Here is a 72,089-nt window from a genome sequence, read left to right on the forward strand (position 1 = left end):
CTTTTATCTTAAAAAAAAAAAAACAATGGGGGGGGGCATAGGCAACCCTGACTCCCCCCCGCCCTGATGTGCCACCCCTGTGCTCTGACGTCATGTACGAATTGTAAACCCTGATATGTTCTTACCCGTTAGTCCAGGTATTAAGATAACTATAGGCTCAGTAGCATCATCTGCTAATTGTTTCTCCAACCAATGTAACACAATTTCACCTCCGTCGGGGGTACTCAGTTTCTCGCTGGGATGACCATGAAACAAAACAAGCATGAATAAAACAAGACTTAACAAAAAACAAGATGAACGATGAAAATGTACTTTTTGGTGAATTGCTGCCAACAAGTTTTCAAGTTTCACTCAAGATAGTGAAAATCACCGCCAGGGTGCACATAAAAGTTTTGAAAGTGGGGAGGAGGGGGGGGGGGGCTGACCATGCAAAAAAGACAAAATCAGATGGTAATTTTTAAATTTTTGTACACATATGGAAAAATATATGAGTGTGTGTGTGTGCGCACCCCCTGTTCCGCAGCCCCTGACTAACATGACACCATCAGTGCATAGAGCTCCCTACCAAAATGAAATTAAACAAAATGGTTGCGGTGGGGGCAATAGGCAAAAAACAAAAAACACCCAAAGTGAATGGAAATTTGAAGACTTGAAAAGTGGACAAGAAATGATGGAGCAAGATGAAGTTTGGAGACAAGAATTAATCAGCTAACCTCCAAGACCAGGAATGATAATACCAATGGGTGTGGCAGTACCTCCACTGGTCTGACCGTCATCCCAGTGCAAGATGATCTCACCACCGTCGATTGTACTCAGTTTCTCACTGTTAAGGAACCATCGGATAATTGCAATTCTGGTGGGTGTTTCATTAAGCTGTTCATAAGTTGCGACTTACGAGTGAATTTACAAAGGACTGGAGACCCTATCTTGTGGTATATGGTACACCAGGGCCCAGGAACACCAAGGTTAGCGATTAATCGTTAAATGAAATGGCCTATCAAGATCATCGTTGCATGCGTATTTGCTCTGTAGACTGACTCAGAACCAATCAGAACTGTCCTTTCAAATAAGCGATTAATCGCTAACCTTTGTGTTACGGGGCCCAGTTGTTTTATACATGTAGGTGTTGATTTAGTTCCTAAAGTAGTAAAGAGACACCAGCTTTTCACAATGTTGCTCGTAACTTACAAACAGTTCCTTTCTTACTACCTATGATATGATGACATTGATATAACAGAAAACTTGACTCTGATTGTCTGTTGAGCCCCAATTCCATGGCAGATGCTCACAGTGGGCCTATTGGGCAGCCTACAATTACCTATCGCTATACCATTACCAGTACAATTAATGAATATTCAACATACAAAATGTTCTTTAAAGCCTGTATCAAGATTCTTGATAACAAGAAATCAGAGCTGCCAACTTGAACAAGAACATTTCTGTATTTTGAAAGCTGAAACAGAATTTTGATGAGGAAATCAGTATTGTCAAAGAAATATCATACAAACATCATATAAATCTGAAACTTTAGAAATCAGTATTTTGCCCGAAACCATCAGTATTCTTCTCATTTTCAGTACTAGTTGGCAGCTCTGTTGAATGAAAAAGCAGCTTGCCATACATGCGTCAGCAAACGTTGGCTAAATCTTCCAAGGTTAACAGATCTTTTACAAGTACTTCATACCTCCTGTAATTGTGTTTCCCGACAAAAGGCTGGAACGCCACATGACCCACGGTCTGTAAGTGGGTCCCAAAGCCTAGAAATGTTGGCCAGTATGGCTTGGTTAGGGATGGGACACACCTCTGAAGAAGACGCTGGAACTTCGGGTTTCCACAGGCTAGTACAGGATTCTGCAAGAAATTCAAAGCAAAACTTTCTTAAAAAAAAAAAACAAAGAGAACTCCGCAACCATCCATTCAATTCATTCTTTCTGTCATACATATAAAACGTATAGAAAATACAGTACAAGTATACTGCCGTACTTTGGCAAAAGGAAGCAAGTTACAAAAGTATCATTTGTTGTAAATGAGCAATGTGTGTTCGTCCTTTACATATAGGCGTCAATGCAATTTAACAGCAGATTTTGTTAATATTAGAACGATTATTTCTTCCCCAAATTTTGCCAGAACGTGCAACATACAAAGTGTGTTTCAGAAACAACAATAACTCAAATTTGACTGATATGTCACTTGCTTCCTCTTGCCAATTGGGCAGTATACAGCAATCACATTAATCTACTTCACAAAATCTACATTTCTTGATCGAAAATGGTCTCTTTAATTGGTAACTTATGTAAATCTGAGCAAGTTTTGGAGCAAAAGAAACACCCTAAAACCATTCAATTCAATTCATAACCATTCATTATTGTCATCAGGTCTCCCACCCCATCAAAAAATGAAAGTTTTTTTTTTAAATCAATAGCAATTACATTGAAACCCATTTCACAAAATTCATATATTTTTCTTAATCAAAACTAAAAATATAGGCCTAATCAATGGTAACCTTTATAAATGTGAACAAGGATTGCAAAAGTCAAACTCCCTACCTTGACAACATATCTGAGATAGTACACCGTATATAGAGCTCCAATTCCTAGGTACAGCGCAGCAGTCCGCCAATGTTGATAGGCTAAGATCATGATCAGGTCAAAAGTATACATCTCAAATTGATGGACATCTAAATTTGAAAAAACAACAATGAAATATCTGAATGGTAGTACATTCGTATAGGGATTAGATCTACTGTTTTGAAAAGTCTAAAAAAACTCAGACCAAAGGCATATATCAGAATACATATACTAGGGTCTATGCACTATTCATTCTTTTGGGAAATACATTGTGACCTACTGATTCTTAAAGGGGAAGTTCACCCTGACAAAAAGTTAATAGTAAAAATAGCAGAAAAAATCATGAAAAAACATCCCTCAACATTAAAAAAAATTATTAGAATTCTAAGTTTTTGATTTGTGACGTCATATGCGAGCAGCTTCCCATGCATCGTGAATTTAAAACTAGCACATCAATGATGTGGAGCTCATCCAGCATCTCGCAAACAATTTTTAATTTCAGCCCATGTAGTGAATTATATTGGTGACATAAATTGAGGAAACAGCTTTAAAATCGATGTCAGAGAAAAAGCTTTTTTTTGTGATCTATGAAAATTTTTTGTATAAATAAGCATGAATTTCTAATCTAACAATAGTTAGTTTTCTAGTCAAAATGTCTAAATTCAGTGAGGAACCTTGATTGGTGCAACTCATGGAGCTCTCAGATGGAACAAAAAAATAAGAAGCAATATATGCATGATTTAAAATTAGATCTAGTAATTTTAGACCCCTGACTGTGGCCTGACATAGTCATAGGTAACAGTCCCAGGGGGGCGGGGGGTACTCGACCAAAAAAGTGGTAGGTATGTGCCGCGGGCGAGACAAAAACCGGGAGGCCTTGGAGCGGAATTATTGTGAAAAGGAGGGTCCTCGGAACGGGCTTCGGAACTACAAATGTTTGTGAAAACAGGGGTCCTTGGAACGGGTCGCCTGCGTGTGCATCCCTATGGCTATGGAACGGGCATACGTGTATGCAGCTAGCCCAGCGGCGCTCGCGCAGAGGCGATGGTCGGACAGCGCTCTGCAGCCGCTTTTCACCAAAATTGCAGCTCATTGTGGCGGATCAATGCGACCGGAACGGCGTAACGACAAATATGCGAAGCTTTGGAGCGGATTTCTTTCTTCCTTTCTCCCGATAAGAAAATGCTGCTTCGCCTTCGGAACGGCTTTCTTAGTTCTTTTTCTCAATAAGATGAAAATGCTATGCCCTGGAACAGAAATTTGAGTGTAAAAATGGGGGTCCCCTCCGCGGCACATATCCACTATGCATTATACTGAGTGCCCCCCCCCCCCCGGGTAACAGCACTCACACGTACTGCGAGGTTAGTATTAGTATACTAACCTCACACCACGAACCGCGTTTGGTAGTGGATTTCTAACTAGTTGGTCGCGCGTGCTGGGATCTCACTTCTTGGGTCCACAACACACGACTTCTATGGCTTGATTTTTCTGTGCGCAGCGGCATGTAATGAACCCTTGGGTGGGGTAACAGTGCAGTTAGAAATGGTTAACTAAGTTAAAGTTTGATGAATATTAGGAAAATTATCATCATGTTTGATATCTGGATATGATTGAATTCTTGAAAAGTGTTCGGTAATAGTTACGATCCACTCTCCCTGGACTAGAGACTCTAGTCTAGATTCATTTCTATGTAACGTTATTAGAGTTTAGATCTAAACGAGATCTCTCTCTCTTAGTCTTACCATACAACACAATTTACAATATGTGGGGCCGCGCCGAAGAAGAGTCAAGACTCAAGTTAAACTTAAAATTAATAGAATTTAGAAATGCGTCAAATGTGTTTCTCGACAGATCTTCTTCTTCTTCTTCAAGCTACACTGCCTCCTTCAATCTTGAAGATTCTTGCAGTATTGTAACCCAGAGAGCTCCCGCCCGCTGCGCGGGCGGGAGCCCAGAAGCTTACCGTGTATTTTACCATTGTCACCGGACTAGGGTGATTTATGGTCTAAATATTTCTCCAAATGAATTGTGAAAACGGAAAGTATACAATTACCACGATTATATGGATGAAGGTCTAACGAAACGAGTGGCAGATTCCTGACATCTGGGCACAGTCTGGAACCTCAAAAAAACGAAAAGTTCTCTCCTTCTACCCAGTCTCGATCGGCCATTTTGTTACGATTTTTAACAAAAATGGCCGATCGAGACGGGGTAGAAGGAGAGAACTTTTCGTTTTTTTGAGGTTCCAGACTGTGCCCAGATGTCAGGAATCTGCCACTCGTTAGACCTTCATCCATATAATCGTGGTAATTGTATACTTTACGTTTTCACAATTCATTTGGAGAAATATTTAGACCATAAATCACCCTAGTCCGGTGACAATGGTAAAATACACGGTAAGCTTCTGGGCTCCCGCCCGCGCAGCGGGTTATACCCAGTTGTTGTGTGTCCGGACAGGTTGTGTGTCCGGACGATCAATTTTAGAAAGTCATTTGGAAAAAATTACAAGCGAAGTGTCATCAATTTTTAGTACAAAATGTAAGGAAATATTATAGAGAACAAAATATAAGATGATTACAACTATTGAATTCATATTTTTAGTGTAATCTTAAGACAAAAAAGAAGGCTTCAAAAATATAAAGTGTCCGGACACCCGATCCCCCATCCTAGAACTTGAAGGAGAGAACTTTTCGTTTTTTTGAGGTTCCAGACGTCAGACTGTGCCCAGATGTCAGGAATCTGCCACTCGTTACTCGTTAGACCTTCATCCATATAATCGTGGTAATTGTATACTTTCCGTTTTCACAATTCATTTGGAGAAATATTTAGACCATAAATCACCCTAGTCCGGTGACAATGGTAAAATACACGGTAAGCTTCTGGGCTCCCGCCCGCTGCGCGGGCGGGAGCTCTCTGGGTTAGCAGTATTGTAGTACCGGGGACCGGCAGGTGCAATACACCGGGTGAACCCCCTACTCTTTGACGAATAGATCATCTACGTTAGTCATAATACTAATAGTCTTACTATTTCAACAATAAAACTAGGGTATTTTACTGCTATACTAATCTATTTTCCCAAAATTCTCAGAGGAATAAAACTCTTTTGCATTCTTCTTACCCAACTTCTGCACGCACGAACATGAAACTGCAGAATCTTACTACAGCAGCCACTAATATGCAGCGTGTGTAATATATATATATACACCAATTTCTACAGGGACATCACGATTCTGTGATATTCTAATTTAGATTGTACAGGAGCCAAATTACACATTTGTTGTGGGAGGTCTGGTGTGCGCGCTTAGATCCATAAATAAGTATGGAGCGCTGATCGAATGAGTGAAAATTGCTCACTTTTCATTATCTAAAAATTATGAATATTCTTGGAATTTTCCACATAAATATCCTAAAAGTATAAAAATAGGCCAATATTGATTGCTCTTTACGGTTAATAAATTCTTTTTCATTTATTTATTTTTGTATTATTTATATCTATTTTATTTTTCGTTTTTATATATCATTTATTTTTCTTTTTATTATATTTCAGTTATTTACTGCATTTATTTATACTTACTTACTTATGGATACTTATGGATGCTTCTGAACGCAGTCTAAGACTCTATATTCAGTTCCAAATTCTGTCTCCTCTTTAGGTTGGCCGGATCATGTCCTGGTGGGTCAGCGTCAAACTTGTACTTCACAGGTTCACGTTTCCAATACTTATCCAGTCCATTCTCGAAGCTGTGGACACTGGGTGCATTTACTAATTCATTACTTAGGCTATTCCAAGGTTTCCTCATTCTTATGTAAAAAGAATTCTTACGTTTCTCAGTTACTGACCTCGGAATGTACAATTTCTTATCATGACCTCTGGTAGGCCCATGCACCTGGCCCAAATCTGGCACTACCTCTTGGTCATACCTGTGAAATAACCGTATGTTTCGATCATATCTCCTCGCGCACGGCGATATGCTAATGTAGGAAGTTTTAGTTGAATCAATCTTTGTTCATATGGAAGGTTCTTTACTTCAGGTACCAACTTAGTGGCCCTTCTTTGTACATTTTCTATTGCTTGAATATGTTTCTTTAAGTATGGACTCCATACTGCATGAGCATACTCCAAGTGAGGTCTAATCAATGCTTTGTATAGGAGTAGGAAGTTCTCCTTGTGAAGATAAACAAATGTTCTCCTAATTAGATTCATTAGCCTATATTGGCTTTATTTATCTTTGACTGAAAGTGCTGGTCAAAACTAAGCTTTGTGTCGACAATCATTCCTAAATCTTTACTAGTTTCAACTTGTGATAGATTATGTGAAGCATTATCATGTGTCATAGTATATTCATTGAATTCATCATTCTTTGTACCAATAGTAAGTACACAACATTTATCCGGGTGGAACTTTAATAGCCACTTGTCTGACCATGACACAAGACGATCTAAGTCCGCTTGTAATAACTCAGCATCTCTGTCATTATTAACATGCTTGTATAACTTGGTGTCATCTGCAAATAAATGAACAGTACTTGACGAAATCTGATCCGGTAAATCATTAATGTACATTACAAAAAGCAGGGGTCCGAGGACACTCCCTTGCGGTATTCCGCTGGTTACATCAGCCCAGTCAGAGAACACACCATTCACACAAACTCGGTGCTGTCGACCAACAAGAAAAGACCTGACCCACTTACATATGAGCTTAGATATGCCAAATCCCTCAATTTTGGCTAAAAGTCTCTGGTGTGGGACCTTATCAAAGGCTTTCATGAAATCTAGGTAGATGACATCAACTGCACCACCAACCTCCAACATATTCGTCCAATCATCTAACACATTGAGTAATTGTAACATTGTTGATCGTCCTGATACAAATCCAAATTGTTTTGAACTGAGAAGGTTGGTGCTCCTCACATGCTCATATATTTCATCCCTCAGGATAGACTCCATGATTTTACATACAATACATGTAAGACTTATTGGTCTGTAGTTTGAAGGGAGTTTACGATCACCTTTTTTGAATTATGATTTATTTCTTTTATCATTTATCATTCATTATCATTCGTTATCGTCATCATCATCATCATCATCATTGTTGTTGTTGTTGTTGTTGATGATGATGTTCTTGTTGTAGGCGCGCGGATCCAGGGGAGGGGGGGGGGCATGTGCCCCCCCCCCCCCTTTGAGAAGCAAAATTAAAATTTGTAATGTAAAAATGCCATTAAAACAGAGGTGTCCCTCTGTTTAAATTGAAGAATTTTTTTTATTTTTTTATATATATCCTTAATCTGTGGTTGAAAACCTTTTTTGGGGGGCTTGTCATAATTTTCCTCCGAAAAATTTGCCCCCCCCCCCCACTTTTGGAAAATCCTGAATCCGCCCCTGTTGTTGGTATAGTATTATGATCAAGTTCTTTAAATTTTCTTTCTTACTACAGAAGGGAGCCGGACTGAGCTAGTGAAATAAAATACAGTAGGTCTACTGTTTGTTGATGTGTGGGTCATTTAATTACGGACTATTCATAGAAAATCCTTGAAATATCATTAAAAATTGTAAATTCCTATAATTAGGCCTATATACTTTCAAGTTAAAAACAAAACAGTGCTCACAAACCCTCCCATTGAGTCACACTGGCGTAAATCCGTGTTGATGGGTGGGGGGGATGACTGAAATATTTTGGCTTTTTTTTTGCAATCATGTTTTTAGATATGCAAGGAATTGTCATTGATATGTCCACAGTGGCGTACCGTGGGTCACGGCATTGGGGAGGGGGGCACCAGCAAAATGTTTGAATCACTGAGTGAGCGCGCTCAGTTGCCAGTTATACTGACCTAATAGAGACATTTTCTGGACAATGTCATTAAACGGATATGCATCTCACTGATCAAATAATGCGAGCGCGAAGCGCGAGCTGAATTTTTTTTATATTCACACCTAAAAAGAGACATTATAATCAAGTTTGTGTAATCATGATAGGTACCTGTCTCGCTAAACAATACGAGCGCGAAGCGCGAGCTGAAGTTTTCGTATATTTTGACCCCAAAAAGCGAGATTTTGAGGAATATATTTTAGGAATCCATTAAAGGACAAGTCCACCCCAACAAAAAGTTGATTTGAAAAAAAGGAGAAAAATCCAACAAGCAAAACACTGAAAATTTCATCAAAATCGGATGCAAAATAAGAAAGTTATGACATTTTAAAGTTTCGCTTAATTTCACAAAACAGTTATATGTACATCCTGGTCGGTATGCAAATTGGCAGACTGATGACGTCACCCACTCACTATTTCTTTTGTATTTTATTATATGAAATATGACATATTCTAATTTTCTCCTCCTTGTCAAGTGAAAAACGTTTTATTTCTCCTTGAACATGTGGAATTGTCATTATTTTAACAGTTTATGGTTAAGTTAAGTTGGTCCTTTTTGTCAAATTTGAAAAAAATTAAATATTGTATTATTCAAACAATAAAAAACAAAAGAAATAGTGAGTGATGGACATCATCGACTCTCTCATTTGCATATCGCTGAGTTGTGCATTTAACTGTTTTGTGAAAAATAAGCGAAACTTAAAAATGTCATAACTTTCTTATTTTACATCCGATTTCGATGAAATTTGCAGCGTTATGTTTGTTTGATTTTTCTCTATCGATTCAAATCAACAATTTTCTGGGGTGGACCTGACCTTTAAGAGTATGCATATCTCACCATAGTCATCTAATGCGAGTGCCAAGCGCTTGCTGGTTTATAAGAATTACATCTGAACACATGAAACACTTTTTGTAGTCATTGCAATCATGATTATCATACGCATCTCACTAATCAAATAATGCGAGCGCAAAGCGCGAGCTGAAAATTTAGATAATTTAGACCTGAAGTGGGGCATTCTAAGGTTTCTTTGTAGGAATTAACTAGGACCATACGTATTTCAATATCCAAATGATGCGAGCGCGAAGCGCGAGCTGAAAATTTTTGATATTCAGATCAGAAGGGACATTTTAAGGACTGATTTTAGGAATTCATGAAGAGCAGACATATCTCACCAATCCACTAATGCGAACGTAATCACGGACAAGAAATGTTTCATATATACGAAGACCTTAACATGGGGCAATCACTTTTTGAGTCATGAAAAAGAAGCATATGTCACTACATAAAAAAATGATAACTCAAGTGCTAGGAAATATATTTGGTTTATATTGACTTGAAAACGGGATGTTTCAGTACAACAGGATTATATATCTCATTAACAGACAATGCAAGCACCAGGAACAATGAAGACGTAGGCCCTGGGCAAATTATGTTTCATGAAGTTATGATAAAAATGTTTCTTATGTAAAGTAACATAACATAATTATAATATAACATTATAATGAATAATATTTTCTTCTTTCCCACTATACGCTTCTCTTCCTTTCTCCCTCTTTTCTCCTTTTCCCCTTTTCCCCGTTTTTTTTTTTTTTTGGTCAGCCGATGCCCCCCCCCCCGTAGTTACGCCACTGTATGTCCATATGGCAAATACCCCTCCAATATTATTATCTTTTTTACCCCATGATGGTTTAATCATAGAGCTATTACCATGGTTTAATGATTTTATTAGAGATTACATTAAAAAAGAATTGACATTCCATCTTAATCCCTTCCCAAAGACCCCAACATTGATGAATTGGAAGAAACGGGAGTTTCTCTTCAATGTTATAATAAGGACATAAGTATTTCGTTTGGAAATGGTGAACTGGCTCTTTATTTGCATTTTATTATTCAATAATATTGTTTTATTTGTTAAGCGGTATTTCAGGAAGAATTTTCACCAATAAAACAATTATCTCTTGTGATTTTTTTTTCATTTTTTTCGTAAAAAGTGGGGGGGATGTTTGTACAGGCCATCCCCCCCTCCTCGAAAAGTGAAGGGGATATATCCCCCCATCCCCCCCGGGATTTACGCCAGTGCATTGAGATCTCCGCAAATGTAGCCTCACAAAATAGGCGTCCACATGGGCGATTCCATCACGGTAAGTCGCATTAAACTTTTAGGTGTCTTTTTTTTATTCCGTTGGTGCTGTCAGTTTTACAGGGGTCAGTCTTTCTGTCAAGTGTCAATGACATCTGAGCCTTTAGAACAATATACATGCAGAATGGTTGTAGGATTTATATCGTAGACACTGTGACGTCCCAAAAATAGGTCAGTCGCATTACACAAAAAGGTGACTGATTACTTTTTAATAGTTCTTTTAAATCAAAACACTTTTTGCAAATTTCGATATACCTGCAAACATTACTTAATATTAAGTGTCAAATAAGACATTTGAATTTGGAAATCAACTTCGAGTTCAAGTTCTCTTGTAGATAGAAAAACTGCGGTCAGTCGCATTACGGTCAGTCACATTAAACATATTTGACATTTTTTAAACCTTTCATTCCCGCAACTTATTTTGATTTTTTTTTGTATGATGATGACCTTCGACAGGGGCGGCGCTAGGCCTTTTCCAGTAGGGGGGGGGGGGGGGGGTGTGGAGGCCCTGATTACCGACAAATATCAGTACCGATTACCGACGTCCCGCGACCATGAATCTTTTTCTTGTTCTCTTTATATAGTCACATTTTCTTCCGTCACGCATGACAGTTCCAGCTGCCTTCAGATTATCAAACTGAAAATTTTGAAAAACAAACGATAGTTTTCTGTTAAATTGAAATTAATCAAAAAAATATACATGTAGTCCAGTGTAAATAATTTTTATGTATGGTTCGGATTCTCCTATAAGGAGATGCATAAGAAAAAAATAATTGAGGCTAATTATGACCCCCCCTCCCTTTTGCATTAATGAGCTTACATATGAGTTTTAATAGAAAATATATGGTCCAGATTTGACATAGAGCCAATATTAATTTTTGGAAAATGTCGGCTTTTACTTGAAATCGCCCATATACAGAATTAAACAAAATGAATGATTCTAATGTACAGTCAGAGTCCCGTTGCGAAAAGTTACTATGGTAACTTCGCCATAAAGAAGTAACTCGGTAACGCTGATCAACAACCAATCAAAATCAACGATTCCGTGCAAGTTAACATTGGATGCCAAAGTCTAGGGTCGCAGAACGGTTTTGAAAGTATGGGGGGGGGGGTGGGCGGGGGATGACCATGCAAAAAATCACAATCATGTGGTCATTTTTACGTTTTTGATACAACGTATAGGTCAGGGGCGTCGATCCATTTTTCAGATTGGGGGGGCAAAATCATTAATCAACGTTCCAAAGGCGCTCGATCGTACAAAACACCTCCCACAAACACATAGGCATGTTATATATATATATATATATATATATATATATATGACTCATGAGATACAGACATAGACATGTATCTCACCAAAAAATTAATGCGAGCGCGAAGCGCGAGCTGAAATTTTTTAGTATACTGACCATAAAACAGGAAAAGGGTACCTGTTTAGGCCTGTTTGTATAGTAACTCATGAGGAGGATACATATCTCATTACACATATAATGCGAGTGCCGAGAGCGAGCTGAAATTTCTTTATATTCTGACCTGAAAGCTTGATATTCTAAGCATTTTTGGTACCAAAAGAACAAATCTCTCTCTAAAAGAGATGCGAGCGCGAAGCGCGAGCTGAAAATTTTGATATTTCTATCTGAAAAAAATGACAGTTTAATGGACGTTTTTTTTTTTAAAGAATAAGATATATATCCAACAAAAGATTATTGCAAATCGAAGCGGGAGTTATTTTGAGGGTTAGAACTGAAAACGGGACATTCTATTCACCTATTTAATCATGAAAAGTATGGGTTTTTGCTACAGAAATGATGCGAGCGCGAAGCGCGAGCTGAAAATTTTTGTATTCCAATCTGAAAAGCGGACATTTGGAGCACGATTTGAAATAGAGAACGAGTTGTGTATCTCAATCTCGCTTGCTGAACATTACAATCTTATTTTATTTTTGCACATCCGGAATTATTGGGGGGGGGGGGGGGTAAAACGATATGTTTGCCCCCCCCCCAATATTTTCATTGGTGGGGCGATCGCCCACCCTGCCCCCCATGATCGACGCCTCTGGTATAGGTAGACCTACTCAGTAATGATACGGATTCATTTTCTTTTAGGGGCGCCTTACAAAACTCAAACGGGCGAGTTGGAGATGGGATTGGGGGTTTCCTCCCTTTTAAATTCCAGTAACTTATCAGGGCGCCGTTTTAAAAAGAGTCATGGCTTACAATTATTGTAACTTTGCCGCGGCCATTCAGTATGGCAACCGACTATACCATGGTAACATACAGGCCTTAGCAGCCAACCACAGTGAAAGTTTCCATGGTAGTTCCAATATATGGCAATTTAACCATAGGTGTATCTTTATTTAAACAGGCCTCTACATGTCCCTCTTGGCCTGGGAAGAGGCGATGCTGGTGGTGCAGAAGCACCCCCCCAATATTTTTCTAAGGGTACTGCGTATGTTTTACATTGTAAGCAGCACCCCTAGAAATCAGGTTATTCTTAAAAGTAGAAATTCAACCAAAATGACCTTCATAACATTGGAGCGAAAACCCCCCCCCCCCCTTTTTTTTGGGGGGGGGCGGGCTCGTCAATTTTTTCTGACCAATATGACCTTCATTTGGAAGCGAAAACCTTATTTTGGGGGCTTGTCATTATTTCTCTCCAAACCAGCAATATTCATTACATCATCTTAAAAATCGTTCACAGGGCCCAGTGCAGGAGGCCCTACTGAACTATTGAAAAAAAAAGTTTTTATTATTGTTTTTCTATCAATTCAAATTCATACATACAGTTTATAAGGTAATAATAAATTGTAAAATATAATTCGGACCAATTACTTGAACTCATTTATAACTATGGTGGTGCAACAAAATATGACCACCTAAGAATCTGGTTTGTCTAAAGCCTGAGATAGAGGCAACCCCAAATATCTGTTACTGGAAGACAAATTGGCAGCCTCCATGTAAAAAGTTAAATGAACGAATTTGGTCAAAAATGTAGGTGGTTTTTGTGATTTGGGGGGATTTTGGTGTACAGGAGTACTTCCTGCATGGCATTTAAATTGAAGTTCCTGGAGTGGGCACTTTTTTGGACACTCGGAACTTCTGGTCAGGAAATAGTCCTAATTAAATCCAATTGAAAATCTGTGGACAATCATGGACTCAAAGGTCTATTGCCAATCTTTGGCAACAAATAGGAAAATGTTTGTAAAAAAAAGAAAGATTCCAGGGATTGTGTTAAAGCCCGGTGAAATTAAAATCTTCCTAATCTTCTGGAAAGATAGAGGGTTCGTAGTTTGAAGATCATTGAAAAATGTGGTAGTAACAGTTTAAAGTAGATCTAGGTAAGTTCATTGTAATATATAAGTGTTTGTTATTTTTAAACCAAAATGTAAGTTTTTTGTAGTTTTTATTGATATTTTGCTCTTAAAATGTAAAATATACATCCACCTGGTCATCTTTCGTTGCACCACCCTATACATAATAATGTAATATTATTTAAAGAAACCGTATCGTAAAGAATTATCACAATTAATGAATCACAAATATCAGAGAAAAAAAAACCCTTAGATGGAGGATAATGTGGAGGCAATGGACCACTGGCGGATTCAGGGGGGGGGGCACAGCCGACCCGTGCCCCCTTTTGAGAAGCAAAATTAAATTTGTAATTTAAAATACCGTTAAAACAGAAATGTGCCCCCCCCCCCTTTGAAAGTGAAGACATTTGTTTTTGCTTGTTAATTTTTTTCGGGGACGCAATATCCTTACATTTTGGTTAAAACCCTTTATCTTTTTTTTTACTTGTCAAATTTTCCTTGGAAGAAATGTGCCCCCTCTTTGGAAAATCATGGATCCTCTGCTGCGATGGGCCCCCATATTTTCATGACCGAGAAAAAAACAAATCAATTAAAACATTCGATCTTAATTTTTAAGAAGGTTGACATTTTTGCTCATTTGTTTTGTGCTAACTCAATTTTTATTGCTCATTAGGCCTATTCAAATTATCTCCAACAAAAATAACAAATTTAGAGGGACGTCGGTCTTGTCATCAACTCACTGTATTTCGATTGATTTCAAGAAATACAATCAATTTTCACTTATGAGCAAGCGGAAAGAGACTCTTAAAAAATGTTGGATAAAAGAGGAAACGAAAGCGAAACTATATTATTTGGTCCATAAGCCATTAGGGAGACAATTTCCATAGGAACTCGATGAGTTCGCATGGCCAGCAAGGTTCTTATAGCCGGGCTTATAGCTAGAGTTAATTGGGAATAAGTCTGATGTAGGAACTGTATACTTGGATATCCCATAAGTGACTTGCCTCTAATAAGATTCATACTAATTATGGTTCTCTTTGAAAGAATTTCCTTCCTCTTTCAATTTCGTACATTTTACTGTCGAATTTAAGGTGAGTCTTATTTCGAATTCGTATATAATATAGGTTATAACATGCACGCCTTATCTTTTCTAAGTCTGTTTGTCGTACACTTTTTGTATAGGTTTCTTTCTGCAAAGACTTGCAGTTACAGGCATAGGCACCACATTTTTTCCTTTGTTTTTTCATTGTTTGTACATAATAATAGAGCTAATGATAATCATAATAATATGATCATAATGATAATGATGATGATGATTATTATTATTATTTATTTGACCAAAAAAAGAGCAAATACAATACATCAGAAAACAATTACAATTTTACAAACATGCAAAGAAATGTTGGACCGGCAAGTGGGTCAGGGGGTGCAAAAGTGAAATTCAGCACTGTTGCCCGGAGGCATGTGCCCCCACACATGCCCCTCCCATGACATAAATCAAGTATTATAAGCTCTTGCAAAAATATTGCACATTAAAAAAGTGATGATGATAATGATAATGATGATAATAATAATGATAATAATAGTAATATTAATAATGATAATAATAATAATAATAATAATAATAATTTTGATAAAAAACCAACAATTGTAAATTTCTACCTACATTGGGGCTGAACAGAGTAAGGTCCTTCTCGGAGAGTGAAAATCTAAAAGAGCAATTTCGTCCTTGATTAAAGAACAATGCAATGCGCTTTGGATCTTGAATGAAATAGAATATGATATACAGCATTATGATGCTGATATTCTGGTTCTTCGATTTTCGACAAAGGGGATAATGCTGGCATGCATTGTTCCCTTATTGCTGACCGATAATAACCCCGCATGTCAAAAGACTCCAGTGAAGCTAATAACATACATGATTTCAGTCATTCTATTCAGATTGATCAGCCGTTTGTTATTCATCTGTTGTGTGGTGTACTGCATACTGCATAAGAGAATGCGTAAAGGGTACCGAAGGTAAAAGTCGGCGCCATCTTGATCAGAGTTGATAATCACACGATTATAGAGGAGGACATTAATTATTTCTCTTAGGAACAAACGACATTTTTTTTCTTCTGTTGAGCAGAGTTCCCGAGACTTGCAGATTCCAGCATAACCCGGGTGAGCAATATATTGTGATTAAAAGAAAATATACTAGAAAAGAATGTATAGCCTATATGGTTATGCGGACACTATAACAGTATATTTACAGGTCGTACAGTTGATAAGTAGGCCTATAGATAAACGAATTAAATCAATTTTAATATTATCTCTCTCTCTCCCTCTTTCTAGACACATAACTCGTATAGGTTTTGTCACACTAACACAATCACACACACCCCGCCCACCCTCTTACAATATATATATATATTATATATGTATATATATAAATAAATGAATTAATAAATATATATATTATATATATATATATATATATATAATATATATATTTATTTATTCATTTATTTATTTTTATCCTGCTCATCACCCTGGAAGAGACCCTTCCAAGAGCTTCATTTTTTTATTTGCTGAGATGAATATGTATTATTTCTAAGCTGAACCTATTAATCTTGGCCAAGGCCAGAAAGCTTCGAGAAACTGTCTGTGCATGGGCAACGAGGTCGGTCCAATTTCCAATTCACCTAATTTAGTCGTCTCATTTTACTGTTGACATCATCCATGCAGTTCACCCAACATAGGTGACCAAACATGGCTGAGGATCCGGCCAGGACGCCTGTAGATCAGACAAAGGTATATGATAAATGAATTACAAAGAGGATCTCACTAATGATTTTTTTAAAGTAAAAAAAAAGGAAGGAAGGAAGACGAAAGAAGATTTTCACAAAGAGAGGTCAGGGACTGTGTAACTCCATATTTCACACAAAACTGTTCTAGGAATGTACCCATGAACTAGCCCCCAAATGACCCACAAAATTGAACAGCCATTATGTGACCTATGTGCATCACAAATTATTTGTATCATGTCATTTAAGAATGTGTCATGAGACAATAAAGACAAATTAAATATGCAGTTTGACTCACCTTTTTTTTTGTATCATAAGGGGCCGGGGGGGGGGGGGTAACCTGGGGGAAAATGATAACTCACGTGTCACTTAACCTTAAAAAGTTTTCTGTGTACCTCTGTATTACGATTGAGAAAAGAAAAGTCACATATCGTCGCTGTCCTTAGAACTACAAGGGAGTTCATGCAGAATCGAGGACTTAATTTTCATTAAAAAAAAATAGATTTAAGCAATGCATTTATCCACTAATGACGTCGAACATGATTTATGTTTAAACACGACTCAAAATATAATTACAAGTGAAACTTGAATTTAAAGTAAGGTTTTGACGTAATGTCGTAAACAAAAAATTAACGTAATGATTTTTGTGTGTGTGTGAGTGTGCTATTCTACCAATCCTTGATGTAATATATTGTAGATTATTTTTGAGTAGTAATCAATCTGTAATGCTTCCTATTTCACTCCTTCCAGAATTTAGAGGAGACTTTACTTCGCACAAAAAGACTGCTCGTTTACAATCACCGCTTTTATCAGAGATACGACTGGCATGGACAAGGGGGTATGTAACAATAATTGGTTATTGCTTACATTATATTTACTTCAGACAAATATTCCAAGATAAAATAATACGACTCATACAATGTGTTGAAACATTTTTGAAAGGCGTTCTAAGATCGAATGAAATAATTTTAAATATGGATAAAGATGCATGAAAGTCCATGTATATATTTTCTTTCAGTCTGACAAGGCGACTAGCTGAAATGACTCTATATTTTCAGCTCGAGTAACTATATACTCATTACTCCTGAAAGAATGCTTCTTCTATATCAAAGTTGAAAAAACGCGATGTGTATTATATCTTATTTGTGTTTAAAAGTAAATTTACTGTTGGTAATTCACGTTCCAAAAATATTTAAATGAATTTAATTGCAACAGTATATCAATTAGTGATCTATGACTTAATGGTTGCTTTGGAATTTTCATGCAACCCGGCCAGCAAAATGTACTTAATGGCTTTTTTGCCCCAAATATCATTCCCTCAATGTAGTTTTCTCTTAGCCATACACGAGCTCAGTAGGAAGGACTGCGTGTTGGTATATAGCCTGGCTATGGATGGTCATATGTTGTTATAGATGATTTAAAGCTAGGAAAAGAATATGATGGGCAGACTTCGTTTAAAAGCCCTACACTTCCATTGTCGGCATGTGATATATAGGCAGACGACGAGTTTAAACATTATTGTCCAATGTAGCTTTCTAGGGTATATAGATAATCGACGATTTACAGATTACGGCATTTAAATGGGAACTCGGTTCAAAGATCCGAGAAGATTTGCACAAAATAGTCCAATAAAAAATAACATAGCATATTGAAGTTTGCAGCTAAAACAAACCAAGCAAACGAGACCCTGTTCAAAGAGTTGGTAATGATATCGCAAGCCCATTTTTTGGATTATTTCCTCTTTTTACATGATAATTTGTACAAAGATTCATACAGCTCTAACACACATCACACACACACTGACACGCGCCTATCACAACAAACCATCCGTCTTATACGCACACATTTTATTTCTCTCTCTCACCCACACACCCTTCCTCCGACATCCTCCAATATTTTACACACCCTCACTCACACACGTACAACATAACTCACTTAAAGGTCAAGTCCACCACGGAAAATGTTGATTTGAATAAATAGACAAACATCAAACTAGCATAACGCTGAAAATTTCATCAAAATCGGATGTAAAATAAGAAAGTTATGACATTTTAAAGTTTCGCTTATTTTTCACAAAACAGTGATATGAACAACTCAAATGAGACAGTCGATGATGTCCCTCACTCATTATTTCTTTTGTTTTGTATTGTCCGAATTACACAATATTTCATTTTTTAAATTAATTTGACAATAAGGACCAACTTGTCTGAACCATAGAGTATTAAACAATGCTAATTCCACATGTTCATGGAGGAATTAAACGTTGTTTCACTTGATAATGAGGAGAAAATTAGAATATTTCATATTTCATAATAATAGAATACAAAAGAAATAGTGAGTGGATGACGTCATCAGTCTCCTCATTTGCATACCGACCAGGATGTGCATAAAACTGTGAAATTAAGCGAAACTTCAAAATGTCATAACTTTCTTATTTTACATCCGATTTTGATGAGATTTTCAGTGTAATGCTTGTTGGATTTTTCTCTTTTTATTTGAATAAATTTTTGGTTGGGATGGACTTGTCCTTTAACAACAGAAACAGGCATGCCATACACCCTTAAAAATACGCAATCACACATCACAGCTAGTATCTTCCTAATGTATTTTACATACAAACAACCTCACACACATCCACACCCGCACACAAATGCACATCAACTTTATAAGTAAGAACAACATACCTTACAACTGACATGTTTCTCGAGGGCTAGACTTAATGTTCAACCTCTTTCATGTGTTTTTTCAAGTCATGAAATCTGGACAGAAAACCCGTTTGAGGGGTGATGCTGGACTAGAGGTTCAAGTACAGGAGTGGATGAGCGTCGATGAGGAGACTCGTATTGCATTAATGGATGATCTGGAGATGCCCTTCGAGAACATCATTACCATTCTGGCTCAACTGTGCCCAGAAGTGAAGCATATCAGCATTGACAGCGACGACTTAATCGTACATCAAGATAGATCCAATGTCAAACCGATGAAGTCGGCTCTCACCATTTGCTTGGAGTACCATGATGGTGATTCGCTTGAAGATGCACTGTTGGCTATTGGTGATTGTTTCCCAAATGCAGAGAGGCTAGATCTGCGATGTGAAGATGTAGATTTCCCGCCCACCGATGAGCAAGACAATGACATCACTCCGTTGTCTTCTTTGAGAGAGTGTAGAATAAGAGTCTGGAAGACATATCATCTCGACAGGTTCCTCTTTTTCCTTAGTTCTTTCTGTCCGGATATTGTATCACTCGTTTTATCTACGCCTAGACGTTTGATATCTCGAAAGTCAACTAAAGACATTTCATCGTGCAAATTTCCTCATCTGACCAACATTCGCCTTGAACCCTTTGCAGATTATGATTTCTACATACTTGAATCATTAACGAATGTACTGCACGTGGGTGATGTAATGAGTCCACTCTTTAACTCTGTTGAAGCCAAAAAGGTGCAGCTTGGAGGTGTAGAACTGACCGCCGTTAGATGGTACCGTACATCTTCATCTTGTGAGCTGCAACTTGAAGGGGCAAGTGGAGTCGTACCTATGGCCGACATGATGCATCTATTGTTCAACGAATTCAAAGGAATTACCGTCCTGACATTTGACAGATGTGATCTTGACTTGTCTTCATCTGAAGCACGTCCGCTTCGCGCTGGAGGCACGTCTCTTCGGGAAATCAAGTTTGTACATATGGAACACTGGCTGTCGCAATCGGACACAGACACGCTTTCGGAGACGTTTCCCAATGTCAAGATCACAACAAAGCATGCAAGTCAGGATTTGTTAGCAGGATCTAAGCAGGGTACAAGGGTGTCTTCCGAGTTGAGGGAAAGGACCTTTGCTCCATCAACATCAGCGCAGGCTTGTTCTGAAGGTGAGTTAGTTATATACGTAATTTATATTTACATTATATTAATCATTCACAATGTATTTCTGAAACTGTTTGAATTGAGGTTTATTGATAATAAGCTCTATATTCGCATTTTGTTAGTTTCCATGTTATATGTGGTTCGGTGGTATTGGGCTTAACCCCTCTCAAGTATATGAATTCACATTGTGATAGTATCAAGTAATATTCCGTTTCTCATACACTACTTAACACACCATACATTACTTTGAAAATCACTTGTGATTTAGTATGTTGGCTTTGATGAGGCTCATTTGAATAAATGACATTATTACCATCTTTATCATTCATATAATTTTATATGATTTTGATAATCATCATTATCTTCATTATTTTATCTCTTCATACCATTTTCATCATTATCATTACGATTATCAATGATGGCACCACCACCACCATCATCTTCATCATCATCATCTTCTTCTTCATCATCATCATCATCATCATCATCATCATCATCATCATCATCATCATCACCATCATCACCATCATTTAACCAATGTCATTTCCATCATCATCATCATCATCACCATCATCATCGTAATCATGTTTGTATCATACATAGTTTTGTTTTTTAATAAAACAATTATATCAAATTTTAACAAGATATTATTTGTTCTTTATAATAATCATAGAAGACCTTGTAGGTGCAGCTGCAGTGGTCAAAGTTCATGAACAGACCGACGTCCAGATCCCTGAAGTGGGAAAAAAAAGGGTTGTGGAAGGAGAGGAATGTGACATGCCACAGGAAAGCCTGTCCCATGCAACAGGTTAATGTCCCTTTCGGTCATATAATTATAGGACAAGTCCACTCTAACAAAAAGCTGATTTGAATAGAAAGAGAAAAATCAAACAAGCATAACACTGAAAATTTCATAAAAATCGGATGTAAAATAAGAAAGTTATAACATTTTAAAGTTTCGCTTAATTTCTCAAAACAGTTATATGCACATCCTGTTCAGTATGCAAATGAGGGGACCGATGACATCACCCACTCACTATTTATTTTGTATTTTATTATATGAAATGTGAAATATTTCGATTTTCCGTCATTGTCATATGAAACAGAGTTTCATTCCTCCCTGAACACGTAGAATTCCATTACTTCAACATTTTGTGGTTCAAGCAAGGGGGTCCTAATTTTCGAATTCGTAAAAATTGAAATATTTGAAAATTCAAACAATAAAAAACAAGAGAAAAAGTGAGTGAGTGACATCATCAACTCTCTCATTTACATATCACTGAAGTGAGCATAGAACTGTTTTGTGAAAAATAAGCGAAACTTTATAATGTCATAACATTCTTATTTTACATCCGATTTTGATGAAGTTTTCAGCGTTATTCATGTTTGATTTTTCGCTATTTATTTAAATCAATTTTTTTCTGGGGTGAACTTGACCTTTAAATTTAATTTGAGCGAATATACACAAACCTGTAGCCGATCGAACCTCCTAAATTTCCCAAATCAATTTTTTCTTGGACGAAATACCTAACAATTTTTTTACTTATGACCAAATTTTTTTCTAGTAAAGGATGAGTAGGAATCGAACCCCTACAAGAAAGCCCTGCATAGCTACGGGGCTGATAAGTTATGAGAAAGGAATATCTCGATCTGGTGTTAGTTTTCAAAAAAATGATTATTATTTCTCCGACGTGTGGAAACAGCTTTCATGGGGTTGTTTTCATCATCAATCTCAAAGAAGTTGTTTAGGTCAATTTGATCAAGTCCTTTTTAAATTTTGTATATTTGGATCAGTTCAGCTCTTTGTCTTCTATTATGATAGAGTAGGTAGTTTTAAAGCCTTCAGCCTTTCATGATAGTCTATATGACGTCGGTCCCATGTTTCTGTTAGCAGAATGTGGTAATGTACGTAACCCAAATTCAGGGAATGTTTTCACAATATTGGAAGTACCTCTTTTGGATGTAGATGGAATTCACATCCATTGATAAGAACGTGTAAATCCTGGGGCCCGTAACACGGAACTTAGCAATAATCGTAGAACGTTTTTCTACAATTGATTCCATTCGGGCATTGACTACAATGTACAAGCAATTGTGAAAATCAAGCGTACGATCAATCGCTAACCTTTGTGTTACGGGAACCTGTAAAAACATGGAAACTTAAAAAAAAATAGTTGGACAAACTCATATCATCATTTTTTTTATAGGAAAAGATGATTTACCGCGAGGTAGTACCAAAGCAATCAAACTGGAATGTATCAAGAGAGTTGGAAGTGAAGGTGGCAAACTTCAGCTAGAGTCATTTGGAATTGAGCTTGAGATACCTCCTGGTGCAATCGACAGCAAAGAGACAAGGGAACTTCTTCTTCGTGTGCTGCCAGACACTCCTAATCTTGGTGACAGCGAAGAGGAGGTGTCAGTCTGCTTTGGTGTACAGTGTTTAGCACCTGGCGACCTAGTCCTGAGGTTACCCGTGACTTACACCATACCTCACTGTGCGATGGCTGCACAAACCTCGAGTCTTGAGGCAGTATTGTACACAGGAGAGGGAGAATACACATTCAGTAAGAACTTGTAGTCCTTTATTTCAGGTTATTATTACTGTTGTCATTATCATCATTGATAATAATTATAATGATTATTAATACTTATTATGAACTATATTATGATGATTATCATTATTATTATTATTATTATTCATTATTATCATCAATATTTATTATTTCTATCATTATCATTATTATTATTGTTATCAGTAGTAGTATTAGTAGTAGCAGCATATAGAGGTAATGTGTAAGACTTGCGTACAGATCCACATACAATTAATTATATAAGTCTATGATAAGACGTCGGTGTTTTTATTTTATTTATTTATTTATTTATTCTTTTTTTTTTTTGGGGGGGGATCCCACAAGCTTTCAATCGCTCATCCCTACCTCCTATCAAAAGAAAGACATTCATGACTTCGATCATCCAGACGCCTTTGCCGTTTCCTGTCACAGAATTACTTCAACAAGTATCAGAATGTCTTTATTCTGACGTTGTTTTTTCATCAATGCAGATGCAGTTATTAAGGAGCGAATTATGTTGCCGAGGTCTGGAGTACCAAGCTGTAACATCATTAAGGATGTACTCACACTCAAGATGGACCACTTTTCTTGGGCAAAGATTATGATCAAGATGAATAATTTATCCTTCCGCGGAAAGCAGATGCGCTGTCGGCCATTTAGAGAGAAAAAACTCACTTGGAAGGTCATCTTACACACCCACCTTTATAGAAAGGTGAAAGGGAACAAGGAGGTAAGCGACAGTGATGTATAGTCGAGGCCGACTTGAGGCCGCATTTTGCCGGCCTTGGTCTTGGACCGAATAACAAAGTATATGCTGGAGTCTCGACTACATCCCTGCTTGTCTAAATATAACTGTTCTTTAAAACAAAACAAATTGACAAAAAAAAAACGTAGACCGATTAAAATTCTTTTAAGCAATTTACTTATGGTAGCATAGCATACATACACACACACACACACACACACCCACACACACACACACATATATATATATATATATATATATATGTATGTATATATATATATACATATATATATATGAGAAATTACAACAGCTTTGGCAATACATTTTATTTAAATATATTGTGAAAGAAATGAATGAAGTGAACAATGGTAGGCGTAGCTTAAACAATTCAATTCAAATTCAATTCAAATTTATTTATTTCACTTCCATCAATTGTACAATTGTTACAAACCGAAGTTCCCCAGAGCTATCTCACTATATATATATATTATTATTATTATTATTAATATTTTTATGGTATCCCTGACGAAGACGTGAGGTTTACGTCGAAAATTTGGACTTGGAAATTTGTAAACTTTGTTGGAACTACAATGCATTACCTCTTTGTATATATATATGTACTTCAGATACCTGAAGAAGGCCCAATTATGGCCGAAAGCTTGTGATTAAACTTGATGAACTGAACCCCGACTACATCTTATTGCTCATTCTCGCTGTATTTATAGCATCCTCTCAAATATATACTGTAGAAAGCACCCTCGCAATGTATAGGTCCCTGCTTCTCACAATATATTTCTTACCTGTGTATTTTGCTTGTGTACTTACATTATATTCGCAATGTATCTTTTTATTTGTAAAAGTTGTTAGAAATGGAAGAAGAGAAACAAGGATTCGTACCTGCTCATGTGGAACAACCGGTCTATATAATGGTCGCAGGGGTTGGTCTCAAAATGCAATGCAATGCCGAATGCAAGAAAATGGCAGAATGTGTACGTCTTTGGTGATTACTTTCTTTTAAATTCTTTACTTTATAATTTTGGTAAAATTTGATCTTTGTATGACAACTAAATGTCACAATTTCAATCTCATCACACGGATTCTGTCAACCCAAATGCAAATAAGAAAGTATTGGATATTGGATTATGTGCGATTTGGCTTTTTGTTTCGAATTTATCGAATTTATTCATGAATATTCATGTTCCATTCAGACAATGTAAGCTTTAATTCTGAAGATTATATGACACGATATAAATAACTTTATGAACAAATGAATGTATAGATATAAGAAAATAAAACACCATGAAATTCAAAATGAGAAAAAAACAATCAAAATGCAGAGTGAATAATAATGTGTGAAAGAAGTGTTTCTTTTTTTCTTCATTCATCTTTAATGCAATGAATCTCAAAGAAAATAAACTGATGATTAAAATGAATGAGATATTGTCACATTACCAGCAAATCAAAAGGCTGCAGAAGAAAAATTAATGTATTGTACGAAACTGTATTATTATTATTAATATTATTATTGTTACTATCACCAATGTCATTATTATTACTATTATGATTAACTTTATCATTAGTCTTTGTCGACTTCATTTGCATCTATATTTTATAGTTGTTTATATTATGTATAAAATGTATAAAAAATATTTATCTCCAAAGGAACTGTTGCTGCGCTAGCGCCATGAGCGTCTCTTGGCGGTGTGTGCGCTCAAGACATCACTATTATTATTATTATTATTGTCATGATTATTACTATTACAATTATCAACATTATTATCGTTATTATCATTATTGTTATATATTATTGATAACACAATAAGTATTCACTTACTGTATTGAGAGTGATCAATCATGATATCATAAATTGCATTTCTCTATATCAGGTTGTATCTTACAAAAGACTAAGATGCGGAGGTAGAATCTGTGTGCCGTTTGAATTATATTTCCCCAGTCATCCAGACAGTGTTGCATTGTCACTTAAAGTAGGGCAGAGTGAAGAACTAGAGGAAACTTTCATCTTCCCCTTGGATTTCACGGCTCCACAAGATAAAGGTATGATTTTAATACTAGAAATCATCGGCGGATCCAAGGAGGGGGGGGGGCGAATCCGGTCCATGCCCCCCTTGAGAGGCACAATTGCAATTTGTAGTGTACTAATAGTACCGTTATTATAGAAGTGTGCCCCCCCCCTTTCGAAAGTGAAGACCTTTTTTTTGCTTGTCAAATTTTTCATCGGGAAAATGTGCCCCCCCCCCCTTTCGGAAAATCTTGAATCCGCCCCTGTTGGAAATATAGCGTTTACTTATTAATTTTGTTTATTTTTGCATTTATTTATTTATTTGTTTATTCATTTATTTATTATTTTTTATTTATACAGCTATTGAATAATAACTCTATCTGTCCATCAATTAATATTTCATTAAATGTTCCATATACCGAGAGTTAATTGTTTCTTCAATACATAAAATAAATGCATCACATGAGAGCCCTGCACAATTATCAAACTACTATCAAAATAAACTCCAGAACTGATAAAACATTACAATAAATAATGACACAAATACGTATAAAAAGCGATTACAAAAAATATCACAATTTTATTAAACATCAAAATAAATGGTTCATCAAGAAAAGTAGTACAACATAGTAAAAATAGAAAATGCTGATAAAACGAGTTCAAAGATATTAAAAGAGAAGCGTGATCACGTAAAAGAAATTTATTATTCTTACTTTATGTTTATTAGAAAGTCAAAAAGGGGCCTAAGCTTTCGATCCTAGCAGAATCTTCGTCGGAGGCAAAATGACAAACAACCATAATATAGACCACAAACAAGCTACAGCAACACTAGAAACAAGGAGACAAAAGGGGCATTAGTGAGTAGAGAAGACCAATCAGGTTAGTGAAGGGGATGAAAGAAAAGGAGTAGGCAGACACAAAGGGAAGTTAGTGTAAGTAAGGCCAAGAGGGATTAAGATAATGAGGCAGGCAACATCAAACAGGATCTGGAACAAACAGTGATAGAGGGATGAATAACTAGAGAATTAGTGAGAGGTGGGTCAAACAGGTTACAAAGAAAGGCATAATAAACTGGTGCATAAGAGTGGGGGAAAAAAGGAAAAGAATGGGGAACAACTGATAATGTGCAAAAGACATATAAGTATATATGATAAAGCATTAAACAAACTAAGAGAAGGTAAGTGTAAATATGTATCTATAAGTGATATGTATGTAAATATATCCAAAAAAGAAATGTATATGAAAAAATATAAATACACATATGGTGTAACTGATATTGTAATCCGCTAGGTGTGACGGGAAAAAAACATAGGACTATACAGTAGGAAAAAAAAAAAAAAAAACTGTATATGTGAAAAAGAGGAAGCAAATTGCCTAAAAAGGTAAAAGCAAATATAGAAGAGAGGGGGTGTATTATGAAGAAACCATAGTATACATGTAAATAAGCAAATGTGGTAAATCTAAAAGAGGTGAGTGGAGAGAAAAAAAATATATATAATAATTATTATATCGCCTGAATAAGGAAGGAAAAATTGGAGCTGAGCTTGTATGAGATATGGGAGGAAAGTAGAGGAAGAAACTATAATGTAACTATTCAAAAGAGCTGAGGGGAAAAGTGATATGTATATATAACTTAAAAGTGGATAGGAAAGAATAATCAGTCGTTCCCCTCTTGGATGTTCAGGCCATGAGGTTGGGTGGTGCGAAGTCGTCTCATCCAGAGCTTCTCTCTGCTAGTACGGACTGAGTCAGGACGGGTACCTACACTCTTAAAAATGTTGGGCAACATACGGTCCACACAACAATTGGTTAAAACTTTATCCAATTCTGGGTAGTTTTACACCAATAATGTGTGCTTTGGGTGAAAACTACACAGTATTGGTGTAAAACTACCCAGAATTGGATAAAGTTTTAACCAATTGTTGTGTGGACCGTATGTTGCCCAACATTTTTAAGAGTGTAAAGATTCGATGCCCTGTAGCATCATGTCAGTGATGGAGTGGTTGGGGTAGTTAAAATGGCGACCAATCGGAGTGTATTAAACTTCCTTTCTGTGGCTAAAAGTCAAGACACAATTTTCAGCCCAAATCAGCATCCCCCTTGATTTACTCCTTGACTCTTTTCTCTCAACTTACTCGTTTCACCAAGCAAAAAATAATGATAATGATAATTTTTATAGAAACAAACAAAATGATATAACGCAAATTCTACTGAATACAACTTTCCAATATTTCAAAAGAAATGTCTGCAAATATCACCTAAAGGAATTCAAGTGCATTAACATAACCGTAGATGTGCCCGGATATATACTATTCCGTTTTGAGGAGCTAAAACAATATCAACTGGCTTGACAATTGTAAGTCCATAATCTGTTGGAAGTACATTTAGCAGATATTTTCGCCTTAGAAATTTAGTCTTATTCTTATTTTTCGCATGATTGTTTGAGATGAACATTTGATGACCGGGGAGCGTTTAACGAGAGAACTTGACGGATATTTCATCCGACAAAGTATGTTTTATCCGACAGTCACCATAGTAACTGTCAACCACCTGTGTTTCTCACCCAATCAAAATCAGGAGAAGTTGTCAGATCTGACGATTCTGTCAGACGACAAATAAAATGTTCATGAAGGGACTGTCCCAAACCACAATCAGCTACTTCAGGATTTTCAACCTCAATTTCTCTATTGTATTCCATGTAAGATTCCAAGTGATCGTTCTTTTACCAGTTGTCCGGTACGATTCTTAGTATTTTTTATTACAATATACCGGATCAAATACTCTTTGTATTCCACCACCACCGCAGATATGAAATATTTGATATTAGTATAACGAAAGCTTTTAATGATTTAACTCTGAAGGAGGTGGAGGAGGAGAGCTTGATATGAGGATCGTCGAGATCACCGAAGTGAATCTGAGGGACCTTTCCAACAAACTGGGCTCAGAATGGAGGACGGTTGGAACTTTTCTAGGCTTCGATAACTCAGAAATCCAAATCATACTCGAACAGCATACCAATATCAAGGTAGGCCTACGTACCTTATACAGTGCGTCCCAGAAAAAACGAAACCGAGATTAAGCGATGATTTATCATAACTTAATCACAAATACAATAGACAAATGACCTACCAATGTAAAGCTTAGAATCTCCTCTTTCATCTGATATTACTTAGATTATTCTTCATTCACGCATTAGTGAGCAAAAACAATTTGAAGAAAGGATACCAAAACTCATTTGGCGGGGGTATCTGAATTTCAAAAAGAAAATCACATGACTAAAAAGCTCAATATCTGCTCTTTTATTTGATACCTTAATCACAAAAAATGGTCAAGAAGCAAACAAGTTATGTTCCCTCGAAACAATGCTTGTAAAGTTGTATTTCCATAATTTCATTAAATAAGCGTGTTTTCACCGGTCCCCCACATAAGCTATCGCATGGTGAACAAAAGACTTCATGCATGGCTGATCGTCAACAAAACGGAGTGTCAAGTGAGTTTGAACGCTAGCCTGTAGAACCTCTTCATTTTATGAAATTATTGAAATTCAAGCCTTATTTCAAATAACCAGAACTTTGTTATTTCTTGACCATTTTCTGTAATTGAGGTATCAAATTAAAGAACAGATATTGAACTTTTTAAAAATGTGGTTTTCTTTTTGAAACCCAGATACAGCCCGCCAAATGACGTTTTGGTATCCCCTCTTCAAATTGTTTTTGCTCACTCATGCGTGAATGAGAAATAAGCTTTACAATGGTAGGTCATTTGTCTATTGTATTTGTGATTAAGTTATGATAAATCATCGGTAAATCTCGGTTTCGTTTTTTGTGGGACGCACTGTATAGTCTTTTCATTACCCTCTGAGCAAGTACTATCGTGGAATTCCCGTATTTTTCATGTCTTTGCAATCGGTCACCTTATTGAATATTTTGTCTCAATCAGAGCCACTTAGGCCTGCTTTCAGGCGACATCAGTTTGCAACGTGCTGTATGGATAAATTGCATGTAGACTGAAGATACTGAAAATATACCTCTAATTACTTTGTTATGACGAGAGGTCTGAAACTTTCATCACATAAACGGCAATATAACAGCAATGAACTAATTATCAAGAGATTACAAGTATAAAATGGTAAGTATAATGGTAATTAAAAATAACAATTATTAAACAAAATCATTAATCATGCTCCACAAATTTACCATATATACCCCTTATTAAAGGCTTCCCTTTGTTTTGTTTTTGTCTCCTTTCAAGCAGGAATGTATTTTTCAGATGTTGCTTCGCTGGCGAAAAGTAAAAGGCGCCGAGGCTACAAAGGAAAGATTAAAAAAGGTGCTGAGGCGATCGGGACGCGAAGATTTGACATTTATTCTGGAAGACTCGGATGATATGGAATTATGAATCTGATCGAAGTTATTAAACAATTCTTCCCGATGGCTTTAGGAGATCAAGAGCTATCTTCTCGTCACTAGCCATGTTCTGATGTTTGATGATTCGTCAAGGGTCCAGGATTATTGTTTGAATAAAACTATCAACGATCGATGTTTAGCGCTGATAACATTTTCTATGGTCCCGCCCTTTGTGATTCGGTAGGTGCATGAAACCACCAAAAGTCGTCAGATAAATGATTTTTTTTTTAGTTGAAGAACTAATTCTAAAATAATATATCCTCAGCTTTAACCTGATATGTAACAAGTCATCACTGGAAGTTAAACAAACGAATGAGTATAATATGAATAATGATTATTCTTCTATTGTCATGCTGGAGAAAGTGTGGAGAAATGCATATGAAATGTAAACCCCTTATCTATAAGGACAAAACGTAATCAATCAGCAAAATGCTGGAAATGTTTGAATTGAACTTTGTTTACTTTTATTTTATTTTTATTTTATTTTATGCCCCAGCTCAGTTCTAGCTGTCACACCCAACCTGAAGCTTCGTTTGCCTATTGTTAAAATAGCAATTTCGAATCGTGAACAGAGTTGTTCAAATAAGTTGCAATATCAGTTTTGATTTTCTTGGATCGAAAAGTGCAAAGAAATTATTAAAAAATATTGTTCAGCTTGGTCAAAACTTATTCTTTGACACAGTTTGAAAATCTGCATTTTTGCGCAAACCAATCTTTGAGCTTTACAAGTGGGCAGTGCAATATGCTCATTCAAGCACATTCGGGCAGTAATCATACTGGCATCTCATAGAAGAGACTGAAGCCCAAGAATTTATGTGAAAAATATCTACATATTATTATTGTAAATTTAAAACTTGCCAGGACCTTTTCAAGATGTGAACTTTTTATTGATACGCAGTGTATGTATTGTTTGTAACACCAAATACCTGATACTGAACTCAATGAAACGGTGTACTAAACTTACTACCAGCTACATCATCAAAGTACAGCAATGCAGCTTGAAAGAAATATATGAATTTATGTGATATCATAAAATGAATGCTTTATTTCAACATTTTGAGTGCTTTCATACGTTTTTGTTCAATTTACTTTTCGGATGATTAGATGTATATTTTGGCATGTGTACAATCATGAAGATATATATACAGGGTAAGTCAGTATGGTTTTTGTAGTGCAAATGAGTGTCGAGTGTTCACTTCTTTAACTATTGTCGTAACTTTTATCTTACATAACAATAATTATTTTAGTAAACTGATTTATTCGTCTAAGTAAAGCTATTAGCAATTTCGGTTGTAATTTTTGATTTGCCAACATGCATTACATTAATATTTATTATAACATGCAAAACCAAATGTGTGCAAGAAGGTATGTTGTATTTGGTGCAAAGCACCCCCCTCCCTCCCCGAAAAAAAAATTAATACAAAAATGCTTCTTCAGAATGTACCGTGTCACAGTTCCTTCATCATAGAATACTTCAACTTATCTAATAATCATACCAGTGGAAGATTTTTTGTTATCATCATGTTTGCGAAGACAAAAATAAATGTCTTGTATCTTATTATTTTATTTAAAATGTGTAATACTCATGTCTTTCAAATTACACACGACAGTGCTGCCATTTTCTATCTGTTCCAGTAGACTATAGTGTGGGCCTTGTGTTAGTTATTGAAATAGCTAGGTAATGGAATGAATATTGTTAAGTAAAGCACATGCACGCTTTTCATTAAATATAAGAATTACCTTTTCAGATTTCCAATTGTTCTATCAATCACATTTATCATTTTGGAATGGTTTGGACAACATGAATAAAAGTAAATAGCTGTAAATGTCTTTAAATTCGTTTTGATGACATTTAAATCTATGTATTTTTATTTATTTCAATGTTTGTAATGATGTTTGTAAACATTACTAGGCGACCGGTGATAGGAGAATTAACCTTAGGAACTATAGTGTCCTTTTCGCTATCCAAGATCGGTCTTTCAATTTTCTTGTATTTGTAATTTTTTGTATTTTGCCAGAAATAAAATAAATAAATGAAAATAAGCATCATGCTAGCGGCCATTTACTTTTTATTATGTTTGAATAGAAACCCAGGGGCGGATCCGGCTTTCGCCAATAAGGGGGGGGGGGCGCAAAAAAAATTCACCCATATTTTCTTCGATCGGCCGCTCAAAGGTTGATTTCCGTTTGTTTCTTTGAAGGGGTCGTCCTAACAGTCACTTATTAGTTTAATTCTTATCAAACAACATAAATAATCTCGAAAACCCTATTTGAACAGTACGATCGCGAAGTGCAAGCTAAAAAAATTATGGGACTTTGATGTCTTTTGTCCTGAAAATTGAATATTCTGAGCAATGTTTGTGATCCTGAACAAGATGCATAATTATGTACCTGATAATTACTGCGAGCGCGAAGCGCTAGCAGAAATTGTTCATATAGGCCTATGTTCTGGCCTGATCGAAAAGGTATCTGCTAAGGACTGTTTGTAGTATAGCCATGAAGACGATATAAGAATTTAATAATGCGAAGCGTGAGCTAAAATTGGTTGACATACCGACCGAAAATTGTTGATATTGTGATCTGAAACTGGATAATGCATTATTGTACAACAATCAGCGTATCTGAATAAACATAATAAACATAAGCACGCGTGTTTCAGATTTCGACCTAGAATCTGGGCATTCTAAATACAATTTTTTAGCATGAAAAACGCGAATCGCGAGCTTAAAATATTTGATATTCCGATCTCAAAAAGGGACAATTTAAGCTCTGTATTTTAAGCACTTTGTAGAAAAATTTGATATGGATCACAGTTTAAAAAGAGCTGATATGTTTCATTATTATTACTTTGAGTTTTGACATAGGACCGGGACATTCTAAGAACATTATGTCATCATAATGAAAATGATGAATATCTTCCCATTTCTCTTCCTAAGCGCGAGATGAAACTTGTCGATATTCAATTCTGAAAAAGGGACACTTTGATCATTAAATAAATATATTATATATTAATCTAATAAGTCTATATAATGAGAGTGAGAAATCTGTTAATATTATGGCCTGAAAACTGGACATTTAAAGCACTTTTGTAATTATGAATAAGATGCATGAGTTAATATATTTCAACAATCAATGCGAGCGCAAATCGCGAGCCGATTTATTTTATGAACTGTCATGAAATGGTTATAACTTACCAATCAAAATGCGAGCGTGCAGCGCTAGCTGATACGTTTTGACAATCTGACCTGAAAATTGATATTTTGAGAACTTTATGGAATACAGGAAAATAATAGGTACCTGACAAATCAAATTTTGCGAGCGCATAGCGCGAGCAGAAAATGTTAATAGCTAGTCTGCTCCTCAAATCTCTCTTTTGTCTACAATAAAATTCATGACTACCGCTCCAACTTGATGCTAAATCTCTAACTTACCGGACCGTGGATTTGTGGGGGATTTGTGTCTGGGAATCTCCAAAATAGTGGAGGGATCACGTACCTAAGAGAGAGATTCCTTGCCTAAAAAGAACGCTGAACCCTGGAAGAGAGCTATACTACGCTTTAACTTTTAATTATGTTTATGATTATATGTTTTCGAGTGATAAACCAAGTTTTTCAATCGAACCTGGGACTTTCCCCAGCAGCGAGTTTCAGTTAATCTTCATCACAAGAGGGCAGCAAACAATTTAGCACAATCAGTGAAAGAACTCGCCTGAAACTCTTGTAAAATCTATCGTTCCTGTCTTTATAACTAACATCATGGGTGTTGAAGCATGGTATATGGATGATAATACTGATGTTGATCAGCGTGAAGAACACCATCGCAGTCCACCAGAACACGTGAGCGAGGAAGAAATCGCCAAACATGGCATTCTGTTCTGGACGGTGAGGTTCAAAAAAATTTTAATTCACAAACTCCCCCACGCTCCGTCTGCCCGTCCGTGGCATGGCACGGGGTCGGGCCGGCTGCTCGGTGGTCGCAGCCGCGATGAGTATGCTAGGCTACGACGAGTACGAGATTTCGCATCGCATGAGACTCTTGACTTTAACCCAGGGAGCTCCCTGGGTTATCTTGACTTGAGAGAGGTGGAAGAAAGACCTATCGAAACGTAGAAAATCTAGGAGAGGGTCTCGCTAGCCTGGAGGCGTCTGACTCTGGGGAGTAAAAGTCATCTACTCTACGTAGGCTTACTCCCCACTGACGTCTGGGACGCCAAGGTTAAACTTAAAGGTATATTCATGCACGTACGACCACAAAACCTGAAACTTTCGCCCCTGAGATTTCTACTTTCCCTCTAAAAGATCTAGCCCTAAAACATGTACATGGGGTTCAACTTCATTTCCAACATTTCTGCGATATTGATTTCGTTTTTAAAGAAGAATTCATTAAAAAAACGAGAAAAATGTTATGAAAAGATGGGCAGAGCTTACAGCCGTGTTTACGTCGCCATCTTGATTTCTCTGTCTTCCGCTTGGCGACAGCACGCAAATCGACGGCCGTGTTTACGTCGCCATCTTGATTTCTCTGTCTTCCGCTTGGCGACAGCACGCAAATTTGCGTGCTGTCATCAAAATCGGATGTAAAATCAGAAAGTTATGACATTTTAAAGTTTCGCTTAATTTCACAAAACAGTTATATGCACATCCTGGTCGGTATGCAAATGAGGAGACTGATGACATCATCCACTCACTATTTCTTTTGTATTTTATTATATGAAATATAATTTTCTCATTGTCAAGTGAAACAACAATAATTCCTCCCTGAACATATGGAATAAGCATTGTTTAATACTATATGGTTAAGTCAAGTGGGTCCATATGTTAAATTTCTAAAAAATGAAATATTGTATAATTCAAACAATAAAAAACAAAAGAAATAGTGATGGACATCATCGACTCTGTCATTTGCATGTCACTGAGTTGTGCATATCACTGTTTTTTGAAAAATGAGCGAAGTTTTAAAACATAACTTTCTTATTTTACATCCGATTTTGATGACATTTTCAGCGTTATGCTAGTTTGATTTTTCTCTTTTTATTCAAATCAACATTTTGCTGTGGTGGACTTGACCTTTAAGGCTTTTTAGGCTAAAAAACGGGCCTATCCCTAAAACTAGGCTGGAGTGAGTGGAGTCTATTTTATCTGACTCACTGACACTATAGCTGTATCTCTGTATGATGGGAGGACTTGATTAAAGCTATGCACTTTGTTTTCAAAGTCAAACGATAGAAACTATGTCAAATTTAATATTTGAACAAATTATCTTTCACTTATTTGTAATAAATACCGGTATTCTAAATATCCTTAAGTTTAGAAGAAAATATCACATACATGTAACTCACTAATACAAAAATCCTGCTGTGTTTTCTGAACACAAGCTATGTCCTACGCACTCGATTTATCATGCAAAGATATAGTATTTCCTGACCTGTGCCTCAATTTCTAAAATATATCCATATTATTTACTACACCTGATGCTGTGAATAATACCCAAACAAAACCTTGGATTAGTGACCATGACATCACCCTGTTTGACATCAATATGCGACCCAAACTCCAAAGAAAACCAGTGCGGAGAATTTACCAGTATGACAAAGCTGACAAACAAGACATTAAGGAGTGCTGCTCTCAGATGTCATATGACTACTTTGAAAGATCTACTGTAGACATCTCTGTAGAAGATAATTTGATGTTCTTCAAGACTTCTCTTTTGTCAATCATGTCTCACATTCCCCACAGGAACTCGAGGCCCAAGACAAGCCACCCGTACATTACCCCGAAGATCATACAGGAGATGAACAAGAGGGACAGGCTATACATTCAGATTGGGAAACATATAAAACAAAGAGAAATTCTGTTCAAAGAGCAAAAGAATCAGCTCACAGTAAATACCTTCAAAATGTTGTCGGAGGAAGTCTTATGACTGACGCAAAGAAGTTCTGGAGGTACGTCAAAGCTCAGCGGAGAGAGTCGGTAGGAATTCCAACTTTGAAAGTAGGAAATGTTTCCTATGTATCCAATGAAGAGAAAGCTAATGCTCTAAATGCTCAGTTCTCTTCAGTTTTTACACATGATAAATAATACTTCATCGGTTCTACCAGACAAGGGTCCCTCACCGTACACACCAATTGAAGATCTCTTCATCAGCTTACGAGGAGTGAATAAACAACTGAAAGAACTTAACACCAACAAAGCCAGTGGTCCAGATGATATACCTGCTAGAATGTTAAGAGACTATGCAGATGAGATTAGCCCAGTCCTTACTCATCTCTTCCAACAATCCTATGATGAGGGAATTCTTCCAAGTGATTGGCTAAGAGCTCAAGTGGCCAGCATTTACAAGTCTGGCGACAAGAGTAACCCAGCCAATTATAGACCGGTGTCACTCACATGCATCGGGAAATAATAAGATGGCAAATATAGCGATCTTCAACGCTTATATATAAGCGTCGAAATTTGTAGCCATCTCCTTGTATTAGTCTATAATATACGACGTGTCAAATTGTAGCGAACTAGTTCGCCATTTCCAGATCTCCTCTATATATATATATATACGAGGGGGAATTGTAGCGAACTAGTTCGCTATTTTCCAGATCTCCTCTATATACAAACGACGGGAAATTGTAGCGAACTAGTTCGCTATTTTTCGGATCTCCTCGATATATACACGAGGGGAATTGTAGCGAACTAGTTCGCTATTTTCCAGATCTCCTCTATATACAAACGACGGGAAATTGTAGCGAACTAGTTCGCTATTTTTCGGATCTCCTCGATATATACACAAGGGGAATTGTAGCGAACTAGTTCGCTATTTTCCAGATCTCCTCTATATACATACTACGGGATTTGTAGCGAACTAGTTCGCTATTTTTCGGATCTCCTCGATATGTACACGAGGGGGAATTGTAGCGAACTAGTTCGCTATTTTTTTATTTTTCCAGATCTCCTCTATATACATACGACGGGATTTGTAGCGAACTATATACGAGGGGGCATTGTAGCGAACTAGTTCGCTATTTTTTTTGATCTCCTCTATATATACACCAGGGGGGAATTGTAGCAAACTAGTTCGCTATTTTTCGGATCTCCTCTACATGTATACGACAGGAAATTGTTGCAAACTAGTTCGCCATTTCTCATCTCCTCTCTAAAATATAAACATGGCAAACTGTAGCGAACTAGTTGGCAATTTTTCTGATCTCTTCATATACACGAGGGGGAAATTGTAGCGAACTAGTTGTCATTTTTTCCAAAGCTTACATTATTGTGAAGGCTTCAAAGTGAAAATCTGCAGGTTTTGGCTGTATATATTGATGCCATATTGTCAAATTGTAGCAGACTAGTTCGCTATTTTCCAGATCTCCTCTATATATATATACGAGGGGGAATTGTAGCGAACCAGTTCGCTATTTTCCAGATCTCCTCTATATCCATACGACGGGATTTGTAGCTAACTAGTTCGCTACTTTTCGGATCTCCTCTATAAAATTATATACACGAGGGGGAATTGTAGCGAACTAGTTCGCTACAATTCCGTCTCTTGTATATATAAAGATTAGAAAAATAGCGAACTAGTTCACTAATTCCTCCTCGTGTATAAAATTTTATAGAGGAGATCCGAAAAATAGCAAACTAGTTCGCTACAATTTTCCGTCGTATATATAAAGAGGAGATCCAAAAAATAGCGAACTAGTTCGCTACAAAAGAAGAGATCCGAAAAATAGCGAACTAGTTCGCTATAATTTCCCGTCGTATATATATAAAGAGGAGATCTGGAAAATAGCGAACTAGTTCGCTATGATTTCCCGTCGTATATATAGGGAGAGGAAATCCGAAAAATAGCGAACAAATCCCGTAGTATGTATCTAGAGGAGATCTGGAAAATAGCGAACTAGTTCGCTACAATTCCCCCTCGTGTATATATCGAGGAGATCCGAAAAATAGCGAACTAGTTCGCTACAATTTTCTGTCGTATATAGAGGAGATCCGAAAAATAGCGAACTAGTTCGCTACAAAAGAAGAGATCCGAAAAATAGCGAACTAGTTCGCTACAATTTCCCGTCGTATATATATATAGAGGAGATCTGGAAAATAGCGAACTAGTTCGCTACAATTTCCCGTCGTATATATATATAGAGGAAATCCGAAAAATAGCGAACTAGTTCGCTACAAATCCCGTAGTATGTATCTAGAGGAGATCTGGAAAATAGCGAACTAGTTCGCTACAATTCCCCCTCGTGTATATATATCGAGGAGATCCGAAAAATAGCGAACTAGTTCGCTACAATTTCCTGTCGTTTGTATATAGAGGAGATCTAGAAAATAGCGAACTAGTTCGCTACAATTCCCCCTCGTATATATATATATAGAGGAGATCTGGAAAATAGCGAACTAGTTCGCTACAATTCCCCCTCGTATATATATATATAGAGGAGATCTGGAAATAGCGAACTAGTTCGCTACAATTTGACACGTCGTATATTATAGACTAATACAAGGAGATGGCTACAAATTTCGACGCTTATATATAAGCGTTGAAGATCGCTATATTTGCCATCTATAAAATACCGCATGCATCTGCTGCAAGATCCTAGAGCACATTGTATTGAGCCACATGTCAAAATACTTGGAAAAGAATAGCATCATCAACCCAAACCAACATGGATTTAGGAAGGGACTGTCATGTGAAACGCAACTTGTTGAGGCCATCAATGACTGGGCATACAACATCGACCAGCAATGTCAGACAGACGCCTTCTTTCTCGACTTTAGTAAGGCCTTCGATAAGGTATCACACAGGAAGCTGCTCTACAAATTGGAGTATTATGGCATTACTGGTCAAATGCATGGATGGATCAAAGCTTTTCTATCAGGCAGATCTCAGTCAGTTCACGTTGATGGAACATCCTCACCACGAGCCAGTGTACTCTCAGGCGTGCCGCAAGGCTCAGTACTCGGGCCTGTGTTATTCCTGTTGTACATCAATGACATCTGTGAATGCATCTTATCACCAATCAGACTTTTTGCTGATGACTGTGTGCTGTATCGCAAGGTCGAGACAAGAGCTGACCATGCAATTCTCCAGCGAGATCTTTCAACATTATCAGATTGGGCAAAACTGTGGGATATGTCCTTCAATGTCAAGAAGTGTGCCCACATGTGTATCTCATTGAAACGACAACCCTTGGCTTGCAACTTTACCATCAGTGACCAACCTATTCCAACGGCAACCTCCTGTAAATACCTTGGTGTGACCATCACAGACAACCTGAGTTGAAACTCCCATGCACAGAAGATATCCTCCAAAGCTGCTTGTACTCTTGGAATCATACGTCGAGCATTGGGTAAATGTGACCTGAAAGTGAGAAACATTGTGTACAAGCAACTTGTCAGACCTCAACTTGAGTATGCTTCATGTGCATGGAATCCTCACATACAGAAAGATGTAAACATTATTGAAAACATTCAGCATCAGGGTGCTAGGTTTGTCCTTCACGACTATTGCAGAGAATCCAGTGTAACATCGATGTTGTCAACTCTTCACTGGGATACTCTCCAACACAGACGCCTTCTTAGCCAATGTGAGATGTTCTACAAAATTCATCACAATTTTGTTTACATCAACATGCCACATCAGATTAAGTTAAGCGGCAATTCTCGTCCACAACGTTCACAACACACTGGACATCAGCTCAAGTACACCCAACCTTTTTGTAGAGTGAACTGCTACATGTACAGTATGTTCCCAAGAACCATCCGTATTTGGAATACTCTCCCAAACGCTGCTGTAACTTCGACCTCTATAGCTGGCTTCCGGGGAGCAACATTGCCTATCATTCAGCAAATGTTGCCTCCCCCTCCCCTTAGGATGCTGTAAGAGGGACACACACGCACCACCCCACACTGCACCTAGCACACTGTATACATGTATAGTGCACCAAGAATACCACCACAGGATCACCACATCACCTGAAGCACTGGCAGCCCCTGACACAGCACAACCCTCTCCAGGACAGCGTGTACGCTTTTTGGGAGAGTACTTCTTCAAGGTTCAAGATTACTAAATAGGTTCATTATTGCGGACTGAAATAATCGCTAGAGGGTATTCATTTGTCTCGCAATCTACTATGGTCAACGAACTTTTTGCGAGAGTGATCACGAATTTCCTTGTTGACCATAGTAGATTGCGAGACAAATGAATACCCTCTAGCGATTATGTCCATATTGTTATACTTATAGAAAAGTATGAAATTAAAGTGACTGTAACTCCTAAATTCCAAAATTTGCTGGTTGTCGTTGCATTCAAGGATTTATTGCAGCCTCTAAAAAAAAAAATAGAATAGGGATTGTTCGTCACTGCAGTCACAGCTTCACACACACTGACACAGAGCTAGAATGCGCTTGTATTTCAGGGGCTGCGGGGGGGGGGGGGGGGGGGGGCTTCAGCCCCCCCCACTTTTTTCCAAAACCATGTAAAAATGACCATACGATTGATTTTTTGCATGGTCAGCCCCCCCCACTTTTGACTCGGCCTCCCCACTTTGAAAACCGTTCCGCAGCCCCTGTATTTTGCCATTGAAATTGCATGCGCAATGGAGTGGTGCGTAACTTTAGGACCTGTGTAGCTCTAGGACCCCCTACCATACAGACCACTTGTTCCCTGCAACCATCCTGCCTGTGCCTGTGGGGAATCTACATAGATCTTTCATCTAGATCTACCCACTCAAGGTTCCAACTCTGGCATAGTGCACAGGAAAGAACAAGGCACAACGCCCACAAAACTTCCATGGAATTTTTTATTATTTAAATCTAGACACTATCCTAGAGTCTAGATCATAAATTAGGCTGATTTAAAACAACGTGATTCCATCAATTATGTTTTCATTGTTTTGAGTTTTCTATCATATTTCCTTGTATCAATTGTTTTGTATTTCTTTGTTTGAGTTTTTCTTTCATATTTTCTTTTTTCAATTTTTATGTATTTCTATGTTTTAATTTTCTTGCATCTTTTCTTCTATCAATTCTTAGATAATTACTAGATCTATTTTTTTACTCATTTTTGTCTCACCTGCATAGCAGAGTGAGACTATAGGCGCCGCTTTTCCGACGGCGACGGCGACGGCGGCGGCGGCGACGGCGGCGGCGGCGGCGACGGCGACGGCGGCGTCAACACCAAATCTTAACCTGAGGTTAAGTTTTTGAAATGACAGCATAACTTAGAAAGTATATGGACCTAGTTCATGAAACTTGGCCATAAGGTTAATCAAGTATTACTGAACATCCTGCCTGAGTTTCATGTCACATGACCAAGGTCAAAGGTCATTTAGGGTCAATGAACTTAGACCATGTTGGGGGAATCAACATCAAAATCTTAACCTAAGGTTAAGTTTTTGAAATGTCATCATAACTTAGAAAATATATGGACCTAGTTCATGAAACTTATACATAAGGTTAATCAAGTATCACTGAACATCCTGCATGAGTTTCACATCACATGACCAAGGTCAAAGGTCATTTAGGGTCAATGAACTTTGGCCGAATTGGGGGTATCTGTTGAATTACCATCATAACTTTGAAAGTTTATGGATCTGATTCATGAAACTTGGACATAATAGTAATCAAGTATTACTGAACATCCTGTGCAAGTTTCAGGTCACATGATCAAGGTCAAAGGTCATTTAGGGTCAATGAACTTTGGCCAAATTGGGGTATTTGTTGAATTACAGCCATAAATTTGAAAGTGTGTTGGTCTAGTTCATAAAACTTGGACATAATAGTAATCAAGTATCACTGAACATCCTGTGCGAGTTTCAGGTCACATGATCAAGGTCAAAGGTCATGTAAGGTCAAAGAACTTTGGCCACGTTGGGGGTATTTGTTGAATTGCCATCATATCTCTATAAGTGTATTGGTCTAGTTCATAAAACGTGGAAATAAGAGTAACCAAGTATCACTGAACATCTTGTGCGAGTTATAGTAGTTTTCAAAATCAGCACTGCTGCTATATTGAATCGCGTGATGCAGGTGAGACGGCCAGAGGCATTCCACTTGTTCTTCATCTTTTCTTCTATCAATTAGTATGTATGGCCTATTTCTTTGTTTTTGATTTTCTTCATCTTTTCTTACTGTCGATTTTAATGTATTGCTTTGTTTTATTTTTCTTTCATCATATTTTCAATCAATTATGTATTTCCTTGTTTTAATTCTTTCATCTTCTATCAATTCTCATGTATCATATTTTGTTCTCTCCTTCCATTTTCTTTATGATTTCTTATGTATTTCTATGTGTTTTAATTCTTCTTTCATCCTCTTTTCTTTCAAATCTATGTAGGCCTACATGTATTTATTTGTTTTATCTTTCTTTTCTTTTGTCAGTTTTGTGTGTTTATATGTTTAAACTCTTCTTTTATCTTTTGTTAGAGACGATTGATACTTGGATGTTTCTTGTCTCTGATTTTTCATCTTTTTTTGTTCTATTGATTATTTTGTATTGTTTTAATCCTTTCTTTTTTCTATGAAATGTTATGTATTTCTTTGTTTTCTCCTTCCATTTTCTTTTCTATGATTTCCTATGTATTTTTTGGTTTCATTTGTTCTTTCATCTTCTTAATCAATTTTCTTATGTATTTCTTTGTTTATAATTATGTCTTACATGTCATCTTTTTTTCTTTGGTCAATGTCAGTCTAGGGAAAAAGCACGCACTGCACAACGATCGAGACCATGCGCTCAGATAAAGGACTTCTGTTTCCTTTGCCTCGTTTAAGCTGCAACCGTTTAGATCTACAGTACAACCGTGGATCACGCTGTGTAATCTCGCGATTGTGCTAGACTGGCAAGGGTGTATTTTCCATTGCAATTACCGCAGATTCCTGCCTTGTGCTGAGACCGTGTAGATCTAACAACTCGTCTAGAAAGACCTACGGTAATCTCCAGAGGCACTCCAGAATTTTGGCAGATCTAAACGGGGTATCAAATTTTCAAAGATTTCTCCACACAGGAAATCTAGGAAGGTTCATTCACCTGTCAAGTGCCCACACCAATTAAGTGCGCTAGGCAGCTAGTCAATGTAAACTTATCATGTTTCATCACAAGAGTATTGGAAGGCAGCAAGTCGTGAAATATGGATGGTGAACTGGGGGGAATTGAGGTCACTGAATCTATTTTTAGCACGCTAGAGTCTATATCCCCATAATTGCTGTCCATGTCCCGCAGGGGTTTACAAGTGAACATGCTCAAAACATTTTTGCTTGTGAGTGGCGGGCAATCACTGCAACTCACCCGCAAGGCTTGCACGGAACAATGTTACATAGCCTTTTATAGAAGATGGTAGGCGCTTGTACCATTTTAGCTTGTATGATTTCTGAGGGTGATAAATCCTTGTGGTTACAAGCTGCCCTTTTTGGCTTTCAGTGTCATTTTGCTGGGTGATGATTGCCCTGGTGGGTGTTCCATAAAAAGCTATTTGTAAGTTAAGAGCAACTTTAAGAACGACTGGTGATCCTTTCTTCTGGTAAATGATATTCACCATTAAATGTTCATTGGAGATTAAGTATTGCGTAAGAAAGTATCACCAGTCGTTCTTTAAGTCGCTCTTAACTTACGAACAGCTTTATGAAACGACCCCCAGGATATAGTCTTCCTACAAGGAAACTTTGATTTTCTATGTATAGGGTATAAGACCTTAGAGATTTCTAAACTTCTCCTCTGATCTTTTTTAATAGGTAAATCCAGATGACTATCGGAATGATGCAACATACAACAAGGTCAGGAAGGATCGTGGCTATTCCTATGAAGATGAGATCACCATCACAAAAGAGGGGCTTCCCAATTACGAGGAAAAGGTATTAAACATTTAAAAGAAAGTTTAGTATATAAGTGAGCCTTGAAGCCTTTGGACGTACCTCAGAGTTTCCCTGAAAGCTCTAGTATGCTCTGAAAGTATGCTTGAAGGCTTTTGTTGATAAATGTAAATATGAACTAAATGTTCTTTACAGTCTCTGACCATAAGCAGAATTGAAAATTGACAAATAATGTTCCAATAGAATGCTTGTCAGAAAAAATGAGCCCCAAAGCCTGTATATATATTTTTGGTGTTTGTGCTTTGTTTCAAATTTTTTTCTTTAAAAAATCTAAAAGAAATAAAAGATCTGAATTAAATCACATAAATCTGATTTATCCATTAAAAAATGCCAACCCTGGTAAAACAATAGTTATTCTTCTCGAGACTGAAAAATGCTATTGGTATGCTTTTTTTTAAAAGAAGATTAATACAGAATTATTATTTAGATGAATGTTACATTTGGTATAATTTGATTTGTGATTTCACTCTTGTAAACATGCAAGTTTTGCCCATTGGGGCAAAAATGTGGGGGAAAAAGAAAGAAAAGCTTTTGGCATTTGACTTGCATAAATTGTCTTTCATTTTCAACTCTAGATTTGGGATTCAGGACTTGAAGGGAGTGTATTAATTTGGTGGTAGAACTCTCTTTCTCAATATTTCTCTTTCACTTTTGAACAGATCAAGAGTTTCTTTGAAGAGCATCTTCATCTGGATGAAGAAATTCGATTTTGCCTCGATGGGAGCGGGTACTTTGACTTTCGAGACTTCAAGGAACGCTGGGTCCGCATGAAGTTCACCAAGGGAACATTCTTTGTTCTTCCAGCTGGCATCTACCATCGCTTCACCTTGGACACCAATGTAAGTTGTCAGCATCAAGAACAAGTAGTTAGTGGGGATGGGGTGGGGTGTTGAGAAAGGCCCTAACAGGCCTGACACTGGATATTTCACCGTAGTCGTAATATAATGAGGATGATGATTCTGAAAATAACAATAACGGTGATGCTGCTGCTGATGATAGTGATGATGGTGATGATGGTGATGATCGTGATGATATGGTGATATACAAAATATTTCCTATGTATATACCAGCTTGGCATTTGCCAGCAAACAGCTGGCCTCCCGAGTTCATACAGGAGTAATACCATAATAGAAACAGAAACATGAAGATGATGGTGGTGATGATGGTGGTGATGGTGATGATGATGGTGGTGATGATGATGGTGATGATGGTGGTGATGGTGATGATGGTGAGGATGATCATGATGATTATAATGATGTTGGTAATAACAGTCATAATCATATTTCAAAATTACAATGAAGTCTCTTAATAGTAAAGTTATCATCATCCCTTCTTTTTTGCCAATCCATTATTCAAGGAATTGATGGTGAGGATGATCATGATGATGATAATGATGTCGGTAATGACAGTCATAATCATATTTCAAAATTACAATGAAGTCTCTTAATAGCAAAGTTATCATCATCCCTTCTACGGCCCCAGATTGCCAATCCAGTTTTAAAGGAATATTTTTGATCTGATTCAGTCGTACAGAATGATGAGCAAATAGCCCTAAATAATGTAGGTTTATTTCTATAATCGTGAACAGGAGTCTCCATAGCTTTTCACAGAGCCCAGAGCGATCTCTTTTCCATGAAGTTCAGGACAGACTCGCCTTCATTTTTGAAGCAAGTCTGATCCCAAAATCCATTGCACTACTTTATACATTTTACACATCTTAGTAGATTTATATGGGGTCTGTTCTACCATATTGCAATGCCAAGACTCACAGCATATCATGAAATTACTTCAATATAAGAACAAACCCAATTAAATTTGGCATCAACATACAAGTATATCAATATCATTATTTTAATGTTGCCATTCTAATACGCAGAATTACGTGAAGGCGAAGCGTTTGTTCGTTGGTGAACCTGTTTGGACGCCTTACAACCGCCCGGCAGATGATAAAGCCCAGAGAGCTGCGTACCTGGAATCCATCAAGGGCCTCGCTGAAGATTAGTTCTTTGAACGCGTACTCCTCGCTTTGATCATGAAATTAACAAGGGTGTAATAATTGCAGGGTAATATTTGGTAATTGTGTACTAATTTTCACTTTTGTATGACTTATATCAAGAAATTTACTCTTCTTAAAGATAAATACATACCAGTTGTGGTAACGATCTCAAAATGAGTTTGAACAGAATCCAATGAAATTACCACCAAAGTGTTTGTATGTATAAATAAAAGATATGTGCCAAGTAGCTCTGGAAGAAAATGTGTAATTGCTGAGAAATGAGCAAAATAAGCACGGAATTCCATCAAATATCAGGTATTTTTCAAAGCAATATTAATACACTATCTCACATATGCTTTTCTGTGTTAGTGATCACCAGAATTATCGATTTTGAGCTAAGATTTCATGATTTTACAAAGATAAGTTTACATTAATGTACCAGATCTAGATGTATGATAATGACAATCTTAATTAAAAAGACTTTTCTCATGAAATAATTGTTTGCTGCAGCTACTGTGTTTTACCTTTAAGCTGGTGAATTGATGTTTGAAATTATTCCTTGTCATTAAACTACATATAGTCTTTTACTTTATCTACCTGTTCTAGATATTAAAGGGGTGAATTGAATATCTTGAATATTTCAGAATATTAAAAGAAGAAAAGTTGCTTTTGCTTTGGACTGAAGGGGGCATATACAGAATCTCTGCTGAACTTTTTAGATGAAAAATCGAAGTTATAAATTATATAAAAGGCAAATTAGGCGTGAATAAAAGTTTACCTTACGTGCCTGAAAGCACCCAGCAGGTAGGCCCCATGGGTGACCAAACACATCAGCATATGAGATACAGAGTCCATGCCTGCTTGAAGAATTCTTAAATGCTATAATGGCAACCTTATTGTGACATCGTGGAATTTGTGATGAGTACAGTATGTACTGAGCACTTGGTTTATAATTATAAACTGGTACGTCAAAATATCAACACATCTCACCAATTCTCCAAAAGTTACATTGGTTGCCAATCCGGAAGCGTATAGAATTTAAAATACTTCTTCTCACTTGGAAAGTGTTAAATGGTTTGGCACCAAAATATCTACAAGACCTTGTCACGCCTTATGCACCAGCTCGTAGCCTGAGATCATCACACCAGCAACTTCTTAAGACTCCCAAGACACGTGTAGCATATGGTGCACAAGCTTTCTCTGCCTCAGCACCTTCTCTTTGGAATAATTTGCCATTAAATTTAAGAATTATACAATCACTGGAGACCTTCAAATCCAAACTGAAGTTTTATCTTTTCTAACAGTATTAGTTATTGGCACTTTGACACTCATCCAAACTTTCTCATTCTTTCTTTTCTTGTGCGCCTCGGAATAGAATATTTCTAGATAGATGGCGCTATATAAATGCCTATTATTATTATTATTATTATTATTATTATTATTATTATTATTATAAAGCTCTTTCCATTTTATTGCGTTTATGATTGAATTACCAGCTAAGTCATTAATTTTACTTTGAATCCTTCACAATGTTGAATACAAACTACTCTCAAAAAGAGTATTGGGTTGGATGGAAAAAGGCATTTGAATGAAATACTGTACATATTGAATGTAGACCTCAAAGGTTAAAGGGATGGTCCGGGCTGGATATATTTATATCTCAATAAATAGAGTAAATTTCACAAAGCAAAATGCTGAAAATTTGATCAAAATCGGATAACAAATAAATTTATTGAATTTTAAAGATTTGCATTATTCCGGTGAAACAGTCTAGGCATGTCTTTATGAATATTCATTAGGTGGGCTGATGATGTCATATCCCCACTTGTTCTTTTGTATTTTATTATATGAAATTAGGTTTATTTAAAAAGAAATTACCAAAAACTAAACAATTGGATTGACAACTGATTAGTGCATTAGTTATTTATTGCCACAACTTATTTCATTATAATGGAGACACCTTTATGATTTCATGTAATAACATAAGAAAAAGGAAAGTAGAGATGTGACATCAGCCCACCTAATGAATATTCATGATGATGTGCATATAGCTATTTTCACAAAATATTGATAAACTTTAAAATTCAGTAACTTTGTTATTTGTTATCCAATTTTGATGAAATTTTCAGCATTTTGCTCTGTGAATTTTACTCTATTTATTTGGATATAAATATTTTCAGCCCGGACTATCCCTTCAAGTTTATACCCTGTTTTTTAAATAAACAATGCATCAGATCAAGAGATGTTTTGGGAAATGTTAGGATACATATTAAAACAGCATTGAAGCTGTTGAATTTGCATTCAGAATCCAGCGCACAAATGATATGAAGCAATATATTACAAGGTGGAAGTAAATAGTGGCTTGAAAATAGCAGGCGCTGATTTACTGGTGAAGTTATACATGTATTTGATGATCAGGACTGAAGATTTAACATTCCTGATTAGATGTGTTCATTGTGAATTATATCATTTTATTTGCTAGGAGCAAGCATTTTCCATTTGTTTGTTATGTTTTAAATCTTATAAGAAATGGGTGATTTAGAAGTCAAAATCTCAAAATTTATTTGCTCCTTAGTACTAAAATTTTGAAATATATGTATGAAGCATTTGTGTATGATCTCAAAGTGAGCAACTTCAAAGATTCACTTGGTCATTTTAAAAGTGAGTGTATTTCATCCAGAATGATAACATCCCTGAAATATTCTATGTACGGTAACTTTGTTTTCAGATTATTCAAACCATCATCATCATGGTCGATAGCCTGTGTGGTAGTTTTCAATTGATTGTAATGCAAGTATCAATTGTATTTGAATCTCTTTATGTATCTCAATGTTTTAAATGTGAATTTAAGTCCTAGTTGTGGACGAGAGTATAATGCATCGCTGCAATGTCGGGTGGTGTGAGGGATTTCTCACTCACAATCACATTTTCATTCGGTTACACTTCGTAATTCCGAAACACGCAAATTGCCTATACCTCGATGTTCGTTAATCCGAAAACGTAAAAGGGTTCGTTAATCTGAACATTTGTGGCGTTATTCCGAAGGTTCGTTATTCCGAAGGTTCGATAATCCGAAAACGAAATAAGGTTCGATGTTCCGAAGGTTCGTTAATCCGAAAATGAAATAAGGTTCGATGTTCCGAAGGTTCGTTAATCCGAAAATGAAATAAGGTTCGTTAGTCCGAAAACGAAATAAGGTTAGTTAATCATTTAGTTTTCGGACTTACGAACCTTCGGAATTACGAACCTCATTTCTTTTTCGGATTAACGAACCTTCGGAATTACGAATCTCACTTCGTTTTCGGACTAACGAACCTTCGGAATTACGAACCTCATTTCGTTTTCAGACTAACGAACCTTCGGAATTACGAACCTTCGGAAATACGAACCTTCGGAATAACGAACTTTCGGAATAACGAAGCTTCGGAATTAGTATGCGTTTTCATTCAACTATCGAACACGAATAAAATCTATAAGAAAGCAAATTTATATGAAAGTCATATGGATGAAGTAATTTTTAAAGCAGATTTGTAATTCAATTCATATAGTTGAATTTTAACATTGGGTTGAGAAGTCTAAGTCCAAAGTTGATTCTGTTATAACCACCCCTGTATTTGTATCCAGTACCATTAAGTATCATGTGTTCATCAAGAAGACTGCTTGTTCCAAATGTATTAGTTAAGGTACATGTACTGCATTTAGATATATCATGTTATATACCAGTATTCATTATTTGGGAAAAGGAAAGTTTTGCATATTTCATATTCTATTATTATTGCCATTGAAAAAAAGTTTTTATTGCATTTAACTACAATGTATTACATTTTTGCAGGTACCATTATCATTTAGTACATTATATTCGTTGTACAAGGAGGTGAAGGTTTTCATATTTTTCCGCTCTTTATCTAAATAAGCAATAATTACTTTAGGTAAAGCTCTTGTTTGAACATGAATATTACTGTTTATTTCAAATTACTTGAGAATTGTGACTAACATAGCCTCGATTCATCTACAAACAAATTTGAAATATTGCCATTGATTTGTAGTTTTATTACAATTATTTTTATTTTGCAAGTGTGATGTACTCCTGACTGCTGAAATACATGTTCGTAATTAAGGAAAATACCTTTCAGAGTTTGAATTATAAGGTGTATCTGCATGGAATTATACAACTCAATGTGCAAAAAAAAATTATAAGAAAAAACTTATTTTATATCAATTATTATTTTTATGTATTACATTTTTTCCAATCATGTTGAAGTAAAGGAAAGTTACATCTGTGCTACTAAGTAGTTGGATGTATTTATTTTTATTACATTTTTATACAGATATTCTTGCATTATAAATACACCATGTTGTAAACTTTAGGTACATTCTTTAAAAAAAAAATCATATATACCCCTCTTATGATTGTGGGATGAAATTGAAAATGTCAACATATGTAATGACTTGTTTTCTGAGACAACTGGCTGAAAGATGAAGTTGAATGCATGGATCAAACATTTTATAGTCATTGTGGTAGAACATTTACAATATATATATTTTCTTTTCAACAAAGACTAACATGAGCTTGGTATTATATTTACTGCCATCATCAAGTGAAAGCTAGTTTTTAATGTCAGTTTTGACTATGATTGGACTTGTGATTCAGGGAAAATAAATAAAATCATTTATCTGTATTACAATTGTTTTGTATCATACTTGTGATAATACATAGTGAGTGCATGTAGTGAATACAGATAATTTTGCATGGTTGTGTTGGTGATGTTTATTCTTTTTAACCAAATTTTTTTAGCCGGATGAGCACGATAGTATTGATGTGTTAGTTACTTTAATAGTCCGTGAACAAGGACCTGTGAAAAATGGGTTTGTACAACCCACTCCACAGAAAATGTTTGACACCATAGGTAGTTAGTATGGACCCACTAGATCACTGCTAGGTAGGTAGTTGTCTCAAATTGTGGTATCACCTTTTTTCTATTTAAAGAGCGATGTAAAAGAGCAAAAAAAATAGCAATAATCTTTAAGGGGAAGGTGAAATGTAAGTTGCCATATCTCCGCTTATATATGTCATAAATACATCATTCATGTATCAAAATGTTGCTGGGTGACAGCACGTTGCAGCAACATCTAAAAGTGAACTTTTGATATCGAACCTTCAAAATAGGAATTCCCTAATGGCCAGTGTCCTTTTTCATCTCAAGTAGATATGAAAAAATTGTGACGATAAATTGATTTTTTGTGTTTAAATATGTGGCAATTTATAAAAATGTAGTTTTATTAAATATGTATGTGTACGATAAAAAGAATTTACAATTTTAAGAAAAAGAAATTGAGTTTGAAAAAAGAAAATGGAATATGGTTAGGAACTTGGGATCAGATTATATCGCCAGTAAACAAATTCTAATTGATTCATTCAGCGTTGGATCTCAAACTCACGGTATTACAAGAATGTAAATTGTAGCCCATATATGGTAGTTAAAACATATCTGAAATGTATAAAAGTATTGCCAAAATCTCCATTTTGTTATGAATAACGCATATTTAATTCCACTGTATTGATATAGAGCGCCTCATGTTTAACACAACATCACTTTATCGTATCATTTTTTTAATATCTACTTGAGATGGAAGTGGATATAATAATATACCAAGTATATATCAGCGCCTTGAGCACATAATTAATGTGGATTTGGCGCTTTATAAATACTCTTTATTATTATTATTATATTGGCCATGAGTGTAATTCTATTTTGAAGGTTTGATATCTAAGTTTCACTTTTAAATGTTACTGTAACGTGAGAGCTGTCATCCTGCAACAGTTTGATACATCAACGGCGTATTTTACAAGCGGAGATATGGCAACTTACATTTCATCTTACCCTTCTAGGTTATTGATTTTTTCATTTTTTTTGCTCTTTTACACCGTTCTTTAAATTTTACTTAAAAAAAAAGTGATACCACAATTTGGGACTACTACCTACCTAGTAGTGATCTAGAGGGTCTATACTAACTTCCTTTGGTGTCAAACCTTTTCTGTGGTGTGGGTTGTACGAATTCCTTAAATAGAGCCCCTGTGAGATTTTGCTCCTGGACTATAATTAATGTTGCAGAGATGGATGGATGGGGAGGGTTAACTTGAATGGTATTGATTTTTTTATTAGAATATGTTGATATGCGAGAGAGGATGGGAGGGAGAAAGAGAGAGAAAGAGAGGAGGACGAGGGGATGGAGAGAGAGGGAAATTAAAGAGGGAGATATTCAAGGAGGGAGGGAGTGAGAGAGGGACACTGGCGTACAGATGGGGCCGGGTGGCCTCAGCTAGGGCCATGGACCCCCAAAGTATTTTCACGACCAAAAAAAAAAATCAAATTTTCGCGAATTCATTACGCTTCTTTAGAAGGATGGGGGAGATGGAGAGATTGAATTGGGGGAAATGCTTGCTATTTTTATATAAATCCACTTTGGTATAATTTACTCTTTGCTGTACTTTATTTTATCATCAGTTGTCAAGCTTTCAAGAATTGTTTAAATTTGCATGACCTATTTACACCTTTTATCTTTCCAATTATTCCCCTCCCCTCGTTTTTATTAATTTCCCCCTTTTCTCTATTCTTTACATTTTCCCCCTTTTCTCCTTATTTATTTATTTTTATTACATTTTTATGCCTCCTTTCAAAGGGGGGGGGGGGGTGAATAGGGGGACCACCCCCCCCCCCTTTCCCCGCGACCCACTGCAATACCAAATGGTCCAGCAGTTTACACATCATGATCTGTTTTTTTTATTTTGGTGAAGTATTCCCCCCTTTTTTCCATTTATTCTGCTTCTATAATTCAATTAATAAAAACGAAATCAGAAAGAGGGACCATTCAATCTTGAGCGCTCGAGCGCATCAGCGCCAGCTAACCCAGTGTTTCCACTCTTCCCGAAATTCGGGAAATTTCAGGAAATTTTGACTTTTTCCAGGAAAGGTTCGGGAAATGAAAAAATTCCAGGAAATTTCGGGAAATCCGAAAATTACAATCAAACAACAATTAAACATAGCAACTATTAATATTCATGTTATATTTACGTAATTTTTTTACCTCCATACGTAGCTCAAAATTTTCCGCTCGCGCTCCGCGCTCGCATTCTGTAATGTCGTTCCCATTTTTAAAGAGGGCGTGAACACAAAAAAATCTAAATTCCATGATTTTGGCCACCTGGACCAAATTTACACTCGCTGTATTATTGCCCGATTTTTGTTTAAAATCAGAGTTGAAAATTTCAGGAAATATTTATGAATTTCAGGAAATTTGGGATTCAGTTTCGGGAAATTTATTTTGGAGCTGTGGAAACACTGAGCTAACCGCCACCGTTATACTAGATACACAAACCAGAATAGCGGCAAATTTAACGGGAATCATGCAACAAATTTCGTCTCGATTTCGAAGATAAATTTAGGATGAAAATTCTCCTTGCATGGATGTACATTATTTCAAGGTACGTAGAACCGAATCCATCGAACTTTTACTTTATCACGGAATCTGGAATTCTCTGGATCGAGTACCGGTAGATCTAACGCAGTCTATTAAAAAAAATATAAACGCTTAACATTTCCCCATTTGTTTGCATTGTCCCATATATTGGTCTTTATGTTGGCAAATGGAAGGTAGAATGAACGTAGCACTGACTCGATCACTCACACTATTGCGAGGTTTGTATATTCTATACGAACCTCGCACAACCATCGTGTTTTTGTAGTGGATTTTAGAGTTGTCGTTAACATCGCTTCATAACGTGAATGATGTTAGCCGAAACCCATTCCGCTACCCACCAGAGCTTTTTTATTATAAATTTATGGTATAAAGCAAGCGTTCCATTTTCAATTTTTAACATATTTTTTTAATTTAAAAGGACACAAAAAAGAGCAAAATCGCTTACCTCCGCCTGGAAAGTGGCTTCGCACGTCTCTTCCAAGGAAATAAAAAGGAGGTCGTTGGTGGCGCTAATATAATAATACAGTTCACAACCTTAATTCAGCTTGGTGGTTTTTTTTAAACTAGAATCTAGATTCATGATTCATATATTAGTAGGCCTACATGTATGCCTGTATGCGCAATTCCAATAATTGTTTGATAAAATAGAGACCCCAATAAATCAATGCAATAACTTAAAAAACCTACTTTTTTATTATTTTTGCTGACGATAATACTTTTTGGAAAATATTCAAAACGATGACAAATTAAACAAAATAGGCCTAGGCCTATATAGAAAATTCTATGTACCTTGAACAAAGCCCCGCAAGTGCTATCGTTCGTTTGTCAATTAACGTTCCACCAAAGTCTTTACAGTAAAAAGATTGAACACTTTGCCGACTTTGCGTAACGCTTTGCATCGATTTATGTGTAAGATAATTTTTGTGTCTAGTCTTACCCTTGTAGTGTCTTTGATATGAAGATAAATCGCGCGCCCTCTTTTGCTCATTAGACGAAAAATTTGAGAGTTAGAAAGGTGACTTTCGTATTTTGTCAACGAGAAGAAAAATCAACGCTTAAATGACGCATTTTGAGGGATATTCATCAAATTATGAGGAATTGACTTCACATCGTTTGGTAAGTTTCGTAGGAGGACTTCATTCTGTAAGTCCTCGTATTCATTTTTCGGAAAATAACGTTATTTGTTGAATGCGCCGTGCCTTCAATTATTCTGTAGTCGGCGGCAGAGATGTAGCCATGGGTGTGACTCGATCATCCAAGAACTTGAAGAAGACGACGCCGTCGACATGGCCGAGGCTAGCCTACCCTGGAGGCGTCTGGGGAGTAAAAGTCATCTACTCTATGTAGGCTTACTCCCCACTGACGCCTGGGACACCAAGGTATATTCACGCACGTACGGCCACAAAACCTGAAACTTTCGCCCCCGAGATTTCTACTTTCCCTCTAAAACTAAAAAGATCTAGCCCTAAAACATGTACATGGGGTTCAACTTCATTTCCAACATTTCTGCGATATCGATTTCGTTTTTAAAGAAGAATTCAATAAGAAAACGAGAAAAATGTTATGAAAAGATGGGAAGAGCTTACGGCCGTGTTTACGTCGCCATCTTGATGGCGAAGTAAATACGGACGTAAGCTCTGTCTGCCTAGTATTACATCATGGACGAGTTCTGGGCTTCAGCCCGCTTTGCGGGCTGGAGCTCCCCGGGTTAGTGCAACACCAGTTCCGAAATCACGCGACATTTTGTAAATTATGCATGTCAGGCTCAATAACATAACTCCGTATACAAAGTCAATGCAAATTATGTTTTCAACCAAAAATATAAATGTATGATTATTTTTGCTTTTGTTGGTTTAAATTGATCTTACATGTATATTTTTTATGATCGCAAAAGGGTCCCGACAAGGTTCATCGAAAAAAACAATAAAAAACAAAGGTTCAAAATGCAAAAAATACAACAGAATTAAAAAAACCCCAATAAAATGCATAGGAAATTAACTATGGTTTAGTAATTTTTTTTGGTAGATATTTATTAGAAATGTAAAATTGATATTTTCACCAAAAATTAGCATTCTACAAGCTAAAATTGAGTTAAAGGCAAAAACATACACAAAAGACTACCAGGGCTTATTTGAATAATTGAAAAATCTATTAATTTTTTTGAAAATTTTAATAAGTCTTGTAGTTTACATCTGGCTCTAGGAGCGTGCAAATGTTTGCGCCGATTGCGCAATCAGCGGCCAAGATCTGAAGGGGAGGGTCAAATTGACGCCCGTCCCGTATATCATGGTCTGAAATATGGGCAGTTAAACTAGGGTACAAAGGTAAATGAATGCTGTGAGATTGCATTGGACAGGGAAAGATGGAAAACCATGACATCCAACATCTTTAAAGAGAAGGATCAGCAGTAAGTTAAGCTAAATTAAGGTTAAATTTGCACAGAAATGCAAACAGTATCTGCCATTCTCTCATTTTGCCAATGCAGTAGTGATACGATTTTTGTATGTCTTGAAAATGAGCTTGGCATGAACCAGGAATTCCATTTCAAGGGGTAAAAACAGTGCAGTGAGTGTAGATATAGGATTAATTTTTGTTTAAATCTTCTAAACAAGACATTGTGATTTTATTGTTCCCATAGGAAGCTCTGATATGGAATTTTGAGTCAGCATGACAAGTGATGACATTCACCCGTCTAAATCATTTTCGACTAAGAAGATCAAGGCACTTTTGAAGCGTATGACAGAATATCAAGTTGCACAACAAGAGTGTAAGAGTAATTTGAAATTGTTTGGACATCTGTATTAATGTAATTCTTTCTTCTTAATTCATTGCATTTCTTGGTTATGATTCACATAAAAAGGATAATTTGAATCTCTTTAGAAGGAAGTTTATTGTCATTTGGCTGTAGCCCCCCCCCCCCCCCCCGTTCTAAAAATATTTAGAGCAGCTCGGAAAAGCTAATTTTTCAAGTTTTGACATGAATTTCTACCTTTTTTTGCCCAGAAAGTGTTCTCTATAGGACACTGTATTCAGACAATATGAGTTTGCAGAATTTCCAAGTTTTCAGTTATACCTAATGCTTAGTCTCCATGTCTGATGCCATGCTAACTTTTCTTTCTATTTTTTTTCCATGCAGTGTTTGAAGAAGTAAAGAAAGAGGCTAGTAGTCTCATAGAATCTAATGAAAAACTGAGATCAACGGCAAACGAGTGAGTACCAGTATATACTTTCTTTGTAAACTTTTTATAGAGCATGTACTGTTGCTTTACACATTGTTGTTTTGGGCAGTAAAATGTTTTTTTGAAAAATGATATAAAAAACATGATATCACTTTATAAAATCATATTAATTTAATAAAGAGACAATGTTGCTTACCCCCTGAATGATTTGGGCAATGTTATCTGTTTTTCGTAATTGAAAGTTTTTCTTCTTATAAAGTGACAAAATAGGGGTTATCAAATATTACTTATCATCTTGTACGAGTTACAGGTCTTATGATCAAGGTCAAAGGTCATTTATGGTCGATAAACTTTGATCAGGTTGTGGTATCAACACTGAAATCTTCACCTTCTTCTTTGTTGTTCTTCCCCCGGTATTCGAGGATCAGCAGCTATCCGCAGGTTGGTTGTTGTGTTGTAGTAATTTCTCTAAGCGAATATGATGAATTTTAAGAATGTATATGATGCAGTGGGTCATAACATTGGCAGCAAGAGTGTCAGATAGGTGCAAGGAGGGTAATAAGATATTAGTGGCAAGGATGAGGGGATGAGCAGAGGTGAAAGCTTGGCTAACTGAAGCAGGGAGGCTAATAGAGATAGGACATGTTGAATGAGAACAGACCGTTGTGATTTGAGGGCTGGGCAGGAAGCAAGGAAGTGGGTGGAGCTTTCTTCCTCCGTTGAGCAAAGTCTACCGGTAGCGCTGGGAGACTTGCCTATGGTCTTCAGTCTTTGTTGTGTTGGGTAGGTGCTTGTCAGAAGTTGGGAGCAAAGTCTTGCAGCAATACGGAGGTGTGAAGGTAGTGCAGGGGGGAATAGACTGCTAGGGCTTGGAAACGTTGAACATTGCTTCCAGAAGGCAAGAGGGTGCTTCTCCTGAATGGCATCAACTAGGCCAGTATTGTGCTTCTTGAAGATTGCCTGGTGGCACAGTCTTTTCCAGGTGAGGTAGTTGATGCTCAGGGGGCCAGACAGGATGGCAGGCAAGCTGTATTTGGCAATTAGCTGCTTCCAGTAGGAGATGAAAGGGACATCAGCAGCGAGAGCATTTAGAAGTATCCTGTGCTCAAACCTATCGCTTGGTAGAGTAACCAGTTGCCCGAGAGTCATCAAGGTGTTAAGGTCGACCTGCATAGAGAGAGGGATAATTCCGGTAAGGAGAAAAACTGCCTCGTTTGCTGTGCTTCTGGGGAGCCCTAGGAACTTTTTGAAGAGTAGAGCCTGTGCTGAGTCTAGCTTATCCCTAGACCTCTTGGAAACTCTAATGGTAGTAATGCCATATAGCATCCTAGGAATGCAGTAGGTGGTCCATAACTTGGCAATGGTTGGAGGCCAGAAGTTGTTTATTGAAGTCGAACCACCTAGCAAAGCAAATATGGAGTTATATCTCTTGGCAATGATGTTCGGCATGGGATCTTGAGAAGTTGAAGTCTTGGTGACACCAAGATGGGGATGCTGACTGACTTCTTGAACTTCCTCTTCATTCAGGTACCAAGTGTGCTTGGTGTGGTCTTGCCCATTAAAGACGAGGATTGCACTTTTTGATGGGTTGATCTTGTACTTCCATGTGGTTGCATAAGTATGGGTGAGATTCAGCATGGATTGAAGTTCTTTGGCAGAGGAAGCTATGAGGGCCACATCATCGGCTAGAACAATTACCCCAGCATACAAGTTTTGGCAGTGACATCCAAGATCTTCATCTCTTAGCAACTTTATCAAGCCATCAATAAAGATGTTGTAGAGAAGAGGGGAGAGGATTCCACCCTTTCTCACACCCTTCTGAAGAGGAATTGAGCAGCTGGCATCCCCTTTCCATAATACTCTGCTGGATGCACCATTGTACATTTCCACCAATTAGAGCTTCGAGTGGTATAGGAGTGTCAGCTAGCTTTTGAAAGAGGCCAGGGTGCCAGACACAATCAAAAGGTTTAGCAGCATCCAAGAGGGCAAGATATGTTGGCTTCTTCCGAGATGTATTCAGCTCAATAAGCATCTCAAGGGTCATTGAGGCGAGAATACAGGACTTTGAGGCTTGGAATCCAAATTTAAGTTCGTCAGGTGTGTTGACTTCAACCAAAGAGTCCTCAATCTTAGGTTTTAGGGCAATTTCCAAGAGTTTTGACAGAGTTGGGGTCAGGGATATGCCTCTGTAGCTAGAGGGTTCACTGACCGGTTTGCTCCCTCCTCTGTGCAGTGGGATAATCTCTGCTTCCTTCAATGACGCAGTAAGATGTGCCAGTTTGATGGAGTTTTGAAGGAGAAGGAGAAGAAGGCGACGGTAAGTTGGACCTGAATGAACCAGATGCTCAGAAGTTATGTTGTCGAGGCCTGGGGCTTTGTGAAGCTTGAGTTTCCTAATGGCTGTGTCAAGATCATGCGAGGTGAGAGTAAGCAAGACTTCTTCTGTGCCTTGTGATTGGAGGGCAGGTTAGGGGAGTGCTCAGTCATGTGTTTGGCTGGGGTGGCCGGAGCCTCTCCTTCACAGTTGGTTGCAGTAGGATCTGAAGAGATCTTGGAAATAAGATTTCCAGCCCTTGCTAACATCCTAACCCTGGAACAGGGTCTCCTTGTATACCAAGAATGGGAGGTCCACTGTTGAGGATATGCCAGCTTTGTTTGATTTTACCAGGCTGTAGAACAAGGGGCTGTTCATGTCATTTGCCGACTCTATCTTTCCTTGCACTTTGAGTCTGTTGGAGGCTTCAGATCACCAAGGTTAAGTTTTTGAATTGTCATCATAACTTTAAAAAGCAAATGGATCTGTTTCATGAAACTTGGCCAAAAGGGTAATGAGTTATCACTGATCATCTTACATGATATTAAGGTCACATGATCAGGGTCAAAGGTCATTTTAGATTAGCGAACTTGTTATTTCATTATCAAATGTAAACATTAAAAAAAAAAAACATTCATCACAGTTTTCAAAGTCAGCACTGCTGCTACATGTACATCAAATTGCGTAATACAGGTGAGAATGCCAGAGGTTTACCACATGTTGCAATTCCTTTTAAATCTGCTTCCCTGGAGCCGGAGCAGTGTTTAAGAAGGTCAATATTCTGTGGATCACATCATCAGGCCAATTTTTTTTCCTTTGGATATGATGGTAAGGGAGAAATGTCATGAAGCCAGTTCTTCAAGTTTAACTTTATAATCGGATCACTGAATTGACATTAAAAGCCTGAAGCTATTGTGCTTGGTACATATTACATTTAGTTGAAATGTTGTAACGTTTTACATTATCTTGTTCATTCTTTGCCCTTCTCTCTCCAGGAATGCAAGACTGGTCACTCATACTCAAAATCGTTGCAGAGAATTTAAGCACGAGAACCAAGCTTTAAAACACGAGTTAGCTGTCATCAAGACCTACAGGTAACTTATTCTACAGAAAAAGTAATAATAATAATGACTGTATGAAGCTAAAATGTACAAAACTACAGTGAATCTGCCAGAGGCAATTCTCTTGGGATTACAGAAATTTGTTTGACTTAGAAGAGGTGATCTAGTATAAAAAGTTGTTCACTAGGGGCTGTATGAAACTGAAATGTATGAAATACAGTGAATCTGTCGCAGGTGATTCTCTTCTGATTCTACTTTTGCAGACTGACTCAAATGGAGAACACAGCATGCAAGTCTTGGGTGTACATGTAGAGACGTGTTACTTCATGGTTCCGGGGGGGGGGGGGGGGTAATAATAGACTTAACTATAGGTGTGTGTGATGCATGTTATGAGTTTATAATTTCCTCCATGGCATCGAATAACGATAATGCACTTGCAAATCTTTGCCCTGAGAATGATTATGCTCTGAATTATTTTAACAATACTTTATATATGTTGGAAAAAAATATCTCTTTTAACCCTAAAAAGACTGGGGGGGGGGGCTGATTCAGCCCCCCCCTCGACATTTTTCGCGATAAATCTGCAACGCGAAAAGCTGGCGCCGCGCCGTTCCATGACTTTTTTCTTTCAAGTCTTGCGCAACTTTTGAGACCAAATTTGCGACGCCCGGGTACGTGGTTCCGAAATTATGCAACATTTTGTAAGTGCATGTCGACCCGAAATTGCTCAAAAACGTGAATTTGTGTACAAATCCAATGCAACTTGTGTTTTTAGCCAAAATTCATAAATGTATCATTATTTTCAATTTTACTAATCAAAATCAATTAATTTCATCTTGTTTATGGTCAAAATAATGTAGCGGACAATTTCCATGGAAAAAACAATAAAAAACAAAAAGTCGAAAAACAAAGAAATACATAAGAAATTTTAAAAACAATAAAATAAATAAGAAAAGAATTGTGATATTGAATTTTTTTTAAAGTACATTTGATCAGAATCCCTCAAAGAGTCTGTGAATAAAAAATTAGCAGTTTAGAGGCCTTATTTAGTTAATTAGAGTAAATCTTTGATTTTACGCATAAATTAGCATAATTAATGAATTATGAGATTTTTCGGAAAATTTGATCCTACAGTCTTGGAGATTATGCCATGGGTAATGCATTTGCCAATTTTCGTCGCGATCGCGCAGTCGACGGCCGAGATCATAGGGGGGGGGCTGAATCAGCCCCCCCCCCCAGTCTTCTTAGGCATCAAAATAGCCCAGTCTATTTAGGGTTAAATGGTCGTCTAAACCCTAACAAATGACCAGAATAAGTCATTAATATCCATGAATACTCTTCCTTTAGGCAACATGAGACACAGAGTGCTGAATCTGATGATGCAAGCACCAGACTTAAGAGAAAGGAAGGTATGCTGTCACAAAGTGGGTTTTGGATCTGTTGTGTAATTAAAACCATATGTAGATTGTATTTGGTACATTTATTGAGAGAGGGTCCATAAGCAAATTCCCGCTTATGTCACTGGAACAAATTAAAATTCCTTCTTGATGTAGAGCAGAGATGTCAGGATTCTAGCTTTTGCCTGATTTCAGGCCCTGGCAGCTTCCCATTTCAGGATTGATCAGGCTTTATACTGTATGTGACCAACTGCCCAAAAAGCAATAATTCAGACTTTTCGCATCCACTTGGAGGCACTCTCTACAAGGAGTACAATGCAGCAATTCCTTTGAAAATGCAAGTCAAATTACAATGGATAGCTGAGAGGCTTTTGTCGAAAGTTGGTGGAGCGGACAGCATCGTAATCTCTTACTTTGGACAGCGACGTATTTGCAATTGTTCGTCCAGTGCAAATCTTCGGATGATCTGCTGTCCCAGTCCACTAACTTTCGACAAAAGCCTCTCTCAGCTCTCCATTGTGAGTTTAATTGCATTTTCAAAGGAATTTATGTTTTGTAGAGTGTGTCTCCGTAGTAAATGTGAAAACTCTCTATTTCGACGCCGGGGAAGACTCTGTAAATTGCCATAAATAGTAATTTGGTGTTCAGAAAGTAAAACTGAGAAAATAACCTTATTTCAAAGAATAATTCTTCCTACTGTCAAAATTTGAAGTTTGAAATTTAAGTAAAAATGGAGTTACAAGAGTTTTATCTGACACCATTTTAGTACGGACTACTTGGTAATTTCATTGAGATTTTCACTGTATGCACTTCTCAAGCATGAGTAAACCCAGGCTTGACCTTGTTTTCTCCTTATTCTCTGGAGCTCTCACCAAATTTCTTCTACATTCAATCGAGTAGATGTGTGGGCTATCGGTTATCAATTTTGAGTTTTATATCATTATAACCAAAAAAAATTACGATTATTAATTCATCAAATGAAAAATCTTATATAAAGAAAATTAACCATACAGCCTTGTGATGTATGATTATGATGCGTCAACTCCATGCAAGACGGGACCTTTGTTTGTACACATTACATCTTGTATTCCGATCTCTTCCCTTACAGATGTTTCCATTGGTGATCAACAACCTGAGAAAGTAGAGAGAAAGGGCCTTAAACTGTCCACCAACAAACAAAAGAAGAAGGTTCGTTACCAGAAGCTTCCTGATGAGGAGAAGAAGAGTCCAGTTCTACTTATTACAGGTGGGAGAATGAACCAAGACCCCGAAGCAGACCATCCAATACTTGAAGAGGAGGAGAGAGGAAGGTGTCCTCAAACTGCCAATCGTCAACCATCAAAAGGGGACTCGCCACCTGATCGATGGATTGGTAGTGTCTTTGTTGCAGAAACAGTCCCACTTGACGTAGAAAGTGACAGTGATGATGGTGAGGATACAGAGGAAGGGAATGGAGTCCTCAAGAAGGGTCAATGCAGGGAAGTTGGTGAAGGTGGCGGAGGGTACAGGATGTCCAGGAATCTCCGAAAGCACCGTAGACACAGATATGCCATAGACCAACATGTGGTTATCCCTGAGACAGTACCAATGGACTGTGTCTCATACTCTCCTTCTGGCGATTCTCTGCCTGAAGACGTGCTGATGGGTGATGGAAGGGAACATCTCTTACCGCTTGAACAATCCACACCCATGCTTCCAACTCTGCCAAGTGATTCCTCAAGGAGAAGAGCAATCAACTCAAGGAGTTCAGCATCTCCTGTTTGTTGGGATGGGAAGAGCAGTAAGAAAAGCAAGATTCCACCAACAGAGTCGCAGCTTTCTGTTGACTTTTCCACCACACAGATGTCCCCAACTTTTGATGGAAGCAGGTCTACTCCTGATAAGAAGGAAAGTGATGTCCATTCCAGATCAAAGCAACAGTTTCATCCAAAGAAAACGGTTGCAAGCAACAAAATTTCAATAGGTAACATTCCCATGACTCCAGAAAACTTTCATTCCAATGGCAAAGTGAAAACATCCGGGGCAAAAACTCCTGGTTTGGCTACCCCAGAGGATGCCGATCATGCAAAAAGTAGCCATATAGTTACCCCAGACTATGATGAAAGTGGACAATCAGAGGCCTCCTTTCTGATTCTGCAACAGCCTCCGAGTTTGCGGGGATCATCACAAGTAAGATCATCAGGAGGGCTACTAATAGAGGATGTTGTTCAGCCTATAATTCAGAGGAAATCTCCCACAGATAGTGACGCTGAACAGAGGAAAAAAAGAAAACTGTCTGATGAATGCATGAATGAAATAGCAAGCAAGAAGACAAAGACAATAAGACTAGATCTTCCTTCTGGTAGTAGTAAGAGAGACGAATATAAGTTCAGCAATAGAGGTGGAAGAGAGGAAAAATGCAGTGCCAAGTCAGAAAGTTCAGAACCTTCGGAAAAGTGGTCTAGCGCAGAAGCCCCTGTGCGTAAATCACATCACTCTGAAGAGACAAGGTCATCTCAGGTAACCAGAGATCATTCCATTTCATTGAAACAGACAACGTTGACAAAGGACTCATTCAAAGCAGTTATCACTGAAGACGGTCAGAGACTCAAGAAACTCAACGGTGGGGCGCGTGTGTATGTTGATTCTCAGAATGATCCCTATATGCAACAAGCGATTCAGGAATCTATCGAAGTCCAGAAAGAACTCAACCACACTGAGAGTACAGGGAGTTTTGATTTCAAGGTGCCAAAACCGCCAAAGGCACAGGAGTGTGATCATAATTTAAAAGGAACCTCTTCTGGGGCTTCTAGTAGGCGACACCATCAAGAGGATGCTGATATTGTTGTATTAGTAGAGGAAAGAGAAGATGCTTCTTCTGCAGGAAGAGACAACCCTGATGATGACTATGGTGAAGATCTGAATGGAAGCATTGATCCAGCTGTCCGATTTAGTTTTATTGGCAGTGAAACAGATGTGGACCCTGGTGATGAAGAAATGGAGCCAATTGAAGCAAGAAGAGCAGATGCTTCTCGAAACCTTAGGAAACCTCTTGACATCTCAAAGGCAGCTCAACATAGAGACAGAACTAATCTGCATCAGGAATACTATGACAATGTGGAAGGAGGCAGATCGAATAACAAACACAAACTCCTTGTGGAAGACAGCTTTGATGATATGTTTGCAGATGATGATCATGACAGCAGCAATGACGACGATGACCTTCATGGCAGTCACAGAGCTTACGACAGACAGGATCAAGATATTGAGGTTGTGGAAGACAATGGTCCTGCAGCAGGCGACATCAATGAGACACCTGTCCAAAGAAGGACTGGATGTGAAGATGGCTCTCTACCTGATCCTGGTCTTGATCCTGGGATCAGACAGCGAGAGGAGACTGATGAGATGGTGTCCTCTTTTGCGAGAGAGTTTGACTGGTAAGAAAAAAACAACTTCAGAAATCTCTTGTAGGCCTATTATAGGGAATATCGTTCTGCACTTTGTCAAAGGTCTGTGCTGATACAGGAATCCCAATATAAATGTGCTATGTATCTTTATAGCAGCTTTCTTGCATTCTATTGTGCTGCCTATGATGAATTATGAAAGTTTTTCATGAAAAGCTGCTTGCAGATTTCTTGGCTCTGACTTTTGACTTGTTGTCTATACCAGCTGGGATAGTGCTCCTTTCTGTTGTATATTGAACGGTGCATTCCTCATACCATTTATTCTTCCGTTTGTAGAATTAAAAGAAAAGAAGAAAAATATACTAATTCAAAACTTCGAATTCATCCAATCCTAGGATAGAACCTTTAGAAATTACATCAATTTGATACAAAATGAAAAATTTCATATATCATTGTTTAAAAGCAGAACAAATTTTGGGGAAGTACTAAAATTAACTACAATTTTTCAAGACCATACCAGATCTACATTCTGAAAAAAAAAAGTACACTAAACCATACAAATTTTGATAGTATGAAGGTCAGGAATTATTGTGAGATGAGAAAAGTTTTTTTGAGTTAAAACACACCTAATGTATTTATTCCTTTTGTTTATTCATTTATTTATTTATTTATTTATTTATTAATTAATTAATTCATTCATTCATTCATTCAATCATTAATTAATTAATTAATTCATTCATTCATTTATTTATTCATTTATTTATTTATTTATGTATTTATGCATTTATTTATTTCGGGGCAGGGGGTGGAAGCTGCAGATAGATTTCTTTGGTCCAGTTCAGTCACTCTGTCCATAAACCTGACAAATAGGTAATGATAATCAATGGCTGTTATTATGTTATACGCTTTATTGTATGAATAATTATCATTGTAACATATTCAACATACACAGTAGGACTTGTGTAGTATGTCAATGTACATATATATGTTTACATGAAATAAAATAATGTTTAAACTTCTAACAACCTTACTGTCTTTTATGGTGAGCTTTCATCCACTCCTGCAGACTTTCTCAAGCCAAGAGAACTTACGACTACCATAACATAGGATCTTTTCTTGTTTAATTATTCACTTTTTTTAGTCAACATGTAAAATAGACAAATCTATTAAATTAAATGGGAATCCAACCCAAATAAAAACTTGTTTTTAGAGGAAAAATCAGACAAGTTGATAGGTGAAAGTTGAATAATATTGGACAAACTATAAAAAAAAATTGTAAATATTGGTAATAACTACCCATGGAGGCATTTGTGATGTCAAAGTGATGTAAGGCATGGACTTCTTTTCCATAGATGGCTAAAATGTCATTTTTGTCTCAGGTCCTGCATGAGCGCCGCTTTTCCGACGGCGGCGGCGTCAACATCGAATCTTAACCGAAGGTTAAGTTTTTTTAAATGATAGCATAACTTAAAAAGTATATGGACCTAGTTCATGAAACTTGGACATAAGGGTAGTCAAATATCACTGAACATCCTGCATGAGTTTCAGGTCACATGACCAAGGTCAAAGGTCATTTATGGTCAATGAACTTTGGCCATTTTGGGGGTAATTATTGAATTGCTGTTCTAAATTTCAAAGTTTGTGGATATAGTTCATGAATTGTGGACATAGGGGTAATCAAGTCTTAGGTCACATGATCAAGGTCAGATGTCATTTAGGGTCAATGAACATAGTATTGTTTCAATATATGAATAGTGTTTTTTATGAATAATTATTTTATAGTAGTTTTCAAAGTCAGCACTGCTACTATATTGAATCGCGTAATGCAGGTGAGACTGCCAGAGGTGCTCCACTTGTTTCAAAAGTTTTTCTTCAAATTATAATTTTTCTTTTGTGTGAACATAAAACAATATACCTGGGTTTCATTATTGCCCCAGGAGAATGGGTACTTACGAGAAAACTACAAATCCCTGATAACATGGCCTATGCTATGGTAAAGTTGTCCTTGCGACCTTGCCCCTTGTCATAATTTACTTACCCAGTTGCCAATTTGAAATCTACTTAGTCTTAGGGATCTCAATGTTAAAGCAGCCGTAACTTTCTTATTGCTTGTCCAATTTCTTTCAAACTTTCACCATACTGTTTTCTTTATTTTTCTCCTTCCAACACAACATTTTATGGCCATGGCTCAATAATATTCTTTTTGAAATCTGAAATGATGGTGATATCGATTTCTCCAGTCCTCCACAGAAAGATGATATTCCAGCTTACAAATTCAAGGATGTCGTAAGGAAGAGAGATGAGAGACAGAAGCTGAAAGGATATGGATGTCAGGAATGCCTTGAGGTGTGTACCGTATCATTAACCTTAACTTACCGGGGGGGGGCTTTTAGCCCCCCTTCGAAATATCCGTTGCGTGAAATTCTTTGACCGCGCAGCTCGCTGACTTTTTACCTTCAAGTCTCGTGCAACTTTCGAGACCAAATTTGTGATGCCTAGCGGTTACGAAATTGCGCAACATTATTTAAAGGGCATGTCAGACCAAAATTGCTCAAAAATGTATATATCATGTAGGCCTACAAAGTCAATACAAAATCTGTTTCATCTAAAATTCATAAATGAGTGATAATTTTCACTTTCATTGAGAACAGTCATTTGATGTGATGCTATTTATGACTGAAGTAATGTCCCCGATGAATTTTCTATTAAAAAAAAAAGAAAAAGCAATAAAAATAAAAAGATGTAAAAACAGGGAAATACATAAGAAATTTAACAAACAATCAAATACATAAGAAATTGATTTTGGTAGCAGATTTTTTTCATTTGCAGTTGTTGGGAATGCCACAAAGAATATTTTCACAAAAAATTAGCTTTCTAGGATTTTTATTTAGTGAATTAGAGCAAAAAGTATGATTTCATGAGTAAATTAGCATAATTCATATATATTTAAAAAAGTATATGAATTTTATGCAATTTACCTATGCAATGGTGTAGATTATGTCATTCTCTACCGTTTTCATACAATTTTCATCGCAATCGTGTGATCTGTGGCCAAGATCTTAAGGGGGGCCTAAAAGGCCATCCCCCCAGGACTTTAAAAGCTCACAAAATAGCCAAGGTAAGTTAGGGATAATAGGAGCCAATCCTGGGGAGTGCTTTAGACTGTTAGTCATCCAGGTTATAAATCTGGTTAAGTCACGGGGGATGGCCAGATTCACTATTACCACCTTCCTCCACTTAATGCTATTCGTTGCATCCACCTCCCTCCACCCAACCCTCATAAAGATTTAATTAAGTCTGACCGAAAAAACACTCCTCAAGTCCAGTTGCCTGTTTTGATTAAAGCCCAGCGTACACTATTGAGATGCGATTGCACTAAGATCCGATGGCAACAAGTTGCCAATCACATCTCGGTGCAATCTCATCGCAGGCCAGCGCACACATTGCCACAGCTCTGCAACACGCTGCATCTCGATCCATGACACCACCTCTTTACGCACACATGTCGTCTGCGCTGCAGGAGCATTAGCAAATTGGTCTTGATGTACTAGTCAGGACAAATCTGATTGGTTGTACTCGTAATCGTCAAAATCGCCGAAGAATTGTATTCAGATTTGACATGTCAAATGTCTTCGGTCTGCAAATCTTCTGCGACGAATCAGATGGCATTTGCAGCGCAGTGCAAGTTGGCACCCCTCTGCGATTTTGTTTCTATCGGATCTTAGTGTTTTTTTTTTTTTTTAGATGTTTTATTGTTTTTCTCTCAAATTAAATTCATACAATACAGTTCACAAAGTAACAATTGTAAAGAATAATTCGAACAAATTACTTAAACTCTTATACATTATGCACACCATGTAATATTATTCAAAGTCACTGTATCGTACCAGATGAGGTGTGACCAGACCTGCCAACCAGTACGATTTAGCTGTATTTAGTACGTTTTTGCAACCAAAATACGGCAGTACGTTTTTTCTTTAAAAAATATGTTTTTTTTTTTTTTTACAAAATCGTAATTTATTGAGAAAAATCATCTCTATATGTCTCTATTTCGTAAAATGTACACAAATATGGTTATTAGATCAATGTAATTTCAGGTAACTTGTTTTTTTTTCAATCATTTTGTAAAAACCAGGGTGAGATATACACAAGTTTCAATGTTTTTTTTTTCATCTGCAAGAGCAGTGCGCATTTTAGCTTGCATGCAGCTTGAGCGCCGTGATGGGTGATTGCGCCAAGCATTTTATTATGAAATGCACTTTTTTGGGGAAAAATACAAAATATTTATCTCACATGGTAAAAATACTGATTTTTTTGTCAAAATACTGATTTTAGGGAATAAGAATACTGAAAATGCAAAATACAACTTGGCAGCTCTGTGTGACTCACAAATATCAGAGAAAAACTTATAAAAGTATATGTGATTTAATTGCATGATCGCTCTGATCATGGGATGTGCTTTCTAACTGTGTATTAATCTATGAGATGGTGTATTACATATCGTGCTTGTTGGCACTTCAAACATGACATTAATATCTCTATAGATTGAACTATTTGTGAAACATCTGGTAATATAATGATGTGTATAGAAATCAGAAAAATAAAGTGGTCAAAGTTTGAAACAAATCAGACCTGGGTCCCGTAACACAATGGTAAGCGATTGATTGTACATTGTTGTCATTGGAATCAATCGTAGAAAAATGTTCTAAGATCATTGCTAAGCTTTTTGTTATGGGCCCCAGGAATTATGTGATGGCTGTTTGAAAACAAAAATGAGATCACTATGGAGACTACTTGAATATCAAATTGGCAATTTGGTGAGTAGATATTAACCAGTGGTAAGGACAACTCTCCCATTTGTAATTAATTATTAGATATTTATGGATTTCTCCCAAGTATCTTTTCTTGAGATGGTAATAGAAATTTGACATACATGTCTGTATGTCTTCTTAAATGGAATAACGTAGTTTGAATAAATTTTTGGAAAAGAATGCATGTAATTTTGTGTATTGGAGCAACGGAACAAAGTTGTTTCTATTCTGCTCACAGGTATGTTGTTTATGCAGCATATATTGATTAGCGGTGGTGATTAGATCATTTTAACTTTAAAAAAAAATCTTCATTGTTTGCCTCATTTTGTTTAAACTTTCACTTATCTGCTTCTCTGACATTTCTTTTGAGTGAACTGTTCCATTGACTCAGATTTTCTGTGAGAGGCTCATTCAAACTTGTATAGTCCAGGCCCGGTTGCATAAACTTACCATTATGGTATTACTTTGCCATCCAATGGTAACTTGCATGGAATCCTTAATTCTGATTGGCTGTTATCATGGTAGTTACCATTGGATGGCAAAGTTAAACTTTCGTGCAACCGGATGGGGAGTACTGTATGAGCGCAGATTCGGGACCGCGTCATATGATGTCACGATTGCGGCAGACCGGAAATACATGTTCATGTTATCCGGTGGTCGATCGACGCGCATGTTTCCGGATGGACGCTCATTCTATGATAAAATGATAGAATATTGAATCGACCCATACAGCGTGCTAGCTAATTTATCATTGATTTGTCATAATTTTGACAAAATTTGATTTGTTTGAAGAAAGAGTACGCAAAACATTGAATTTTCTTCTCAATGTATTAATTTAATTAAACAAGGATATAAATGTACGAATGCACTGTTTGTTCGAACGGACCATGTACACACAGTACGGGCCTTGCCAAAACATCAAACATACCCTGAGACCTAACCCTTGCTCCCAGCTCCTACATGTAGCTCAAGCAAATACCTTATCAGTAAGACCATGGAATTTGCTCTGTATATGTTCAGCAAAACAAGAAGTATCTCAGTTAGAGACCTTGAATTTCAGTGATCTTCAAGACTGCTGCAGAGCTGCCAACCAGTACGATTTTGGCGTATACTAAATCGTAATTTAAGAAAAATCATCTCTATATATCTCTATTTCATAAAACTTACACAAATATGGTTATTGGATCAATGTTATTTCTGGTAACTTGATTTTTTTTTCAATCGTTTTGTTAAAACCAGGGTGAGACATACACGTTTTTCAATTTTTTTTTTTTCATCTGCAAGAGCAGTGCGCATTTTAGCTTGAATGCACCTTGAGCGCCGCGGTGAGCGCACGTGCCACTCATTTTATTACGAAATACATTTTTTTGGGGAAAATACAGTTTTTTATTACTGAATACAATTTTTCATTGAACGAATTTGAACGTCATCAGAGCCTTGCCGATGAACGCTAAAAGTTTATGCCTTTGACGTTTTTTGCATGGCACCCAGTACAATTGATTGAAGAAGGCTAATATCATGTTGTGCAGGGCTCACTTTTAGGGTGGTTGCTTTTAATATGAATATTATTAGAGTAATGATTTTCTTGAATTATCAGATGCATCTTTCACTTTTCGATGACATCATATTTCATCAAAATTATTATTTATGACTTGATCAAGAACGTGCAGTTTGATCATCACAACTTGAGATGACCTTTTATGGAATGTGATGAGAGTTATTTCCTGTTGCTTTTCTCATGTATCTTGGATAAAACAGATAGATATCTATTTCCAGTGTGGGATTTGGTGTCAAGGAATTAGTAAGTTTTCAGTTGCATGCGTGACATATTTCTGGTTTATATCTACCTGCAACTGTCTCTTGCAAGGTATGACAGTGCAAAGCCATAGAAGATCAAGGATGTAGCGTGTAAAACAATACCTCTTTCTGTAAGGTAACTAACAAGAACACTGGTACCTCACTCGTCTTGCACCAAACTTACAAATTAACCACCAAGCAATCAAGCAAAGTCTTACTAACCAGAAATTGATATTGAACCATAAAGTCCAATTCCAGACGGTTTTACTCTCCTTTATTTTTTAACTAAAATTGAAACCCCAAACAATCATGAGCGTGTAGACTGTCTCCAGGTTTCAGTACATGCAGTATACCAGTAGATCACTTCCAAACAGAGTACCTTTGATGATAGAAGAAAGAGAATAGAAAATATTAAAGGAGAATGGAGAAAAGATGGAGGAACATAATTGTGACAATAACAAAAGAAGTTGGTGGTCTGGATGCACAAATACTACTCTACATGTATCTTAAGAAAGAAGTTAAGAAGAGGAAGAGAGGGAGG

The 72,089-nt window shown here is 37.0% G+C and overlaps 4 protein-coding genes across 13 annotated transcripts in view; 3 read left to right on the forward strand and 1 right to left on the reverse strand.

Annotated features, from left to right (window-relative positions):
* Window positions 1-6,533, reverse strand: part of LOC129263132 (phospholipase ABHD3-like) — an 18,518-nt gene extending 11,985 nt beyond the window's left edge. Inside the window, exons 1-4 of one of the 3 annotated variants that reach the window (XM_064103193.1) lie at window positions 5,686-5,888; window positions 2,547-2,677; window positions 1,685-1,851; window positions 126-235 (exon numbers count right to left, since the gene is read on the reverse strand). In XM_064103193.1, coding sequence (XP_063959263.1) covers window positions 126-235; window positions 1,685-1,851; window positions 2,547-2,660 — 391 coding nt within the window. In that variant the 5' untranslated portion in view covers window positions 2,661-2,677; window positions 5,686-5,888. Of the gene's footprint in view, window positions 1-125; window positions 236-713; window positions 824-1,684; window positions 1,852-2,546; window positions 2,678-5,685; window positions 5,889-6,145 lie in introns of those variants that run through there. The other 2 variants (XM_064103206.1, XM_064103200.1) reach the window with 2 other exon arrangements.
* Window positions 6,534-15,559: 9,026 nt separating this feature from the next.
* LOC129253826 (uncharacterized) lies at window positions 15,560-32,328 on the forward strand. Of its 8 annotated transcripts, XR_010294344.1 has the most exons (12): window positions 15,869-16,047; window positions 16,612-16,677; window positions 17,421-17,508; window positions 19,421-20,539; window positions 21,208-21,342; window positions 22,742-23,098; window positions 23,596-23,834; window positions 24,710-24,838; window positions 25,736-25,904; window positions 26,597-26,748; window positions 28,731-28,894; window positions 30,124-32,293. XR_010294344.1 is itself a non-coding variant. In XM_064103214.1 (11 exons), the coding sequence occupies exons 2-11, from the start codon at window positions 16,636-16,638 to the stop codon at window positions 30,265-30,267; spliced, it is 2,586 nt and encodes an 861-aa protein (XP_063959284.1). In that variant the 5' UTR covers window positions 15,824-16,047; window positions 16,612-16,635; the 3' UTR covers window positions 30,268-32,323. The 8 variants fall into 8 exon arrangements, 4 of the variants coding, with proteins under 4 accessions (XP_063959289.1, XP_063959298.1, XP_063959293.1 ...); XR_010294345.1 differs by lacking the exon at window positions 16,612-16,677 and having other exon boundaries at window positions 15,818-16,047; XM_064103214.1 differs by lacking the exon at window positions 26,597-26,748 and having other exon boundaries at window positions 15,824-16,047; window positions 30,124-32,323.
* A 1,616-nt stretch (window positions 32,329-33,944) lies between these two features.
* Window positions 33,945-47,426, forward strand: LOC129263161 (acireductone dioxygenase-like). Its single transcript, XM_054901083.2, has 4 exons — window positions 33,945-34,156; window positions 43,994-44,113; window positions 44,791-44,970; window positions 46,008-47,426. Exons 1-4 carry the CDS (start codon window positions 34,031-34,033, stop codon window positions 46,131-46,133), a joined length of 552 nt encoding a protein of 183 aa, XP_054757058.1. The 5' UTR covers window positions 33,945-34,030; the 3' UTR covers window positions 46,134-47,426.
* Window positions 47,427-53,247: 5,821 nt separating this feature from the next.
* LOC129263150 (uncharacterized) lies at window positions 53,248-67,647 on the forward strand. Its single transcript, XM_054901073.2, has 7 exons — window positions 53,248-53,610; window positions 56,245-56,373; window positions 56,743-56,815; window positions 60,095-60,193; window positions 61,508-61,569; window positions 62,666-64,973; window positions 67,181-67,647. The coding sequence occupies exons 2-7, from the start codon at window positions 56,274-56,276 to the stop codon at window positions 67,368-67,370; spliced, it is 2,832 nt and encodes a 943-aa protein (XP_054757048.2). The 5' UTR covers window positions 53,248-53,610; window positions 56,245-56,273; the 3' UTR covers window positions 67,371-67,647.
* Window positions 67,648-72,089: the final 4,442 nt, after the last annotated feature.

This window comes from Lytechinus pictus, chromosome 1, assembly GCF_037042905.1.
Source record: "Lytechinus pictus isolate F3 Inbred chromosome 1, Lp3.0, whole genome shotgun sequence".
NCBI lineage: Eukaryota > Metazoa > Echinodermata > Echinoidea > Temnopleuroida > Toxopneustidae > Lytechinus > Lytechinus pictus.

Bases quoted from the DNA above. Each gene is read 5' to 3' on its own strand.
- LOC129253826 (XM_064103214.1), top strand. From the start codon at position 16,636: ATGGCTGAGGATCCGGCCAGGACGCCTGTAGATCAGACAAAG. The intron at 20,540-21,207 runs GTGAGTTAGTTA...TAATAATCATAG, and splicing joins AGCGCAGGCTTGTTCTGAAG to AAGACCTTGTAGGTGCAGCT. The intron at 24,839-25,735 runs GTACGTCTTTGG...TCTCTATATCAG, and splicing joins GCAAGAAAATGGCAGAATGT to GTTGTATCTTACAAAAGACT.
- LOC129263161 (XM_054901083.2), top strand. From the start codon at position 34,031: ATGGGTGTTGAAGCATGGTATATGGATGATAATACTGATGTTGATCAG. The intron at 34,157-43,993 runs GTGAGGTTCAAA...CTTTTTTAATAG, and splicing joins ATGGCATTCTGTTCTGGACG to GTAAATCCAGATGACTATCG. The intron at 44,114-44,790 runs GTATTAAACATT...ACTTTTGAACAG, and splicing joins TTCCCAATTACGAGGAAAAG to ATCAAGAGTTTCTTTGAAGA.
- LOC129263150 (XM_054901073.2), top strand. From the start codon at position 56,274: ATGACAAGTGATGACATTCACCCGTCTAAATCATTTTCGACTAAGAAG. The intron at 56,374-56,742 runs GTAAGAGTAATT...TTTTCCATGCAG, and splicing joins TCAAGTTGCACAACAAGAGT to TGTTTGAAGAAGTAAAGAAA. The intron at 56,816-60,094 runs GTGAGTACCAGT...TTCTCTCTCCAG, and splicing joins CTGAGATCAACGGCAAACGA to GAATGCAAGACTGGTCACTC.